At 42.4% G+C, this 72,089-nt stretch overlaps 1 long non-coding RNA gene across 1 annotated transcript; it reads right to left on the reverse strand.

Annotated features, from left to right (window-relative positions):
- Window positions 1–16,263: 16,263 nt before the first annotated feature.
- On the reverse strand, window positions 16,264–41,988 carry LOC135180735 (uncharacterized). The gene is made up of 2 exons (XR_010304545.1): window positions 41,911–41,988; window positions 16,264–16,921 (listed from the first exon to the last, which is right to left on the reverse strand). It is a non-coding gene; the product is annotated as an uncharacterized LOC135180735 (long non-coding RNA).
- Window positions 41,989–72,089: the final 30,101 nt, after the last annotated feature.

Raw genomic sequence — 72,089 nt, forward strand, 5'->3', positions numbered from 1 at the left:
ATGTGCTGATGAAAACAGAGTTTATGTCTAGAAATTATTATTTATTTGTTATGTTTTCCATCTTCCCTCTTCACCCCTGAGTGCCCACTGTAAGCTTGCTATCCAGTCTCATCTTTGAAAGCTAAATTATTGATTGTGCAGGCAGAAAGCTGTCACAAAATCTCTGGTAATTCACCTTAGAGTCATATGGGCGGTTTGGGAGGAGTTTTTTTGCTCCTAATTTTTCCAACATCTCCACTTTGATTCTATGCAAAATGGCTTTCACAGCTTCTTTTTCTACCACATGATCCACTGAACTGTTCAGAGCTGTAATCTTTGACCCCCGTGGAAATCTCCAAAGTCTTTAAAGTTTCCCTTAGGCCAAGCTCCTGAATGTGTAACTCTCAGCTCCTGGACATTTCATACCACACAGGATATGCTTACAGAAACTTAATTCAGCTGTCAGAGCTCAGGATTTCCAAGTTTTGGTAGTAATTACCTTTCTGAGGCCATAGAGCAAAATGAATGAGACATAACATCTGTTTTCTGGTTTCTTAAGTAAACTCACATCGAGTGAATTCAGTCATTGATTAACTGCTCAAGCCAATGAGACATCACATTTTTCAAAGTCAGGAATTATTACAATTTCCACTGAGCCTATGATCTAATTAGAACTGAGTGGAAAACTATTTTCTCAGCCTGTTAAAATGTTTGAGGTCCCAAGAATTTTCCCTAAATCAAGGAACCCTGTAACAAGCTTCCCAGTGTCTGGAACTCCCAAGTCTACTGTATAAAAATTCAACCCCCTCCTACCCTTAATTCAATTAGAAGAACTTGTTTTCCACATCTTATTGACAGCTAAACCACTCGGAGGTTAGTCATGACTCTGATGGTTGTGATCTGGGGTGGCATCACAGTGATGGAGATGAGTCAAGCACCAATATAGGCTGGACAGTGCTTGGCTTGAGAGCATCTCTAATGAAAAGGACATGGGAGTGCTGATGGATGAGAAGCTCAGCATGAGCCACCAGTGTGCACTTGCAGCCCAGAGAGCCAACCAGAGCCTGGGCTGCATCAGGAGAAGTGTGGCCAGCACGGTGAAGGAGAGGATTCTGCCCTTCTACTCCACTTGGTGAGACCCTGCCTGGAGTACTGTATCCAGTTCTGTAGCCACTATAGCAAGAAAGATCTGGAGGTGCTGTAATGTGTCCAGAGAAGGGCCATGAAGATGATCAGAGGGCTGGAGAACCTCTCCCATGGAGACAGGCTAAGAGTTGGAGCTGTTCAGTCTGGAGAAGAGACCACTCTGAGAAGACCTTATGACCTTATTGTGGCCTTACAGTATCTGGAGGCTGCTACAGGAAGGTTGGGGAGGGACTTTTTTAGGGTGTCAGGTAGGGATAGGATGGGGAGAATGGATCAAAACTAGAAGTGGGTAGATCCAGTTTAGATGTTAGAAAGAAGTTCTTTATCATGAGGGTAGTGACACTGGAAAATGTTGCCCAGGGAGGTGGTTGAGGCCCCATCCCTGGAGATGTTCAAGGTGAGGCTGGACAAAGCCCTGAGCAACCTGATCTAGTAGAGGATGTCCCTGCTGACTTCAAGGGGGCTGGACAGGGTGAGGTTTGGGGGGGCCTTCCAATCCAACCCACTCTATGATGCCATATAATGTACTTCTTGCTTAGCTTAGTCTATTTCAAATTCCTGTTCTTCTACCTGCTTACAGATCTCTGCCTCTTTTTGCTCCACACTCCCTGGCTCTCCCTCAGCTGATGAATAATACATTGCACCCCACATTATAGGAAATGTATTTACAAATGGAGTCCAACTGCCTCTTCAGATGTGCAGTTTGTAACTTTGCATTTTAGCATCAGCTAAATGATTGAGAGCACTCGAAAGCAACTTCCATTATTTATGTTCCAGCCAACCTGGATTTGACTAGCCTCTAAATCTGTCAATTTGAGCCAAGTACTGGGCTTTACTGTACTATTGACTTTTAAACAGGACTGCCCATTGATTTAATTGGAGAATCCTGATTAAAAATTGATGTGACAATGTGCCCTACTGCCCTCAGTCTGCACATACAGCCAGCACTGATGTTATGTCTGCAAAGTTACAGCCATTCATACCCAACCAGTTCCCAGCTAATTGTATTACAACTAAAATTACAGCTGAAGGCTTTTAGAGATAATACCAAAAAATGAGGAGATACAAAGATCATTCCTCATTCGAGGAAGGGCTGGAAGCAGGTGCTGTAAGATGTGTTTACTTCCAACTGAAATCTTTGCTTGCTTGGGAAAGATTTTGGGTCCAAACCTTCCTCACAGGAACAGAAATTGTTACCAATCAGGATTATCTGCTAAGGAAGAGCTGTGTCATTTCTCTGATAGGATCAGAGAAGCAAAGGTTAAGGCAGAAGTGTATAAGAGCACCTGTGAAGAACATCTAGGGGCCAGCACATGACTTAGAACACACTCTTACAGTTTTTGTTCAGCAAGTTCACAGAATCACAAAACATTAGAGATTGGACCTCTAGAGATCAACCAGTCTAACATCTCTGCCAAGCAGGATCACCCAGGGTAGTTGGCACAGGAATGCATCCAAATGAGTTTTGAAAGTCTCCAAAGGAGGAGACTCCACAACCTCTCTGGGCAGCCTGTTCCAGGGCTCTGGCATCCTCACTGTAAAGAAGTTTCTCCTCATGTTGAGGTGAAATCTCCTATGTTCCAGTTTGTAGCTGTTACTCCTTGCTTTATTGCTGCAGACCACCGAAAAGAGATTGGCCCCAGACACTTGACACCCACCCCTCAGATATTTGTACACATTGATCAGATCTCCTTTCAGCCTTCTTAGGACAAAAAAGTTCTTTCATTCCACCCTTGTTTTCCTACACTCACAATGCCCCCCTAACTGGAAGGTAAGATTTAAAAGCAAGCTTCTGTCCTCCTGACACCTACTTGAGCCACAATTTCTACTGATTTTCTTCACGTGGAAAACATGAAACTGCCATCAACTACTTCGTTAGCTGCAGTACAATGTTGGAGTTAACAACCTGTGATCCTGAGAGGGGTTTGGAAAGAACCTCTGCTTGATCTTCAAGTCCAATCCCCCTGCCAAAGCAGGAAAATTGATGCTGCTAAGTCTGAATGTGTTTCAAAACATAAGAATTTATTTTATCATTTCCCCTTCAATATATCATGCCTTTATAAGACAGGTTAAGGACTCAACCTAAAACCAGAAAGGGAACCAGTAGAAAGGAATGTTGCTAGTCTAGGTAGCCAGGAAACATGGTGAGGGGTCAACATATAGCAGAGAGACCTGCTGAATCTGTACAATCTCCACGTTTGTACCTGCAAATTCTTCCACTAAGTGATTCTGACCTTCTCCTGCATTACAGGTATTGGAACTCAAACTTAGCTATTAAGTGCATTCCCCTGCTGCAGAAAGCCAGTGTGGCACAAACATTTGATTCAGCAAAATAGATTCTGCGAGTTCTAGGCTTGCTTTTCCTGCACATCTGCATCTCGGGTGCATTATCTTTAATCATAAGCACTCCTTGAAGCATCTTAATCAAACCCCAGCACCAAGGGCTTAAAGGCAAAGCATGGATTGATTTTATGCACAACAGCGACAGCCAGGTGGACAGCAGAACAGAATTCCACATGGAACACAATGCTTTTTCTGGGGGAAGTTCCATTTGCAGGACATTCACCACAGAATTCCCATCTATGCTTCTCCAAAACCAGTTAAACAACAAAAGCCTGCTTGCAGCTCTTGCGGTGGACCAAAAGAGGGCACCTAAAGCTTTCAGTACAGAGCCCAAGGAAATCCTCCAGAACTTGGGTTACTTTCCAACAATATTTTACCAATCCTCTGCCACTTTAGAGCATACGAAGTGGAAATAAAAAGTCTGTCCCTAGACAATGAGCTCTGAGCATGCAAAACCTGTACAGCTGATTTTAAAGGAAAAGGACATTTCACTCTATTCACATATCCAAAGCAGTAAGAGATGCTGCAGCCAGGAATGGAAGTTGTGACCACCTAGTTTGCCTTCTTATACAATTAATTCTTTTCTAAATGAAACAATTTGTTCTAGAAACATTTCCTTACCTGACAGAGCTGCCAGCCTCTAAACACTGTGTTTGAGTGATTTTCCTTTCATTATTGAAAGGGCATTTAAAATTCCTAACTAAATTTTGGTGTCAAGCTCTTGCTGTTGGGTACCTCCATTCTCATGCAAAAAATAGCTCCTATTATTATTAACTGTTGATGATTAAACCAAGCCTACAGTAAGGTGCAGAACCCAGGACATCTGCAATACTTGTTTAAAGCAGTGAGGAATAGTTGGCTTGGCCTGATGTACCTAGCAGCTGAAATAAACAAATTGTCCTCTGTTTGCAGCTTGAATGTTTGTCTGAAGTTCAAGCTTGGGAAATTTATTGCACTGTGCAGTGACTCCATTTCCCTGTGATTACAATGGACCTCATTTTAGAATTCTTTTGGAATCTCTAAGCAGAAGCCTTGTAAGAAGGTCCCACATCAGTCACACAAAGTACTTTGTTGCTCTCCATCTCCCCAGTTGCTGTCCTTAGGGGAGTTCAGTCTGCATTGGGAATCCATGCTGCAGTTCAGGTATTCTCAGAAAGCTGATAAACAGCATTTTCATTTTCATCAGGAAGGAGAACAATTCTCCCAAAACAAGCAGAAGGTTCTGTCCACAGCTCCACCACAACCCTGAACTTTGCACTTCTGAACTGCTGAAATAGCTCAACCTGTCTCAAATCTCTAGGTTCTCACACAATTTGGGCTCCATACCCTGAATTCCAGCCATTTGGAAGAACTAATAAGTAAGTAAAAGCAGAGACTTACCCACTCCCTGATGTGCCATGGAGGTGGAGATAGTTGGCAGGAGTCAAATCCTGAAGTGTTTCCTGGTCAGGCTGTACATGTGCTCAAGCAGTTCCAGAATCCAGACTTCAAATCCCATTGTTTCCAGGCTACCTTATGCTCAAATGTCCTGATATGTGCTCCTGTCTTCACTTCACAGACATCTGCCAGAGCTTCACTCAATATTTTTGCTTTTCTTACACATATTTTTATGCCCATTCCCAACTAGTTTCTGCTAAGACCAAATACGCACCACAAAATGGGCTTTATGAACAGAGTCTTAAAGGTGCTGGTGGTGAACAGCAGTTCACAGAGCCCTTGGAAGAGACCTCTGGAGATCACCTAGCCCAACCCACTTGCTAATGAAGCTACATCTACATCAGGTGGCACTTGTTCATTGTTTATTCTTTCCCCCTAGCACCTGAATTAGCAGAACTAAACACTTGCTGCCCTTGTCAATCAGCTAGCACAATCATCTCCATCTGGTATCTCCACCTCACAACTTACCAATGCAAACACAATGCAGGAAGCAACGTAAAGCATGGAACAAGAGGTAGGAGCAAAACTGCAGTTTATGAACATGGTGAAAGAATTCACCCAGACAGACTGGTTGCAGGAGACAGAAAAGATGACTGAGCATCACAGCTGAGCACGCTTCTGCCTGGAGTCAGCACAGCACCATGCACATGCACTGCCTGTGTCACTGCTGTGGAGTTGGGCTTAAACATCTCAGGCTGTGTGATGTGCCTGCAAGTTTTAGCTTGCTTGCAAGCAAAGAGGAAATTCTAAAGTAGTGTCTCTTGCCCATTCACAGAGAGTAAATTCTAGAGCAGTGTCTCTTGCCCATGCACAAAGTAAATTCTAGAGCAGTGTCTCTTGCCCATGCACAGAGACAGCAAAGGCTTGCTTCAGAAGAGGAAGTAGGCACAGGCATCTGGAAGCAGATCTTTCTGAGTCAGATTCCAAATGCTGGTTAAGTTTCACTAACTGCCTGGAGAAAGTTGTCTTTTTCAGCAATTGTTTTGTTACTTGTCTGTTGGCACTGAATGTTTTCCTGTTCTATACTATTGTGATGGTTTAGGTGTTACTCACCCCCCCCAGCCTCTTATGAAATCACCCCAGCTAGACTCAGCCAGCTGGAATTTAAGGAATGAAGCATTATATTTACAGCTTAGCACAATAAACAAGCAGATATTTACAATCTATACAGCTTTGTGCAGAAATATACAAGTTAAAAAGTAATACAGAAACACAACAGCCCTCCCAGGAACCAGGGTCCCCAGGAGGGACTCACAACCACCTTCGCACCTCCTTTCCACCCCTCTACCTTATCCCAGACTTTGCCTTATGTGCAAGGTGAGTTTGGAGGATTGGCCAGCGGGGTTAGACAGCAGAAGGATTGGTTACACAGAAAGCAGGACAGGGAGAAAAGTACAGGCACCAGCTGCAACAGAGAGCCACTGAGTTATCTATGTTTAGCGTTCTTGTTTTTATACATCTCAGCAAGCCTGTGAGTTTTCTTTCACAGAATCATAGAATCAACCAGGTTGGAAGGGACCTCCAAGATCATCCAGTCCAACCTAGCACCCAGCCCTAGCCAGACAACTAGACCATGGCACTACGTGTCTCAGCCAGGCTTTTCTTCAACACCTCCAGGGACAGCGACTTCACCACCTCCCTGGGCAGCCCATTCCAATGCCAATCACTCTCTCTATCAAGAACTTCCTCCTAACATCCAGTCTAGACTTCCCCCAGCACAACTTGAGACTGTGTCCCCTTGTTCTATTACTGGTTGCCTGGAAGAAGAGACCAACCCCCACCTGACCACATCCTCCCTTCAGGTAGTTGTAGACAGACATCCCCTTTCTTTCCTTTCCACAACTATATCTAATTTCTTTCACTAAAATATTCCTGCTAGCCTCAAACTAGCACAACTATATCTAATTTCTTTCACTAAAATATTCCTGCTAGCCTCAAACTAGCACAACTATATGTAACAATAACATTTGAATAATGAATTGCTTTGAGCTAAGAAGAAAACTTGCTGAGAGTGCAGCAGTTTTATTTGCGGCAATGCATGTTATAAAAGCAAACATTAGCAATGCACAAGAAAGTCAAACTGGCAGAGCTTATTAACTACAATAATTTGCTTTTATCAAAACTCTTCAACTAAAAGCAGCTTTTCACTACGCTTGGTGTCTATCTGCAGACTGGAAAGGTGTTTCTTGTGGTTATCCTTCCCAGAGAAGTTTATTTCAGGTGCAAAAAGGCAAACCACCTGACTCTCAGGTAAAGAAAGTAATTAATTAATGACAAAAAGGAAAGATTTTGTTTTCCAATTACCTTCAATACATCTATCTATCTATCTATCCATCTATATATCTATGTATCTACATCTTTCTATCTATAAATATATATTTAAAAAACAGATACAAAATAAACATGCATCTGTGGCTTTAGTATTGCTTTTAAAGCCTTTCACCATTTGTTTGTTAAATTACCTTCCTATGACTGCCTTAAAAGTAACAAAATTTAATCTTCTGTATTTCCCCCACCCCTGTTCTTTTGAATGTGGTTTGTGCTCATGTAGAAGTAAGGAGTACCAGAAATGAAATATTTTTGGTTCTCTTATTAAACATCCTTTGAACCAGAATTATTGTTCCCCTAAAATATCAAGCAATAACTGCAAACAAATCAAAGGAGAAAGGAAGAGCTACCTGGAGAATATGTGATTAACAGAGGTGAGTTGAGAGTCCAAGTGGTTTTGACACTTATCCTTCCTCCTCTTTTGGGCATGTTTAATGGTTTTCTTTTCCCACATCCAAAGGGTTTTCCTGCTGGATGCTCCTGTGTGGGGTTTGGTTTAGTTTTTGACACAACCATTCAAGAATCCACTAAGGTGTTTCCTGAAGTTGCATTGGTAGTTTTGATTTGACTTTATTGTGGCCTTCCAGCATCTGAAGGGGGTCTACAAATAAGCTGGGGAGGGACTTTTTAAGCTAGCAAGTAGTGACAGGACTAGGGGGAATGGAGCAAAGCTGGAGGTGGGGAGATTCAGACTGGACATGAGGAGGAAGTTGTTCAGCATGAGAGTGGTGAGAGGCTGGAAGGGGTTGCCCAGGGAGGTGGTTGAGGCACCATCCCTGGAGGTGTTTAAGGCCAGGCTGGATGAGGCTCTGGCCAGCCTGATCTAGGGTAGGGTGTCCCTGCCCATGGCAGGGGGGTTGGAAGTAGATGATCCTTGTGGTCCCTTCCAACCCTGACCGATTCTGTGGTTCTGATTTGTTCCCTTTCTAGCTCATCCAGATTATACAGTGGCATGCAGTAAAGGAAGTTTAGAGCATAGGGAAGTGTACATATAGATATGTTCAGAATAAACTATTTTGTTATTGCTGCTTCTAGATTGATTTGGAACAAAATATAATTCTATTGCTGCTTCTACAACTCCTGTTTTGCAGGCCCTCAGTTTTGCACTTCCTTTCAGAGCCAGCTCCTCTTGCAGGTAACCAACTATGGCACACAGTGGGAATTCATGTGTCAAAAGCTGGGCTGCTGGAGAGGTTTCAGCCTTGACCACTGAATTTCTTTCAGCTCTTGGAATAAGAAGAACTTTTTTCATTTGGGTTACCTGAAATTTAGATTATGCACTGAGACCTAAATGGAGCAGAACAGAGGGAGGAGCGTAGGAGGGCTGCAGGCAATGTATGCCTTCAACGGTGCCAGGGAGTGCATATATAGTGGTGCAACATGCTCAAACATATGGGCCTGCCTTGGGATGCATCTGTTTTGGGTGCCCAAGCTGAGAGACCTAGAGAGATGAAACTTCAGCAGGCCTTGAGGAGTAGCCTCTGAAAATCAGAGTTTGAGATTTTCTTTAAACCTGCCCCAAGACCTGGGCAGGATCCTTGCTAACTGGAACAGCTGAGCCTCAAAGGTTTCACCTGGCTCGCACACTGCCTTCTCTTGCACACTCTCCTTACATGGTGAGGAACAGATCTAGAGGAATCTTTGATATTTTCCTTTGCTAGTCTTGATTTCCTCTAACAAAATGCTCAAGACTAAAACTTTCTCCCTTGCAAGCCATCACATGTTAATCAAGGCAGTATCTAAATCACAATACAATTAGCTAGGATACAGTTCTGGAGTAATCTGTGCCTGAATAGCTCACCAATACAACCACACACGCTGGCTCAAGCCATATAAAAGTGTTCTGGATTGTTCCTCAGCCATGTGTCTTCAACAGAAATTAACATGCTATGAAAAAAAATAAACAATGACAGCTTGAGCTGGATTCAGGATTTCTCTTCCACAAATTCACTTCTTTGATAAAAAAAAAAAAACAAAACCAACCAACAAAAAAAAAAAAAAAACCCAACAAAACCAAAAACCAAAACCAAAAACAAAACCCAAAACCAAACCAAAACCAACCCCAACAAACCAACCAAAACCAACCTCCGGTAGATTGAAGTTTTGCTATTGTCAACATATTGTAGGCGCACAGCGTGTTTATTTTGGTGCACTTTTAATGTGTTTAACCTTAATGTCTGCTGCTTTAAAGCAGAGAAACTGTGGCTCAGCATCTCGAATTGTCAAAGCAATCTATGGCAGGCTCCTTTTTATAGATGAAAAGAAGCGTCCAGATGATGAATGCTATTCACAAAGTGATTGCTGTGGCAGTCATATCATGTCTCAAAAGTACACATGGCTGTGTAAATACAAGCTACTGAAACTTGTGCTGACATCCCAAACTTTTCTCTTTTTTTTTTCCCCTCGTGGGATATGAACCTTTGTCTCACCTAAGGAGACTCAGCTGGAGCTCTGGCTAAAAGTTTTTATTGATTATTTGTTATTGTTTGGGGTTTTTTTTGGTAATATTACTGCAGTAAATGGGCCATGAGTGAGATATTCCTCTCCCCTCCCCCCCCTTCCATGAGACCCTCAAGTTTAACATTAGAACTTTTTGTGACAGTCTAGTAAACCTTTAATGAGATTTCTTTTGGTGACAGACAGATGTAAATGTATCCCTCTAATCCTATCCTTTCAGGTCTTTGTCTGCAGATGAATGTTAGTAATTAGTAGTTGCGTTCTCCCTTCCTTGCCCCCCCCTCCCCCCTTCCTTCATAAAATTGTATTCTTCATAAATTCATCATCTTCCCCCCCCTCTTTTTTTTTTGTTTTCTCAAAGTAGCAGCAGCCCTGACAGTCTCCCTTTGTTCTTCTGTTTATAAATAATTTATAATGTAGAAATATCTCTTCTTAGTCTTAAAAAATAAACTAATGGGTGAACATAACACACTGCCAGGAGCAGATCTTACCCCTAGCTTTAGAAAGAAAAAAAAAAAACCCAAACCCCAATCAAACAACATAAAAGAATAGGGGGAAAAAAAATCCTTCCTGCTTAACAAAGAGAGAAGGAAAGAACACCACCTGAAAATCCGTTTGAGTAAATACTGAGTTTTGTTTGCAGATGCTAAATGTATCTGAGCTCCCCTTGCCTTATCCTCTCTTTGTGCTTCTTTTCCACACCTCAATCCACTCCACCAAAAAAAAAAAAAGCAACCTCTTTGAAGTATTCTGAAGGCACGAAGGGCTACAGCACCAATTAAGTCATGGGCAGAACCACGTTTAGAATGGTGTAGATGATTCCCATGGGGAGGTCTTGCATTGACACTTGGTTGACAATTGCTGTGCATGTCGTAGATATGCTACTCAAGAAACCACACAGCCAGCCAAGACGTTCAGTCTGTCCTGAGCTGCAGCTGGACGAGCTGGTGGTAGTGGTGGGATCCTGTCACAAAAGTTCTGAGCACTCTGCTGCAGTTGCAAATACTTTGCCATGAGCAGCTGCCTGCAGAAGCCCAAAGCACAGAGAGTGCAGCTCTCAGATTTTAGTTGAATGGAGTTTCAACCCCTCCTGAATGCAGAAGAGGGATCTCCTTCCAAATGTTTGTATGGCTCTTCAGTTTCCTCTTATGCAGTCAAAGTAGCAGCAGCATCTCCATGAATGACTGGAATTACTCTTAAATACAACTGAACTCAATGTTACACTGCTTGGCTAAGTTCTAGAGAGAAATTTTGTTTTGCTGCAGGTTAGCATATGGCAAAGGGGACACCTTCAAAGTCAACCACGAATTATACCTGAAATACATTCAGCTTTGTTTTAAATAGCAGCTTCAGCACGCAATATAGACGGGGATCCCAGCATTACCTCACAGCAGCTGCTAGGATTACTAACCAGAGATGAGCTCCCATTTTATCTCTTGTATCACAGTATTATCAGGGTTGGAAGAGACCTCACAGATCATCAAGTCCAACCCTTTACCACAGAGCTCAAGGCTAGACCATGGCACCAAGTGCCACGTCCAGTCCTGCCTTGAAGTGCCCCAGGGACGGCGACTCCACCACCTCCCCGGGCAGCCCATTCCAGTGTCCAATGACTCTCTCAGTGAAGAACTTTCTCCTCACCTCCAGCCTAAATTTCCCCTGGCGCAGCTTGAGGCTGTGTCCTCTCATTCTGGTGCTGGCCACCTGAGAGAAGAGAGCAACCTCCCCCTGGCCACAACCACCCCTCAGGTAGTTGTAGACAGCAATAAGGTCACCCCTGAGCCTCCTCTTCTCCAGGCTAACCAATCCCAGCTCCCTCAGCCTCTCCTCGTAGGGCTGTGCTCAAGGCCTCTCCCCAGCCTCGTCGCCCTTCTCTGGACACGCTCAAGCATCTCAATGTCCCTCCTAAACTGGGGGGCCCAGAACTGGACACAGTACTCAAGGTGTGGTCTAACCAGTGTCTCACAGTGCTCCCTGTAGCAGTGAGTCAATGGCTTACTACCAGAGCCCAACGTGGTACCACCCTTGTACATTGGGAAGCTTCAGCAAAGCCTCTGTAACTACACACAGGCAGTAGTATGGCTGCTGCTTTGTCTAACTGCAAGGTAAGGAGGGAACTCTGTTTTAGCATACTCTTACCGGTGCTCATGCAAGGGTCCTCAGTGGTGCCACTTAATCATCACCTAGCCACAAAGATGATCCAAAGGCTGCAGCACCTCTGCTGTGAGGACAGGCTGTGCCAGCTGGGGCTGTGCAACCTGGAGAAGAGAAGACTCCAGGGGGGCCTCAGAGCTGCCTGCTGATACTTGACAGGATCCTGCAGGAAGGCTGCAGAGGGACTTTTCATGAGGGTGTCCAGGGACAGGATAAGGGGGAATGGTTTGAACCTGAGGCAGAGCAGGTTAGAGTGAAGCTGAAGAAGAAGTTCTTCAGTAGGAGGATGGTGACAATCTGGAACAGCCTACCCAGGGAGGCTGTGGCTGCCTCCTGCCTGGGGGTGTTGAAGGCCAGGCTGGATGAGGCCTTGAGCAGCTGAGTCTAGTTGAGAGGTGTCCCCGCCCATGTTGGGGAGTTTGGAGGAGATGAGCTCTGAGGTCCCTTCCAACCTAGGCTATTCTGTGACATTAAGTTAAATTGCTGAATATTTCTAATGCTACTCAAACACTTCCAGAGTTAGTGTTAGGAACCAGGCCTGGGCTTGGTTCATCTCCTTACTGACTTCCAAAATACTTTGTGCTACAGTAGCCCTACAGAGGTGCACCCTAACCTATAGCATTCATATGGGGACAGAGCCATAATTGCTGGCTGGGGTTAATTTTACAGTGAGGTCACTGACTTCTGAAGTTGCAATGTTTGATTGTTTCATTGCCACACCACAGGAAAGGTTGGAGAAAATCAACGATGCTCTGCGCAGCGAATACGAGTGCCGGCGGCGGCTGCTGGTGAAGAGGCTGGATGTGACAGTGCAGTCCTTTGGCTGGTCTGACAGAGCAAAGGTCAGCTTGCTGTGCTCTCTGCTTCCTCTGGCTGCTGCACTGCCCCAGCTCTTCCTACCCCATGCACACCCCCTCTAAATACAGTTCAAAGAGTCATAGAATGCTCTGGGTTGGAAGGCACCTTCAGAGGTCATTCAGTCCAACCCCCTCTGCAGTCAGCAGGGACATCCTCCACTAGATCAAGTTGCCCAGAGCCCTCTTGAGTCTTGCTTGAGTATCTCCAGGGATGGGCCCTCACCACCTCCTTGGGCATCCTGTTCCAGTGTTCCACTACCCTGATGATGCAGATCTTGTTTCTTACATCCAACCTAAATCTCCTTTCTCATTCCAAACCATTGCCCTTGTCCTGTCCCTGCAGGCCTTTGCAAACAGTCCCTTTGCAGCTTTCTTGTAGTCCCCTTCAGGTACTGACAGGCTGCTACTACATTTGCCTGGAGCCTTCTCTTCACCATGCTGAACACCTCCAACTCCCTCAGCCTGTCCTCATAGAAGAGGTGTTCCAACCTCCTGATCATCTTCATGGCCTCTTCTGGACCCTTCCATCAGGTCCATGTTCTTCCTGCATTGAGGGCTCCAAAGCTGCATGTAGCACTGCAGGTGAGGTCTCAGCAGAGCGTAATTTAGGAACAGGAATTGAGTGGAAAAAGACCACCTTGCCCAAGGTCCACAATGAGGAGGGCAGATATGAGATACGGATGCAGGAATAATTTTGACCTGCAAAGTTCAGCTTTGGATGTAGCACTTTAAAAGAGGGGGTGAGGTAAAAATTTTACTTTGATTTTGAAGGAACCAGGCCAGCTGCCCTTTGTAAATTATTACTTCTTGCTTTTAGCTGGTTTCTGGCTCTGAAAGGTGGAATGAGCTTTGGCCAGGCAGAACAACCATGCAAAATCTTTTGAAATACCTGGTTAAGGAGCTTTCAGGATAAAAGAAGACATCACTCAGAGGTGAATCTGCTTACACAAAATCAGTTTAGAAAGACTGAGTTGAAAGCTCTGTCAGCTGTCCAAAATCAATCTGAACCCCCTTTTTAGGCATTTGATCTTCTAATCCTCTCCCTTTTCTCATCCCTTGCCTTTAGTACCACATAACAGGATTCTGAGCTTCTGTTGAAATACATTTTTGTGATAGTCTGTAAATCTCTGCTGATCTTACACAGGGTGCGATGCCAGGGAGTCAGTGTTTGTGCAGGGACTGTACATTCAGAGTGGAATCCTGCTTGAAGATCTCTGGGTGCACACTTTGTAAAGAAAGCAGGAAGACAGACCTGAAACAGAGCAAGCTTCAAGACCAGGATTTCACCCAAAGGCAGTGTGCTCATGAGGAGACATCTCAAAGCTCAGTGCAGTCTTTTAAAGGAAATCTTTCAGGCTGCTGAGGATCAAGAGAAACTGGTGTCATGGGAAGGGAGGATGAGATTGAAGGGGATGAAGCATTTGGTTGGAAAGAAGAGGAAAACAGGGAAGCAAGAAGGAGTATGAGATGGGTGGCAAAGCATCTCAGACAACCAGTTGACAATGGTATCTTCATATTTTCAAAGCTGTAATGCTAGCACAGAAGTTAACCCTTAAATCATCTTGCATTCATCTGAAAGCAATTTTCAGCCTATCACTTCTCTGTGAAATTTCTGTCTAAAGATGCTGACACATCACTTTTCAATTCCTCACTAAACATCTTTCATGACTACAGAAAATAGTTTAGTTGCAACACTGCTTGGGTAAATTGTTCCCCTGTCCTTCTCTCTTCCACAGATAAAAACATTTCCAAATGCATTCACAACCTCTGTTCTCATCCACTCCAAACATAATGCCTGGAAAGGGGATCAGGACCCAAACATCTCTCTAGATGCCTTTCTTCCTTCCCTCCCCTTCCTCTCTTCCTTCCTCCCTCTCTCCTTTCCCTCCCTCCCTTCCTTCTTTCCTTGTCCCTTTCTCTCTCTTCTTTCTCTCCATCTATCTCTCTCTGTCCTTCTTTCTGTCTCACTTTCTTTCTCTCTCTCTTGCTTTCCTCCTGTCTTCACGTCTTGTATTTTTGATCAGATTACAAAATGGACAAATCAAAACTTCAACTGATTTGCTTCAACACCTTGAATCAAAAATATTTCAGCTGAGACCCTTTTCTGCCCATATCAATGCATCTTTACGGAGCAGAAATTGTCTGGCTTCCTGGTGTTAGCGAAGGAAACACAGGATAGAGAAGCCGTAAGCTTGAAGCCACCCAGCATGATTATGATGATAGCAGGAGGTGTCAGGTGGAGACAAAGACACAGGGATGGAATTGATTTGAGGCTCGTCATCAGAAACTAAAGGTGATGTGATCACAGTGCTTATAGCACATGCAGCAGCTGTACGACTCTACATGGCAGCTTCCATCACACTCTACACATGGCAAGGAAAAAAAAAGAGAGTTCTGAGTAAATGATGGTTGAATACTGAATAAATTGAAATATATGACAAGACACTTTCTCTCTCTCTCTTTTTCCCCCTAAATATATAAACCAGGACCACTTCTGAATTGATATTAATTAAAATAATGTATTTGCTTTCTTTCGACAGTGGTGTCAGCCTCATTAAAAGCTGAGTGCTAAATCTTCATTAGGTTTTTTTCAGTATTAAAATACTTCTATGAAATATATATTAACGTTTAACTTATTGCTGGCCATAGTAAGAAGAAGGAGGCAGGGGAAAAAAAAAACACTGGGATGAAATCCTGACCCTGTTAAGTCAATGAGACTTTTATTTGTGAGTTCAGTGGGGCCAAATTGTTCCCTCCCTGTCAGCAACGAGAGGCAGGAGCATCAAATCTGATGCAGAAGGAGATTTCAAGGCTCATTTCTATGTTCCTAGCTCACATGATGAGGGCTTCAAAGTAAGTTGTACCAGGGTAGGTATAGGCTGGATATTAGGAAGAAGTTCTTCACAGAGAGAGTGATTTCCCATTGGAATGGGCTGCCCAGGGAGCTGGTGGAGGCACCGTCCCTGGGGGTCTTCAAGAAAAGACTGAATGAGGCACTTAGTGCCATGGTCTAGTTGATTGGTTAGGGCTGGGTGATAGGTTGGACTGGATGATCTTGGAGGTCTCTTCCAGCCTGGTTGATTCTATGATTCTATGATAGGGAGGTCCTGTGTCTCAGCAAGGGTAAAAACCTTTAGATTCTGGATAGAAGACTGAGAGGGGATCTGATCAATGTCTATAAATATCTGAGGGCTGGGGGTCAGGAAGGGAGGGACAGGGACAACCTCTGCTCACTTGTGCCCTGGGGTAGCACAAGGGGCAATGGATGGAACCTGCAGCACAGGAAGTTGCACCTCAACATGAGGAAGAACTTCTTGACTGTAAGGGTCCCAGAGCACTGGCACAGGCTGCCCAGAGAGGTTGTGGAGCCTCTTTCTCTGGAGCCTTTCCAGCCCTTTCTGGATGTATTCCTGTGCAATCTCATCTGGATTCTATGGTCCTGCTCTGGCAGGGTGGTTGGACTCCACGATCTATGGAGGTCTCTTCCAACCCCTAACATCCTGTGATCCTGTAGTGTCAGTCTTTTAGGAAGTCTTGCTTGATTTGCAACAATTCCACATCATGGAAAGACAGAGTGGGATCTTCTTTAGAACGGGGTGGAATCTAGGTAAAACCTACAGAACAAGCAAGTGGCTCCTGTGTGAGCACCACAGTTTATATCAGGCAGCAGACTGTCACTGTTCAGCATCTGGCCAGACATTCCCTGTCTGCTGATCACCACAGAGCGTCTCTGAGCAGTGAGAGAGGCTGTCTCAGAGCTCCGTGTGCGGACTCTGCCCAGGGCTCAGCTCACCACGCAGCTTTTGCAACATTTCCCAGCGGACGTGGAGTTTAGGAAGACAGATAGAGCGGGAAGGCAGAGAAGCTGAGCAGCTGCAATCCAGCTGAAGGAACCTACTGTGATGTGCATATTCAGTCATAGCTGTGATCAGGGACTCCCTTACAACTTCAACCGCTGCAGTCTTCAATCAGAGCAAGGCGACTTGGAATGGCTGCAACACCAACCGAGGAGCCTTTGCAACGGCCTGGATGCCTTTCAGAGGTGTTGAGCTCTCCGAAGGAGCCTGTAAGCTGCTTGCATTTGGAAAAGAAAGGAGATGTTACAATTACGCTCTGTCCGACGGTAGCCGGTTTGGAGCCGGGACCAGCCGAGGCGCCGCGGCAGCTGTTGCACGGCGTGGCCACAAGGTGGCGGTGTGGCGCCGCTCTAGCGCCTGCCTCTGAAACAACAACAAAAAGAGGTTTTGTTTAATGAGCTTGAACTCACAAGCCTGCTCATCTAGTGAACTGTGACTTTTCAAATACCAACCTATTAATGTCAAAGGCAATACTGAAGGGAACGGTTCTGTTTGATTTAAAAAATACAGACAATGTGAAGTCCACTATGCTCTAATATCTATCACCTATGGGGGCTCCATTCATGCCTAATGCTTTATTCAAGCTAAGACCTAGTTTTTATATATCAGATTAATACATATCTACAGCTTTGCACCTTTCTATTTTGATTTTTTTTATTATCAGGGCTCGCCGGGGCCATTTTCATTCCCTTACTATAGCATCTGCAAGCAGGTGGATTAGAGATAACTCTCATTGTGCTTTGTTTTCTCCTGACACTGTCATTAATCATTCCTTAAGCCACACTTCAACTTCTAGTAATCAGGACTGGCTGTTCCCGAGCTGCACAAGAATTGCCTTTCACAATGTAATGTGAAATTGGAAGCGAATGGCTGAAGCCAGACGCTTCTTCTGCATTCCCCATCTATCTCATCATTTAGGTATTTATCCATCTCGGGCTTGTACAGGGAGCATCTCTCTCCTTCCCATGAGGACGCAGATTGCAACAGAGGATCAGATTTGTTACCCAGGCTTTGGGCTTTGATTGTCCTCTTATAAGTTCGGGATTAAAGTGAAATTTCCCACAGGGCTATGCAGGATTTGCTAGCATTTAACTGTTTAACCTGGCTGTTTGTGAATGAGAATCCTGTGGTCAGCTATTCCACAGAGAATATTATGGTAAGCCAGCTCTGAATGGCAGCCATCGGGGTAAATTCCTGTAAAGACTGCTGCAGTTGATTCCAATTAAGTTCATAGCTGCTAACAATTGTTTTCTGGTGGAGGACAAGCAGTAACCTTACGATAAAACACAACTGCCAGCTCTCTCCTGAAGCACTCACTGCCGGCTGCAGAACAAACACAGACCTTCCAAAAGTTGTTTATGCTTTTAGAATCAGCCTGCGCTAATTTGTCTTGAACTGGGTCATGCCTCTCCCTACACGGGAGAGCTGCCTTCCCTCCTATCTTCCCCAAACCTAGCAATAAGGAGAAGCTAATCAGATCCGTAGTAACATGGCAGGGGAATGGACAAACATCTGAAACAAACGGCGCTTGATGTATTAATAAAGACAAATTGATGGTTCTGGCAAGCACGCTGCTAAACGCCTAGCCAAAACAGATGTATTTTTCCTGGCGTTTGATGTGGTTCCTGCACAAAGGAAAGTACCTATGTGCTGCTGCTTCCTACGAAACTGAAAGCAAGGGAGGAAAATCTTCCAGTCCACATTATCTATCTTTTAGTTTTAGAGCCATTTAAGGCGAAAAAAAAGAGAAAGAAAGAGATTTTAAAACAAGTCAAAATCATTTTGTTATCTAGTTTAAAAAGACTGCATGCTCAACCACTGTATATGTATTCTATGTAATGTGGATGTGTTTTTAAAATGCCTAGGAGGATAGTGCTCATTTCATGTGCTTCTCCAAGAGACATAACACCCAAGCAGCTGAAGTACATAATTTAACAAAACATTTTAGCTCGCAGTGAAATCAGCTCCCTTGGAGGGAATGGACTGAATCATTAAACTCAGTTTTAACCCCCACTCCCTAAGAAATTCCTACATCTGATTCAGAAGTTCGTTTTTCATCTTCTTCTTTGTTAGCTCAAAAAAAAAAAAGTGCTGAATTTCCAAAAAAAGCTCTCATGAAAATTAGTTGGGGGGGGGGGGGGGGGGGAGGAAGGAGGAGGAAGAAAACTAAACCAAAACCCAAAACAAAAAATAAATCAGAAATATTTGTATTTGTCCTTTTAAAAATAAAAATATCCCAGAGGGCTCAAGGGAAAGGCTCAAATCCGAAAGTTCTGATGTGGGCTGGAATTAACAAATTTAAAAAGACAAATAAATTCCTTTTTTTTTCCTTTCTATTTGTTTCCCTGTTCAACTCTTCTGCATCACAAACCTGTAGTTCTGGCATTGATCTTGTGCTAAGCGGGGCCTCAGTGGAAAGGAGCAGTGCCTGGTACCCACAAAAGCCTCACTGGCTGAGTGTGAATTGCTAAATATCTTTAGCATCGTTTAGTGTTTCTCTGGTAGCATTAAATGATTACTGAAAAGGCAGCAGCAATCCTTTCTATTTGTTTGAAATATCCTCGAGATTCACATGAGTAATTTTCAGCTGTGTATAATGCTCCCAAAGTAACCTCTCCATTTCCATTGTTTTAGTGTGAAATCATTTCCTCGGGAGATAATTAGAGTTGCTCCATTTATTACATTAAATGATTAGCATGCACTTGAAATGATTCAGTATATTTTCCTTTATTGCTGATGACTCTTAAATATGGGCCTACATTTTTAATGGATAAATTAAGATTGTCCTGACATTCTGTGCCTGCCTTGGCAGCAAAACAAGAGAGACTTTTCGGTTACAAATACACACACAGGTGTGTGTTGCACAAGGCAGGTTAGCTGAAGGTCTCCTCTTCACCTGAGTATCCCACCTGCTTCAATTCAAAGGCCATTAATGACATTTGAAGGTAAAATGGGAATTCAAATGGATTAAAACTGCTGCTGCCTTTGTTGCATGGGTCGCTATTAGTTGCCGCTCCTAAGTGCCATCAAATCAGAATCACAGTATCTCAGCTCAGGCATCTACTTCCTCTGAACAAGCTTCATCTTCTTCCAAATACATATAAAATCATTTCTCACAGTGGCAGACTTGCACTTGAATCACATTATGAGAGTTCATCTACATGAGGAACAAGAGAGGTTTTTGGATGCTAGCTAGTGCGTTATCATCTGCTGCTGTAGGAAAACCAATTACTCTACAACCTGTGGAAACCTACCTCAGTTAATACTCCCAATTAATGGCAAGCCAAAGCCACAGCTTCAAGACTCACTTTGAAGAATAGAGGAGCCTACAGAGCACAGCTGATGGGCTGCAGGCTCGAGTTGGGAGCAGATATTTGTGTAGCTAACATCATTTACTGTGAGGGTGATGGAGCACTGCAACAGGCTGCCCAGAGAGATTGTGGAGTCTCCTTCACAGGAGGCTTTCCAAACCCACCTGAGTGTGTTCCTGAGTGACCTGCCCTGGGTGATCATGCTCTGGCAGTGGGGGCTGGATTGGATGATCTCTGGAGGTCCCTTCCAATCCCTAACATTCTGTGGTTCTCTGACAGGAACTCCCACAGCTGACACCAAAAGTGGCCTCAAAGTGGTGGATACCGACTGTGACAGAAGTCAGCAGAATTAAAAGGGCTCTGTTTTACCAAGACAGTGCTGTGTCATTCCCAAAGGAATACCAAGGATGTATTTAACTGGATTTGAAAGCTTGGTCCACTGGAGTTAAATAAGCTACAACATTATTGGATGTGAAACTGATGTCATTATTAAGGGATGCGATGTGGTCTGATCCCCTGTCCTCCAGTTCTCAGGCTTCACTGTGTCCCTAACCCTCTTTGTGCATCCAGGCAACCTCAATTCCAGCATTTTCAGTTTGTTTTTATTTCTTTCTGCATCTTAAAAAGAATAAGTCCTGTATTGCAGGTTTTAATGGTAATGAATCCTTTTTATTCTCCTGGTGAGCTATTATTTGAGTACTTTTTGAAGAGGATCTCTCCCCTATTATGTGAGGCAGGAGAATGCATCTCCTGTTTATCTGCAAAGCCAGTTTGCTTGTGGTTTCAGGGAGGAAATTCATAACTAGTCAAAAGAACATGCAAACAGAGACTGGAGAGAATACAGAAGAGAAAACAGAACACAAAATTTTAACCCTCACTCAGTGTTACAAACACTTTCATAGGTGTGATTTGGTATTAAAGCCAATAAACTTCTATCCTACATCAGGAAATAACGTTCTAAATGAAATGCTCACTACTAGAAAGAGAGACTCTGTATTTTTCTTCCCTTCTCACTAGCAAAACACAGAAACCAACACTTCCTTCTGCTGGTCTATTTTCCATCCAAAAGACATTGCAGGTATTTCTGCCTTTAGAAGGAATTACACCGAGTAAACCAAAGATTTATTCGTCAAGTCATAAGCATTGGGCGCACTGCAGGGACAGGAAGCAGCTGTGTGTTTGGGATCACAGATCTCACCAAATCAAATATTTTCTATCTCAATATGCAATGTTGCTGCCATTTCAGGTAGTCTTGCTGCAGGCACCACCAGCATGCATGGTTTGTAGTATCTGTCCACGTGTTTGGAAACAAACATATTCATTGCTTCCTTTTCACAGAATCACAGCACCTTAGAGGATGGAAGGCACCTCCAGAAATCATTCAGTCCAACCAAGGCAGGATCACCCAAGCTAGTCCACACAGGAATGCACCCAGGTGCGTTTGAAAGTCTCCAGAGGAGACCTCACAACCTCTCTGGGCAGCCTGTTCTAGGGCTCTGGCACCCTCAATGTAAAGAGGTTTCTTCTCATGTTGAGGTGAAACCTTCTCTGTTGCAGTTTGTAGCTGTTGCTCCTTTTCTTATTGCTGCTGACCACTGAGAAGAGATTGGCCCCACCCACCCCTCATATATTTGCACACATTTTGTTTCTTGGCTGATCTCCACTCAGCCAAATTCAAGGCAACAGCTCTCCTGCAGGTGTGCTGACATGAGACAGACTTCCTAACTCTAAAAATCTAAGAGAAGCCTTAATTTGATTGTTACTAGGACAAAGACTGGGTTGTGGGTGCCAGCTAGAATCAAGCCCAGATAACAGATGCAAGTTCCTAAATGCAAACTGTGCAAACCCAGCACAACAGCGTGCCCCAGCAGCCAGAAGTTCCGGGAGGTCTGATGATCTGGGTCCCAGAGACTGCTCCTGCTTTGATTCGGGTCGTAAACATGACACTTCTTTCTACTTCAGTGATTCTAGATCAGGACTATCCTAACTAGAGATGAAAGCCTGCTCACCTCAGTTCAAGACGTTCCTGTTCACTACAGGAGGGTTGGACTGAATAACCTTAAAACTTCTTTCCAACTCAAACCATGATTCTGTGTGGAAGGATTTCTTGCTAACAGGACATGAACTGATAAGAATGAGCAAACCCGCGCTGCAGAGTGTCCTTGAGTCCATCTTGGAGGCATGGGGGGGCAACCTGCAGCTGCAGGAGGCAGGTTCTGCCAGCTGCAGGGGAAGGACTCTACAGGTGGTTATCATAATGATAACCTATCCGTACCTCACAAATAACCCTGGACCAATCTGTACTTTCCACATGTACCAATCTTGAACCAAGTAAGCTCTGCATGCCTCTTCCAAGTGAGCATAAAAGTCACTGTAAGATGGGAATAAAGGAGAGCACGACCGTCTAACCATATCGGTGGCCCAAAAGGCATTTCATTCTGGAGTGCAATGCTGGCAATGCTATGATTCCAGCAAGGCCTAATGAGACCATGTCCTCTTGTCCCAAGTTGCTTGGGAGAAGAGTCTGAACCTCACCTGACTACAGCTTCTCTTCAGGTAGTTGTAGAGAGTGATAAGGTCCCCTCTAAGTTTCCTCTTCTTCAGGCTGAACACCTCCAGCTCAAAACTGTGTCCATTTTTGGGCTCCCCAGTTGAAGCGAGACAGGCACCTGCTGCAGAGAGTCCAGCGGAGAACCATGAGGAGGATGGGGGCACTTGAGCATCTCCCCTGTGAAGAAAGACTGAGAGCCCTGAGGTTGGTTAGTCTGGAGAAGAGAAGGCTGAAAGGAAATCTGATCAATGTGTACAAATATCCTCCTTTGGCAGGAGGCTTGAAGTGGATGACCTGCAGAAGTCCCTTCCAACCTCTAAGGTTCTGTGATTTGCTAGGCCCAGGACTAGTGTATGAGGTAGCCACGCTTATCCTTAAGAAACTTCCTTGAGCAAATATAAAAGCACACCATTAAATAACAGCACTACTACAGGCAGATTATAGGAAAAGTGCCATAATGTTGTTTGTATATGACAGGCATTTGCAGTATAAGAATGCTGAAATTCTACCCTGATGTCATTAAAGCATAAATGACACACTACCAAAAGATGGAGATACTAATGTATGGTGGTTAAAAACTCCACTTCTTCCCAAGTTTGAGAGTATTCCCTTCTTTTTTTTTTTTTTTGTTTTAAATAGCTTGAAAGCATATTTTTTAATAGATGAAGTTATAACAATACCAAGAGTCGTGGCGTGAAAGGTTACAATGGATGAACACCATCTCTCTCAAACATTTATTCCATTTAAGTAAAAATACCTGATAGAGAGCATTTCTATTATTCACAAGAAATCATGCAATATAATGGTTCCTAGCACTCCTTTTGTAATAGCTTATTTAAATACTCGGGGCTGCAATTCAGATTCCCACTTTGTTCAGGCTTCACAGAAATACTTCTTACAATTGATCACATTTTTCTGCTTTATTGTATTTTAAATAGCCTCTGATTTTCAGTTTGAGATTTTTTTTTTCCTCCCCTTCTTCCCAGAACCCAAGACTAAAAACCAGGTTTGCAGAAGTGAAAAGTACAGACTCAAAAAGAAGAGGGAAAAAAAACCCCAAAACCACCAAACCAAAACCACTTTCTACACTTTTCACAAGTGAGGAGAAGCAGCTGCAAAACTGAACAATGAAATCTACTCTAGGAATCTGGAGCTTGATGGGGGGTTTTGTGAGCCCTCTAAATCTGGAATGATCTGAAGATATAAAGAGTGCTCAGTTTTGGCTTTCTTTTCTTTCCAACGTTTTAAATGGATTTGAAAGCTTGGGCCACTATCCTGGGTGATCCTGTGCAGGGGTTGCCTAGATCATGCAGGGACTGGAATGATGCCGAGACACCAATACGACACACAATTTGAACCTTTATTGCAGCTAAAAGCAATGTTTATATAGAGTGCCAATACAATGTGTATAACTCTGATAGGTTACATAGCAGAATATGGGCTGCCCATATGCCTTAGAAGCAAAGTTGACTGCCTGGCCCTCTTAGCCCACTCAGCTAACTTTGCAGCTTCTCCAACAACTTCTTCAAGGTTGTTTTCCTTGAAGGTGCACTCCTTATCTCACATCCTTCTCTGTGTCCTAGTGTTACCCTTCTTGCTTTCTTATTTCAGATCACTCAGCACTACCCAAACCCCAACAATCCTGCTTTGGCAGGGAGGTTGGACTCAATCTCTGGAAGTCCCTTCTGGCCTCTCATGTTCTGTGATTTTCTTCAGTGATGCAGCAGTTTACACAAAATTAAGAAGCCAGGTCCGAGAAAGAGTTATTAAAGTTCCTACATCTTATTTATTGTCCAAAAAGGAATTTAGAAGAGGAAGTGGGAAGAGATCTTTATTTATAACGAGGTTTTATGTCAGTGGTTTGTAGGTGCTGTGTTTCCACCTTTACTCAAATGATTAAGGTATTTATAGTGAGTCCAGGGTAGCCTCTCAGCTGTTGTCAAACAGCACAAAGTTGTTGGCTCCCATCACTTGAGTATAAATCCTTTCCTCCTTTTATTTTTCCAGGATAAAATGGTGATAGTTATTTTCATTTCAAAAGAGCCAACCTTTTATCTAAAGAGCAAACAGGAACGATTGTGCACAAACCAAAGAAGCAAAAGTTTCTTGGAAGTAAGTCACTGAAAATGTACATTCAGGTAGTGGAAGACAGGACTGGACTCAGGCTAGATGTGCTCTCTTTTCTCAGGTAAAATGGCATACATGGGTAAAATGATTTATCTTAAAGACACAAATAAAGCAAACATGACAGAGTAATAGGTTCAGTACTGAAAGCAAAAATCAACTGCATTACATAGATTCATAGTCAGGTTGTTTGGGTTTTCCTTTTAACAAAGCTTGATATTCACCTGAGGATGAGGCCCTTTGGAGCATTATGAGGCCATGCTCCATTTTTAAAAGCATGTATTAGCTAAATGATAAATCAAATAAGCTCTCTCAGGGACATTGAAACTCTGATCTCAAAAATAAAAATGCCTCATCTCATAACTTCCAACTCATTCAAAAACAGTTTGATATGATAAACTTCATCCTGCTGAAATGCTATTGGACTAGAGCATGGGACTCTCAGGGCAGTCAGCAACAGTGCTCTTTTTAATAGCATTCCCACTTGCATTTTAAATAACTGAATGGTTTTCAAGCATTTAATAGCAAAATCTTTTTTTTTTTTTTTAATGAATATCAAGAGACATTTGTAAATAGCAGCATAAATTGCTCCTGGGCTATAAACCTGAGTGCCAAGTTTCACTCCGGTATGAATACAGGCAATTGTTAAAAGGCTGAAAAATGGATTCATTAATGGATATACTGGCAGAGCTGGAAGTGTAATAGAGCTAGGATGTGCCACTTTAATAAAGATATCATATTTCATCTCCTAGATTACACCTAGCTTTTCTATTCTAAATAAAAAGATTAGAATGGGAAATATTTAATTCTTCCCCCCCGCATATCAGATTTAGAAACATGCAAGGGAAATGTCACTTCAACGATTGGGAAGCGCTGAAATTATTTCCTTGAAAACAATAATAAAAAAGGTAATCCCTAAAGAGATGGTAAATATGTTTATTGCAAAAAACAAAAACAGGTTAGGCATGGCTTTTGCAAAAATCAGCCCAGGCATTGCTTTCGCAAAAATCAGATCCGTCTGCTCCCACTCAGCCAAGGAGACACATCTGAGGGCTTGAATCTCACTGTGCTTTCTGTGCCTCTCTCTATCATCAGTGCCTCAGGAACCCTGTATTTAACCAGATTACTTACAAGTAAACCCTGAGAGGAGCTCACACCCCTTGCTGCTGGTGTGAGGGAGGGAAGGAGAGCTCTGAAATTGAATACAAATGTGGTATTTATGGTTACATTTTATTAGGCTATAACCGTATATCAAACGTGCTAAATTCAGAGATAAAACAAATACGAATCACATTCAAGATTGAAAATTTAATACTAAACAGGCACTCACAAGTTCCCTTCCATCCCAGCCTGCTTTGTAGAACAAACACTGCATCCTGGGATTCACTTACTAAATGTAAGGGCTATTTGCTTCTGAAGGTTCTGCTGGCCTCATGAAAGCCTACTTGTAAACCAAAACATCTGCTAGAGGACTTTACTTGCTTTTTGCCAGAAAGCAAAAAATGAAGTCATTGTAAGCTCTGCATAGATAGCCCAAACCATTCTGTGTTTCTATGACATGAGTTTTGCAGTAGAAAGGCAACAAAACAGAGAGCCAAAAGAATTCAAGTCCAAAATTCAAACTAATTTGCACTGAGTGGGAAACTGAAAAGGTAAAAAAAACCAAACAAAACCCAACCAAAAATCAAACTAAAGGTGAGGATGGTGGTTAAAATACTTCTCCATCCAGGATGGTACAGCTTAGGCATATTTGAAAACGCATTCCAGGCTTTTAAACAGGCTACAAGCTGATAAAAAGGTTTATTTGTCGAGGTGTAAGGATTGCTATTAATACGAAAGTGCAGGCTGGTGCTTGGAAGGGTTCTGACGGTGGGGTAAAGGAGTTCAGGTTTCACCTGACTCTATTATCCTCAACTGCTATGCTAAAAATGCAGCCAGAGCGTAATGCATATTGGCAGTGTCAGCCTGGAGATCCTGACACTGGTGTGGTCTGGGTGTTCAGGCTTTTCTTTTCACAAGCACTACTTTCAGGACGAGAGAAAGGGTTCAAGAAGTCACCGAGCCTATAGCTGCATTTCAGCAGAAAACAGGATAGCGTCTTTAGGAGGTGGAGCAGGAGTTCTCTAGATTACACCCTGCTTTCTTTTCGGCTCACCAAAGAACGGCAAGCTCCAGCTAGAGGAACAGACTTCAGCTTGTGCCTTGCTTTCTCAGGCTGAAAAAAAAATGACCCACTTGAGTGTATATGTTTTCTAATATACTTTAACTACTTCTTCTCTATATACCCATATAACATGATTATGTTTCTGTCAAGACCTAAGTGGTGCGGATCGACAGCTCTAGTAACCTGCTAGAACAAAGCTAACTAAGCTAAATTCACCCTCGTGTCACTCATTGATGCCAGTGGGTGAAACAGGCCCTTGTGACTGACAAATATAGCAAGCATATTCCACATTCGATTAGAAATAACAAATAAAGATAAAGGTGGATAGGGAAAAAAAGGGGGGAGAGGGGGAAAGGCTTAGCTTGTTTTTTGAATGCCTCTCTTACCTTCCCTAAGGAAGGTCTTAAAAACATAAAGTTGGATGCAAGAGAAGTATTCATTAATATATTGGAGTGATTTGCAAATACTCAGGGGAAGGTCTGGTTCTTCCTTCTTTTAAATTGATGTAGATTTGAACGGTTCCTTCAGTGGCAGTGGAATTACACCAGCTTTACACTCGCGTCACAGGCAGCAGAATTTAACGCTTGTTGTACAGGATAGGAGTTTAGCCCAGATGGAAAAAGGCAGGCTGCTGTTCTCCCCAGCAGCACAACTCAAATTAAATCAACTCAACTCTCTTTTGTATTTATTTCTTTTTTTTTTTTTAAAGAGTGGCAGTAGTTTAGTTTGGAGCCTTATGAGTAAATTAACTGCTTACATGGGACAAAAGGAAATGTCACAGGACCAGATCATTCCTCTTAGACAAGACAGATTGTGGCTGTTACTGGTTGGGTTTTTTTTGTAGTTGTTTGGTTTTTTTCCCCCCTTCTTTCCTGTGACAGATGTGACTGCAAAATGATTTGGATACAAATTTTAAGGATTTTTCTCCCAATTGTTTTTTTTTTTTCATTCCTGAAAAGAATACTTCCATAACACTTAAAAGTGGGATCCTTTATTACAACTCTTTTAGGGCAATAAGAGGATGGGAGCTTGAGCAGTGGGTGTATTGTTGTGACACTCAAACTATTTGTAAATATTGCTAAAATATACTAAGAAAGCTCTGAGCAAGGCAATACTACAGCAAAGTATAATTTATCATACATGATATATGCTTCAGAGACAATCATGCTGCATAACAGGCTCATGATAAAGAAGCAGTGAGTGTGCCTTGCTCTCCAGTAAAAGGATTCTTTTCAATCTCTGGTTTTGCAGGTTTATTCTGCAGAACCCAGAGTGGTGGAGAGGAGACCTTTTTGTGCATTTCCCTCCCTGCCTAGTACTGGTGGGGTCTTGGCTGGTGAGGTCAGTCTTGCTTCTGCAGCTTACCCTTCCTTCTTATTATACTTTATACTTAAATAAGCTCCTCTGACTGCAAAATCTGGGCTACACCACCAGCTTGCTTTCATTACCTTCTCATTCCAGATAAGAAAATAATTAATTGGTTTACAGTAGGGCTACATTTGCCAGGGGCTTTGTTTAGAGTCATTGAAGCAGCTTCTAACAGACCATGGAAGAAGAGCTTTAAAAGACACAGTGAACAACCCCTCCAGTCCATATCAGCTCCGTATTTCAAACCTCATAGCTTTGGAAGATGTTCCAAAAGTAGATGCAATCTGGATTTCCTTAACTGCCCATTACTTACACCAAGGAACGAATCTAAACATCCAAGCTGAAACCCAGCACATAAACTCTCACCCAAGATGAAGCCCAGCACCTAAACACCAGATCTAACAATCTGAGTATTTATTTCTATATTAAACCAAAAAGAAAACCCAGACTATTTAAATTCCATCCATGTGCAATTTTTTTTTTTTTGCCTTCATTTCTGGGTTTCAGTTTACATTTCCCTCATTAAAATTTCTACCATGGTCTATACCATCATTTTCAGGAGGAGGTCAGTCTTGGGGGCTATTTATTCCAGGCAAAATATCCAACTGGAGTTATGTAGATCTGCATCGAAAGATGGATTGGAATATCTGACCGACTCCTGAGGGGCTTTGTACTCTTGCCTTCTACTTTTGTGAATAAAGACCTTGCTTTCATTGTCTTTTTTTCTTGACCAAATGCTTTGGGTAACAGGAAATAGAATATTTTGGAAATAATAATGTGACTCTGCAGAAATGTTTAGATTAGGGATTATCAAGGGAAAACAAAAAGCAGTATCTGAAATCAGTAAGCAGGTGAGAAGAATTTAGCTCAACACATTAGGATGTTAAATAAAGGCCACATCTTGCCCTCCCCAATTAAGCTGTAATCTTTCATCATCCTATCATTTTACAATCACAGAACAGTTTGCATTCCTTCCTGCTCCAAAAAGTAGATCTTGGAATCATTATATATGTCTAGACACATTGCAGAAGGTATTACAATCTATTTTTCCAGAGGAAAACTTTCATTTTGATAATGTCATGGGTGCTGACAGGCACCTAGCTACATACAGCACATACGAAGCCAACCCAGTGTGCAGAAGCCCTTTGCAGGGAGCGCATTAAATTAGGTGATGGTATGGAAGCAAATAGCTGAAGCAACTTCTCTATACAGGACTCCTACTTAGACACATTTTGGAGCAACCAGTGCAGGGTATGGTGATAGGCTGCTGCACTACATTCCAAAGCAGTGATCACTGAGTGTGCTCTATATAACCAAACCATATCTTTTCATTTGTGCTGAACATTTGAGTTGGTGGCAGCAAATTAGTTGCAGAATGTGAAAACTCCCACGAGGAAAAGAACTTTGGGGTTGTTTTTGTTTTTCCCCCTCTGTTTGTTTTGTTTGTTGTTGTTTGTTTTTATTTTTAACTACAGTTTACTCAACTCCAAACACATTCTTTGCACTGATGATTTACCAGAACTTCAATTTACTTCTGAATTTTATACATGCAAACCAAAAAAAGAGACAGCAGGGTTCTACTTTTAGAATCTTAGCACCATTAGATACCAACTAAAATTACTATGCTTTGCAGAAAAAGGAGGATTAAAAGAAACAAAACAACAAACCACACATGCATAACAAACTCCTACTCTTAAATATTGCTCTGCAGTCAGAATAGTAAATAAATACTTTAAAATGTGGAAGTATTTCCAATTAAAACCGCTGATATTTACAGTAGGGATGTAAGCATATTTCCTCTCCCTCTCTAGTAAAATAAGGGAACCTGAAGATAGAGTCTAAATACCCTTAAAATAACCTCCCACCTAGCTCAAATAAAGCAGATTTCTATACAAGTAACTATGTCTTCCACACCTCAGTATTTGTGACTCTCAGTGCAAAAGATGAGAAAAATCTGCAGATTTTCTTTAAAATGAAGTTTGATTTTTTTTTTAATTATTCATGAATTTTTATTCTTGACAGCACGAAAAAGAACATCACCAAAAGGGGGAAGCCTATTTTTTGATAAAGCAGGAATGAAAACTCTGTGCTGTCTTAATTTTCAGCTGAAATTTACAGCCATAGTACATGGCAGCAGCATTAAACCCACCCCTCCACACCCCCACCCCTCCCCAAAAAAAAAAGGTTAAAAAAAAGGAGGGATACATTTTCCTATTGAATAAAAAGCCATGGAAGTTGCATGGGGTAGAGTCTCTAGGAAATCCACTCTTTCTTTGAAAAAATGTCATTGGTGAGATAGGAGATTGGCACCACAATGAGGAAAATATAGTGAGGGCTGATACGGACTGTCAGCTAGAATTTGGGTTAAGACACTGACTTTTGTCTGCCTGGTGCCTACCTTCCCAAGAAGATGGAAGACGCAAAAGTGCAAGTTTCCTCTCGCCGGTTAATGTGGTCTATACAAGTGAATAATGTATAAGGAGATGTTCCCTTGATAATGTCACAATTATTCATTGTGCAGCCATAAACTCAAATATTCACATTAACAGCTAGGTATTATTTTTCTTCTCTGAAATTAAGTGAGTGGCATCAGTGGCCATAAATGAGAGCATTCATCAAAGGCGCAGGCCATGGCAGAGGATTAAGCGAATGCTGATGAAGTGTCCAGATTCCCATAACTTGGAACAGGCTGCATTCAGCATTCCTTTATTATCCATCTGCCACATAACAAAAAGTCTCATATATTTAATGCAGGTTTGCCCTGGGCCACGTAATAGGATTAGGAATAATTTCTACAAATTTACAAAAACAAATCACATGGGAAGGCTTAGAATTTGCTAATAATTTCTCCATAGCTGGGAGATCAAAGGGATGGAAGAGTCCAGAGCCAGGCGGTAGTTTGACCCTGGCCAAGCTTTTTTAATGAAAGGGTTAATCTTCTCAGAGGTGACCATAGAGGAGCAAATAGTGTGACCAAAGGCAGATTCAGGCCTCCAAAAATAGGAAGAAAATCGTCTGCGGAGTATGACAGCAAGAAAACATTTACAGAATGCCAGGAAGGTTTGCTGGCTGGAGAAATAAAATAAACCAGCAAAGCACAATGAATTGGTTTTTAAGCTAAATGGGACCAGTGGGGAGGGGGAGAGGGAGGGAGGGAAGAGAGCTGTGCTGAGGAGAAGCAGCTTGCAGCATGGACCAGAAATACTGGCATTTCTTTATGAAGAACAGCAATTAGGGTCACAAAACACTCTCACCCTCAGGTGAAAACTCTCTTCTCCAAAGAGGTGTCAGAACTTCGGTTGATTTCTTCAGTTTGGTTCCCTGTTGCCAAACGCTTGCTCTTTTTTTCTCCCTCTTTTGGCTTCCCCCCCACCCCCCCAGGGGAAATGCGCTGCAAACACCCCACAGCTCAGGTTTGGGCAGAGCACCTCCACGAGTTGCCCAGTGAAGCTTTTTCAGAACTGTCTTGGGCTTGCTGCAATTTGTGGTTGGAAATTTTCGCTTACCGATATTCTGAAGGCGATTGCTCTGCTCAGATCAAATCGGGCAGGCATTGAAAAAAAGATGGGGATCAAAAAAAAACAGGAAAGAAAATGGTGGTAGCAGGGTTTGGGGATGCTGGGGTTTTCTCCTTTTTTCTATTACTTCCCCCCCCCCCAATTTTTCCTCTTTTGTCAACTGCAAAACCTGCCTGCAAACTGTCACCTTGCTGCATTTCTTTCCCCACCCAGGAGAGTGCAAAGGAAGTGAGTTAACATCAGGTAGATGTAGGTGAAAGCTATTTTACTGATGCATTGGAAGTGGGTTTAGTGACATTTGAAAGCCCAGCAGCCTTCTCAGTTGCAGGTGAACCATGTGAAGATTCTCATTTTTGGCCCCTGACCTGCTGTAACAAGTTGGAAAGCAAACTTCTGTCTCTGTGGTTTTCCTCACCTATTGGATTACCCATTCAAGCGCAGATGGGATAGTCTGATTACAAATAAATTAGTGAATAATTCATTGAAGCAGCACAAAAGTCCATTCAGACATCACAGAAATATTCCAGTTGGAAGGGCACCCAGGATTACCAAATCCAACAGATATCCCTATTCTACAAGGTGCACCCTAAACCATATACCCAAGCATCACACTCATATAACTTTTAAACATATTCAGGGCTGGGGACTCCACCACCCCCCTGGGCAGCCCATTCCAATGCCTGATCACTCTTTCCTTGAAAAAATGTTTCCTGGTCTAAACCAGTCACAGCTTGAGGCAATTCCCTCTTGATCTATCATTAATGATGCTTGAGAAGAGACCAGCACCAACCTCTCCACAATGCCCTTTCAGGTAGCTGTAGACAGCCATGGCACCTGCCCTCAGCCTCTTCTGTTTCAAACTAACCATCCCCAGCTCCTTCAGTTGCTCCTCATCAGATTTATTCTCCAGGTGCTTCCCCTGCTATGTTGCCCTCCTCTGCACTTTCTCCAGCACCTTCACATGCCTCTTGTAATGAGGTGCCCAGAACTGAACATCTGAACCTATACCAAGATATTTTTCTCTTATCTTTCTTTTCTTGGAAGAGAATTTTAAGCAAAAAATGTTACTTCAGCCTCAACACTAACTCCATAGGATGCTACATATCACACCACACTCTTCCATGATGTAAGAAAGGTCTGGCAATGACAGGGAGATAACAAAATAATAATTCCAGGGAGAGAATGAAACATTTCCAGCAGAGCAGCTATGTTTGAACACAAGGCCTTATATGTAGACAGCACACAACAGAAAAAAAACAAACTTGAAAGCTGTGTAGCTTTGAAAAGGGCCAGGTCAATATCCTTGGGGAATCATAGATTGGCCTAGGCTGGGAAAAAAAAACTTAGAGATCATCTACTCCAATGTCCCTACCATGGGCAGGGATACCTCTCAACTAGCTCAGGTTACTCAAGACCCCACCCAACCTGGCCTTGAACATCTTCAGGGAGGGAGCATTCAAAACATCTCTGGACAATCCATTCCAGAGTCTTGCCTCCCTCCTAGTGAACGATTTCTTCCCAAGATCCAATCTAAACATATTCTCCTTCAATTTAAGTCCACCTCCCCTTGCCCTGTCAGTAGACACTCTTGCAAAAAGTCCCTTTCCAGCCTTCCTGTAGGAACGAAATCTTCTGTACTGTGTTGCTTGCACCTTTCACACACATAGTCCTGTCTGGATGGCTAGAAACAGAGGAAGCCCATTCAGGTATTATTAGATTCCAGCTCTTTCCAATCCTGTGCCACAAAGAGATTTCCAAGAAGGATGCCAATGAGTACCTAAACCTGGTACGTGTTCCACAAAAAAGGAACATATATTTGGCAGAAAAAATTGGCTGAAGGCCACCAGATTTCTTTCACAGAGCCTACCTGGAAGCCAGCAGCTCTAGTTACTTCATACTGCTGCCAGTATGAACTGAACTTAAACGTGCTGTAGAAATAAGGAACTTTTTTCCCCTTTCATATACAGAAGTGCAACTCAGTCTTCTGCTGCAAAACTGGTTTTTTTTGAGACCAGCATAACAGAGATGTAAATATCTTGTAAATAACTTTCAGGCAGGGCTTGAGGTTAATGTTTCAAGTTGTGATGGTCATAACAAAAACAACCCTCAAAAAACAGACAGCAACCACTATCACTCATCACAGGTCAGGAGCAGAAAGTGCTCAATGATTCACAGATATGATGGACAGTGGTTTAGAAACTTCATCTGCCAGTTCCCTCAGGATCTGTGGGTGGATCTTGTCAGGCCCCATGGACTTGTGCAAGTTCAGATTCCTTAGGTGCTCACGAACATGATCTTCAATTATAGTGGGCAGATCTTCCTACTCCCAGTCCTTACTTTTGCCTTCTGGGACTTGGACATAGTGGTTGGAGTCCTTGCCATTGAAGACTGAGACAAAGAAGTCATTGAACACTTCAACCTTATCCATATCCTTTGTCACCAGCTCTCCACTTCCCTTCTGGAAGGGTCCCACATTCTCCCTAGTCCTCCTTTTCTCACCTATATACCTGAAGAAGTTCTTCTTGTTTCCCTTAATGTCCCTAGCCAGATTAAATTCTAGCTGTGCTTTAGCTTTCCTAACCTGAGCTCTGCTGGCACAGACAATTTCTTTGTATTTGTTCCAGGTTCCCTGTCCTTGCTTTCACTCTCTGTAGGCTTTCTTCTCACATCTAAGTGTGTCCAGGAGCTCTCTATCCATCCATGCAGGCCTCCTGGCATTCTTCCCTGCCTCCCTCTTTTTTGGGATGCATTGCTGCTGGGGCTGGAGGAATGATCCTTGAACATTGACCAGCTTTCCTGGGATCCCTTTCCTTCCAGAACCTTTTCCCATGGCACCCTGCCAAGGAGGTCCCTGAAGAGGGTGAATTCTGCTCTTCTGAAGTCCAGAGCAGCGAGTTTGCTATGCAATCTCCTTGATGATCTTAAGCTTTACGATTGAATGGTCACTGCAGCCAAGGCTACCCTTCAGCTTCACTTCACTCACCAGCCCCCACCTTGTTGGTCAGGACCAGGTCTAGCATAGCACCTTTTCTTGTAGGTTCCTCTGCTACTTGGAGGAGAAACTTATCATCAGTGCATTCCATATCTTAGTTATCTCCTGTTGGCTTATATTATCTTGTCTCACATTACCTTTTATCTTATCTCACCATTGTATTTGTTGCATTTTCACATTAGAGGAAACAGGCACAAGATGAACTTGGATCTGACGCAGTTTTTGAATCCCTATCCCCTTGATCCATTTTACCAAAGAACCACATTTTTAATAACCAAGTAGCTCAAACTGCACCTTTGGAATTCACCAGCAGACTAAGACCCTGAACACACCTGATGTCTGGGAAATACGGAGATCTTGGTTCTAGCCTTCTCCCAGCTGCATTGGGAAACCAGTTTTGCTTTTCACCATCTTAAGTAACAGCTCTTTTGCTGGTCACCAAGAGTGACCTTTGCGTGTCACAGTGCCACTCTGGGATAAAGAACGAGTTGCCTTTGTAGGAAATCATACTGTGTATTTACAAGCAGCTTCTTGACCTTACCAAAGGAGCTGGGGAGCAGCAGATAACAACCTATTGTGTGAACTCTACAGTCCTTCACACGAGACCTTCGAGCCCAGAAATGTAAGGTCACATCTCTGCCCCGTACTCAAGGAACAACAGAGATTTTCATGGCTGCTCAGAAACATGCTGCCCTTGTTACAATCACAACTGTATCTTGCCCTGCTATGCAGGCCCAACAAACCCGAGGGAGAAAACTAATTTCCTACCAGAAGTTCATGCAAAGCAGCATCAGTGGGCAAGAAAAATTCCTCCAGGTTTGATTTGTTCTGATGGATCTCCTAAAGGCACAGGCACATTTGAGGAAGCCCTTTTATGCAATGGGAAGAAATATATTTGTTAGTTTCCTTCTCATGAGTTCATGTATGCCACCTGGTAATGCTTTTTTCCTGCTCCTTGATTTGGTGAATGGCTTTATCAGCATTTCTCATTAACTGCTTTCAGGAGGGGAAAAGGGACCCAAGCAGTGTGTGGTTGGTCAGGGGAGAATTCTGTATGTTCATTGCATGTTGGCAATGAACATGAGGAGTAATGCCATCCTTCTCAATACAGAATCACAGGGGCTGGAAAGGACCTGAAAAGACCACCTAGTCCAATCCCCCTGCAGAGCAGGATCACCTATACCAGACTACACAAAAATGCATCCCAGTAGGTTTTGAATATCACCACAGAGGGAGACTCCATAGCCCCCTTGAGCAGCCTGCTCCAGTGTTCTGTGACCCTCGTTTGGCTGCACAGCTAAGTGAACTGGAGAAAGGAACACCCAGAAGTGTCTTTCACAGAATATTAAGGGTTGGAAGAGATCTGCAGAGATGATCCAGACTAACCTCCCTGCCAGTTTTGAGAAAGATTCCCCTTGCCCTAGTGTCAGCACACCGGAGCTCTTTCAGAGTCACTGGCTTTGCAGTCATTGCAGACACAAATGAAATATGTATCATAGAATTATTCACATTGGAAAAGACCCTTGGGATCAATTCCAACTGCTGACCCTACTCTACATAGTTCACACAGAATCACAGAAATTTAGGGGTTGGAAGAGACCTCTAAGGGTCATCTAGTTTAACCCCACTGCTAGAACAGCATCACCCCCAAACATATCCCCAAGCACCACATCCAAATAACCTTTAAACACATCCAGGATTGGCAAATCCACCACCTCCCAAAGCAGCCCTTTCCAATGTTTGGCCATTCTTACTATGACAGATTTTCCCCTAGTGTCCAGGCTAAGCCTCCCCTGGTGCAGCTTGAGGCCCCTCCCTCTTGTTCCATCTCCAATTACCCATAAGAAGAGACCAGCACCAATCTCTCCACAGCCTCCTTTCAGGTAGTTGCATACAGTGATGAGGTCTCCCCTTAGCCTCATCTTCTTCAAACTAACCATCCCCACCTCCCTCAGTTGCTCTTTGTAAGATTTATCCTCCAGAATATGGCAGTGTGCAGCTTACTGCTTACAATTCTGTTTTCAGAGAATCACTGAGGCTGGACCTTTCAGACCATTAAGTCTAACTGTAACCCAACTGCCATGACCACTAAACCATCTCCTGAAGCACAACAGGTGCTTCCTGAACACCTCCAGGGATGGTGACTCCACCACCTCCCTGGGCAACCTGTTCCAACCCCTAATCACTCTCACTAGAAGACATTTCTCCCCATGTCCAATTTAAACCTCTATTTGCACAACTTCAACTCATTTCTTGTTGCTAGTTTCTTTGGATGAGAGACCAACAGATGCTGAAAAAAGTTTTTCCTCTTAGTTCACATTTCCAGCATGTCCAACTTTGAATTCTTCAATTAATTTAACCCAAATCAGTGCATTTTCAACAGTTCTAAGAAAAACAACAAATATTGAGGTTGCCAAAGCAGTACTTTGTGACATCTTGGCTTGTGGTAGTTAGACAATAAGGAGCTATGGAAGAGAAGCTTTTCTCTGCTGGAGAGGTTTAACAGTGGACCAGTCACCGCCTAATGCTGTTGTGAGTTTTACTGCTCCTATTTTGCCAAGACATTTCTCATTTTGCACAAAGTGGAAACCCATCCACACCTCAGAAATGTGGTGCAATATATCCCTTCATTAATTGCACAGACTATGGCCCTGCAGCGTTTCACCAAGCAATGTTCTGCTCTCTGGTCATCCGAGTGAGAGGGCTGAGAGCTGCAAAAAGCCAAGTCTGATAGAAAAATACAAGCAGTGCATAAAATGCTGCCTTCCCAGTAACTCTGAGTCATCTCCTGTAAGGCATGCTTACTGGCTACTTTAGCTTAAGTGAATATAGGTAGATCCCACCTGAGCCCAGTTCCCGTCTACTGCTTAATGGAGCAACTGTAATTTATGCACAGGGAATCATGGAACGGCTTAGCTTGGAAGGGACCTTAGACATCATCTGCATGCAAGCCTCCAATTGTGAATGAGTCACCTAAAGCTATTCTAAACTCACTCCGTACTGTGCTGGGGTGTTTTGTCAAGTGGAATAGGGGGAAGAGCAGTGCATGTTGGATTTCCATGCTTTAAGTGGGTTTCAAGAAAGGAAGGGCTCACTGTTTTTATCCCTATGTGGCACCAGAAAGAGCTGTGTCACTTCTTGTGACAAGCTGTCCCTGGAAGTGAAGCAGAGTTATCCATGTAGTATCACATCTGATATAATAAACTCTTGCAAACTAAGCTGCACCTGCAATTCTAACACTATCTGCAAGGCAGATAATCACACTATTGTTAATTAAGAGTTAATGATACTGAAAGCCTTTTAAAGGCTGATTACACTTAGGTTTCCTTTTAAAGCTGCTGAAATGCCTTAGGAGCATCATCTTCACTGATCAATGAGCTCCCTGTCTTCGTAGGAATTTTTGACTGGTGTGTGTGGGTGTACAGATCAAACCCCCACTGGCACAGCAGAAAAGAAAGCACTAACTGGCATTGGTGGAGGCACAAGAAGAGAATATTACAGCAGTAATGAGTTTGCTGCTTCTCCTCTTATACCAAACTTGCAGTTACTTTCTGCTGACTACACTGAAATTCTCCCAGCTGCACTCCAAAAGGTAACACAATGATCTGGACCCAAAGAAGTGATGCATATTAGAAAGGAAAAAATAATAAGGATCAAAAACCAAATTGAAGACAACACTAGACCCTGCAGTTTTTCCTCCACCTATTTTCAGGAGTAGAATGAGAGGACATGGTCTGAAACTATGCCAGGGGAAGTTTAGGTTGGGCACTAAAGAAAATTCATTTACTGAAAGGGTGCTCAGGCATTGGAACAGTTTTCCCAGGGAGATGGAGAAGTCATCATCACCAGGGGTGTGCAGGAAATGAACATGAGCCAACAGTGTGCCCAGGTGGCCAAGAGAGCCAGTGGCATCCTGGCCTGCATCAGGAATGGTGTGGTCGGCAGGAGCAGGGAGGTCATTCTGCCCCTGTACTCTGCACTGGTTAGACCACACCTTGAGTACTGTGTCCAGTTCTGGGCCCCCCAGTTTAGGAGGGACATTGAGATGCTTGAGCGTGTCCAGAGAAGGGCGACGAGGCTGGGGAGAGGCCTTGAGCACAGCCCTACGAGGAGAGGCTTAGGGAGCTGGGATTGTTTAGCCTGGAGAAGAGGAGGCTCAGGGGTGACCTTATTGCTGTCTACAACTACCTGAGGGGAGGTTGTAGCCAGGAGGAGGTTGCTCTCTTCTCTCAGGTGGCCAGCACCAGAACGAGAGGACACAGCCTCAGGCTGTGCCAGGGGAGATTTAGGCTTGAGGTGAGGAGAAAGTTCTTCACTGAGAGAGTCATTGGACACTGGAATGGGCTGCCTGGGGAGGTGGTGGAGTCGCCGTCCCTGGGGCTGTTCAAGGCAAGGTTGGACGTGGCACTTGGTGCCATGGTCTAGCCTTGAGCTCTGTGGTAAAGGGTTGGACTTGATGATCTGTGAGGTCTCTTCCAACTTTGATGATACTGTGAAATGTGTGGACATAGCACTTGGGACGTGACTTAATGGCCATGGCAATCTTAGGATGTGAGGGCTGGAAGGGAAATCAAGGATCATATAGCTTCAACTGCTCCGCCCACAGCAGGGGGGATGGATGATGGTCAAAGTCAGTGATCTTGGAGGTCTTTTCCAGCTGAAGCAATTGCATGATTCTATAAGTAGTATCAGCACAGCTGGCCATCTTTTTTTTTTTTTGATAGCTAAGTTACTTAGAACCTCTCCTCGCTGGCAGCTGCACAGCTGCTTTTGCACAGACTCTGAAGCCTCTGTGGTATTTCAGCCATTCCAGCAAATTCCCATTTTCAATAATAAATAATAAACCCCTATAAAGTCACCTGAGCACCCTGGGAGAATTATGGCCTTTATTATGTACAATTCGGGGTATATTAATCCTTACATTGAAAGATTTTTTTAGTGACCTGTCTGAAAGTCAGATAAATTATCAGAAACAGCAAAGGAAAATTACAGTAAATGTCCTTTAGTAGAACCACTGAAATGCCCTCTGCAAAATATGGGATTGTTTAGTTAGAGGAAGAGAATCCAGGGACAGACACGATCATTTTTTGTGGCATAGCTCTGAGGCTGATTACTTGAGTCAAGTGACCAAGCTGGGAACTGTGAACCTCTGGACAGTCATTTTCTTGCTATTACTAGTGGCTGTTTTAACCTACTCACCTATTAATCTACCGTGTATTTTCACTTGATTGATGGAGCTTTCCTTCCAAGAAACATTTGGTAGAGCAGTGCCTTTCCTCATTCAAAACAAGTCCTTTGCCTAAATCTGTCTGAATGCATAGGAAACTGCTCCTGAGCAGCAGAGATGAAAGGGGATGAGGGGATAAAGGTTGTTTAACACAAATATTGCAACATAACTGAAATTATAGTTTAAAAAAAAGGAATTAAATGACTTTTTTTTGGGGGTGGGATGATCATGTTTAAAAGGGTCAGAAATGTGTTTGAGCTGTACAAGATTAACCTTTACTCATTGGGGAAAATGCAGACTTCGACAGCAATCCTCTGCAGTGGTTGCACTTGCTAAAAGTTTAAAACAGTAATTTTTTCCCAAGAAAGGTCATCTTGAGCTAAAATGTCAAATAAATTATTTAGATTACTGAATTAGAAAAGTGAGGATCTGACAGGCTGAATTTTTTATGCACATTAGCCACAGTCAGAGTCTCTATATGCCCTTTCTATTAAGTGCACCCCCTCTTACCTTATTAAAAAGTATCTCCATTTAGTCCAATACATTCTCCTGAAGATGTGCCTTAGCATCTAAATACCTGGTCCCATTTGCTTCTTACTCACACAAAACAGGAAGCAACTTACACAGAGTAGGAAGCAATTTATTTGGCTCTTGCTTGTTTTTCCCTCCAATAGAAAAAGCAATGTAAGAAAGACTCTCGCCACTAGTTTGGAGAAGAAATTAAGTCACCAAAAAATAATTGTAGAATCAGTCAGGGTTGGAAGGCATCACAAGGATCATCTAGTTCCAGCCCCCATGCCATGGGCAGGGACACCCTACCCTAGATCAGGCTGGCCAGAGCCTCATTCAGCCTGGCCTTAAACACCTTCAGGGATGGGGCCTCAACCTCACTCTCATGGTGAAGAACATCCAGTCTGAATCTGCCTAGCTCTAGCTTTGTTCTATTCTCTCTAGTCCTGTTACTACCTGATATTCTAAAAAGTTCTTCCCCAGCTTTTTTTGTAGGCCCCCTTCAGATACTGGAAGGCCCCAAGAAGGTCACCTGGGAGCCTCCTGTTCTGCAGATTGAAGAGCCCCAACTCTTTCAGTCTGTCCTCATAGGAGAGGCACTCCAGCCCTCTGATCAACCCAGTGGTCCTTCTCTGGGCATGCTCCAGTGTGTCAGCATCCCTCAGCAGACTTGCTGTGGGTGCACTCAATGCCTCTGTCCATGTCACTTACAAAGATCCTGACCAGGACTGATCCCTGATGGACTCTGCTTGTCACTGGCCTCCACCTGGACATGGCCCCACTGACAGCCACTCTTTGGGTGCAGCCATCAAGCCAGTTCTTTATCCACCTCGTGGTCCACCCATCAAACTCATGTTTCACCAGCTTGGACACCAGGATATGGTGCAGGAGAGTGTCAAAGGCCATGCTCAAGTCCAGGTAAATGACATCAGTTGCTGCCACTCATCTATTACTGTTGTGACCTGTTCATAGAAGGCCACCAGGTTTGTCAGGCAGAATTAGCCTGATCTTTAAAGCCTCCATGTAGTTATTAAATCCTAAGTTCTAGCAGAGGAAATGCTTCAAGTAATATTTTGAGGCATGGAAAAACAAAGGATCAAAATGGAAAGGAAAAAACTTTTAAGTAAGTGCTGCTCTCACAGATACATCCTAGACTTTTTATAGGGTAAAACCCAGCTATAAGTAAATACCAGAAAAGTGAAGAAAGTCCTCTTCAGAGTTAGCTGCTCAAACACAGGTTTTAGTCCAGAGGTTCACATCTTCACTTCCCAATCCTCATTCACAAGTACTACTGATAATAACTTGAGGCAGTACAAGAGCCTCTACCCAAACATGATGCAGCCAAATGACAACAACAGCAAAACTTTCCACTTCATTTTCCAGAGCCAACATTTGCTCACCACTGGAGAGGTCATTTCACAAAACAATTCCACATTGATAATAAGCCTCCCCTAATTGGATTGTTACTGCAAGTTCCTTCCCCCCCACCCCAGACCATGTACTCTGTGAAGCAAAAGAAGTTCTGAAGTAACCAGTCCAAATGCTAAGGTGCAAGGCATGACAAAAGGAAAGATAACTTCAACTTACCAGCAGAAAGTCCATCAGATGAGCTGCTTGTCCTCGTCCCTCACTTTGCTAGTACTCCTGGGTAGGTACAGTGTCACAGCAGACTTGCTCACAAGGCTGCAGTACTCGTGGGTGAGGTAAATAGCTGCGTGTAATTGTAGAGGTGCTGCAGCTGACAGCAATGGGTCACAGCTGTGATCTATCAAGAGGTCTCCTCTCATTGTTTTCCTAGGGCCCAGGTCCACCTGGCATCCCTGCAGAGAGAAGAACACTAGCAAAGCACAGGTGTGCCTCCTTGGAAGGACTGAAAGAACAATGTTAATGCTAGTGCACATCAGAACTGCAGGTGCCACACCTGTGTGAGTAAGTTTGTTGTACAATGACACCTACTCAAGTCCCCTCATGCACTTGCTCCTTACATGCTGTTTTTTCTGCAACACCTGAGATTTTCAGGTTTCTGTGACACATAAAACAGCTGGCATGTGCAGGACAAACCTCCTGTCACCCTAACCTGAGACTGACCTGTCTTAACTTTCTGTCTTGCAGTGGCACCCAAAATATTTAGTCATTTGTGCATCACCGAGAAGAGAGATTTAGTGAATGAGACAAGCACAGGTCTTACCCCTTGGTGGTTCCTTCTTTGACAGGGCAAATCCTGCAGAAGAACAGTGCCAATAGAGCATGGCAATGTGAAGAGTAGAGCCCTCCCTGTTGGCATTTCTGTTGTCAAGCCAGATATTATCCTATGATAAAGGAAAAACAATACTAAAAGAATTGGGGAAAGCTCTCTGGAATGAAGTTTCTCAGAGCTGCCTTACTCTAAAGGCACTCCTCCTATTCAAGGGTCTTTCATCTTACCTGCTATGGATTCTTCTTTTCTGGACTAGATCATAATTTACCTTTGTCAGTTCAATGAAGCAGAAGTTTTAATTTGCTATACAGGTAAACTATTCAAAGGTCCTCTTAATTTAGGCAAAACCAGGTTCTTTTTGGAAATGTTTGTACACTCTACTCACCTCTGACTGCAGTATTTGCATATAAGGCAAGATATACAGGGGGAAAGTGGGAATAATACATCAGTTCTTAATTTGAGAATTGATAATCAGATAAGAGTTCTTTATGAGGTAGGGCAACAGGAAAACTGAAATTTGAAAATATGAGCTAGGCAGTAAATCACAGAATGGTGCAGGCTGGAAGGGAGCTCAGAAATCATCTGCTCCAACCTCCCCACCGTGGGCAGGGACACCTCTCAGCTGGACTCAGCTGTTCAAAGCTTCATCCAACCTTGCCTTGAACACCTCCAGGAAGAAGGCAGCCACAGCCTCCCGGGGCAACCTATGCAAGGGCCTCACAATCCTTCCTACTGAATAACTTCTTCCTCAGCTCCAGTCTAACCCTGCTCTGCCTCAGCTTCAAACCATTCCCCCTTATCCTGTCTCTAGACACCCTGATGAAAAGTCGCTCTGTAGCCTTCTTGTGGATCTCTTCAGCCTTTGACAGGCAGCTCTAAGGTTCCCCTGGAGCCTTCTCTTCTCCAGGTTGAACACCCCCAGCTCCCTCAGCCTGTCCCCACAGCAGAGGCATTCCAGCCCTTGGGTCATCTTTGTGGCCTCCTCTGGACTCATTATCAGCTTTGTGTCCTTCTTATTCTGGGGATACCAGAATTATTTCACAGGCAGCCTGGACTCATCTTGACATCACAGCTTCTGGTTATCTTTGCTTTATGAAGCACTCATCATTGGCAGAGTTTAATTTTTCAGCTGTTTAATAAGGTAACAAGCTTCAGTAGCAAAGTGTTCATCATATATGATATAAATGGTTTTAGTCCCTGACCTTTAGTGCAATCAAAAGGAAGATATTTTTTCATAGGTGTTGTTTGTTTATGGTTGATTTTTGTTTTTGTTTTGTTTTGATTTCATTAATAGTGTGATTGTGGATATGCTCTGCTCTACATTACTTGAGAACATTTCTTCCCTTTCTCCTTTCAGTGATCTAACAGAGTGGGTCCAGAGGAAGGCCATGAAAATTATCAGGGAGAGTGAACATCCCTGCTAGGAGGACAGAATAAGGAAGCTGGGGTTGTTCAGCCTCCAGAAAAGAAGGCTCTAGACAGACCTAATAGCAGCCTGACAGGACCTGAATGCAGCCTACAAGCAGGCTGCAGAGAGACTGTTTGCAAAGGCCTGCAGGGACAAGACAAGGGCAATGGTTTGAAATGAGAGCAGAGCAGACTGAGATTGGATGTGAGGAGCAAGTTGTGCACCATGAGGGTGATGAAACACTGCAACAGGTTGCCCAGGGAGGTAGTTGAGGCTCCAGCCCTGGAGATATTCAAAGTGAGTCTTGACAAGGCTGTGAGCAACCTGATTTGTGAAGGATGTCTCTGATTATTGCAGAGGGGGATTGGACTAGATGAGCTTTAGAGGTCTTTTGTAACCCAAACCGTTCTATGATCTATGTAGTTAGGTTTTTTTTTGCACTAATATTGTTGGACTAAATTGATTCTACAAACTTTAAGAGATCACACTGATGATCACAGTATCACAGTATCACAGTATCACCAAGGTTGGAAGAGACCTCACAGATTGTATTTAGCCCTGTATTACAGGGTAGTGAAACACTGGCAAAGTAGTTCACTAGTTACTTTCAGTAGCTTTTTTTTTGTCCAAATTGTGTCTCAGATTCATTTTTGCAACAATGCTGTTTTCAAAGAAGCTTCCTAGGTCAGCCTGCAACCTGGTTTATTGATTCTTCCCAAGATGGTCAATTTTACTCCAAGGAAAAATCTGCCTGAGAGAACTGCTTTGCTAGACTGCTGTTTTATTTTGCTTTAGCAATTTAAATTAAACAAGTTCCAAAGTCCTGTGCATCAGCCCTCTAAATTCCTTTCCACATTAACACTGAAAAGAAAATCCATCCATCCATCCATCTATATGTAAATACACAGAGCCAGCTGCCAGGGACATTATCCATGCGTTTCTGTGGGCTCACCTGAGAACTGGGAAACTGAACTTTTAATACTGCCAGGCTTGCCTGATACTTCTGAAACAGGTGAGAGAAAGCAGCACCATTCCAGGAAAAAAAAAAAAAAGAATAGCATTTCCCATTTGGAACACAGGCAGATGTCACTGATAGCAGATGGCTTTAAAGCTTGCATATAAGACAGCAGCTGCCTGGCTGTGTTGTGTGTAAAAAGGACCCACCCTTGACTGGAGTGGTGGATGAAATGCTTTCATAAAAGGACAACCTGAACTACAAAAACACCACAAAGACTGGATCAGGTATTGCTCCTATTGCTTCTCTACCAAATATCAAAAATAAAGACTGTTTGTGTCAAAATTTGTAGAAAGAGGAGAGATGTGTTTCCTGTACGTACTTTTAGGTGCTGAGTCCATATGGCTCTGTGATGCTAGCTTAATTCAAAGATATTCTGAGGCTGTTTAAAGTGAAAAGATGGGAATATTAAGGAGGAAGTCCTCACTGAAGCCTTTTTGCAGTCATATGAAGAAGAGGAAGACAAATGTAAAATCCTTCCTGGGACAGAATAATTCCATGCATCAGTGTAGGTTGTGGATGGCCTGGCAAGGTAGCAGGTCTGCAGTCTGAGAGCTCCAGTGGGCAACAGCCTGGCCGTGGGATAGGGTCATGCTGTTGAGGTGATAACAACTTTTTGTTAGCAAGAATGTAGTCAGTGAGCCAAAGCAAAGGATAATTCCCTTCTTGCCTGGTACCATTGAGGCTGCATCTGGACTGTCTGTTTTTTGTTCTCTAGGGAATAGTGAGATACCCATTGGAAATACACCAAGATGGGCATGGGGCTGGAGCACATAGAAACAGAGTTGTTTAAGTTGGAAGGGACCCCCAAAGGTCATCCAGTCCAACCCCTCTGTAGGCAGCAGGGACATCTTCCTCTAGAGCAGATTGCTCAGAGCCTTGTTCAGTTTCACCTTGAATAGCTCTAGGGATGAGGTCTCAACTACCTCCCTGGGCAACCTGTTGCAGTGTTCCAGCACCCTCATGGTGCACAACTTGTTCCTCCCAGCCAATCTCAATCTGCTCTGCTCTCATTTCAAACCATGTCCCTCGTCTTGCCCCTGCAGGCCTTTGCAAACAGTCCCTCTGCAGCCTTGTTGTAGCCCCCTTCAGTTGCTGACAGGCTGAGGTTAGGTCTGCCTGGAGCCTTCTCTTCTGCAGGCTAAGCAACCCTATCTCCTTCAACCTGTCCTCATAGCAGAGGTGTTCCAGTCCCCCAAGCATTTTCATGGCCCTTCTCTGGACCTGCTCCATCAGGTTCATGTCCTTGCTCAGTTGAGGGCTTCAGACCCGGATGAAGTGGTCCAGGTGAGGTCTCACCGCAGCTGAGCAGAGCAGAGTGGCAGAATCCCCTCTCTCCATCTGCTAGCCACGCTGCTTTTGACTCAGCCTAGGATGCCACTGGCCTTTGTCTTCAACTCAGAAGGCATCTTTTATTATCTGAAGCAAATCTTGCACATGAGTCCAGTAGAGTATATAGATATAAGTAAAAGAGGGGGAAAATGAAAAGAAGATAAGAAGACAAAAATGTTCTGAACTATTGGCAGTTGCAATATGTGTTGAAGTGTAACTATGATAAATTTAACAGTACTGTCCTACAACACAATGATATTTCAATCAAAAAGATTAATGAATTGGCTCTCCCATTGCAATTCACAACATTTCCTTCATGTCAACATTTCTACTCCATTGTATTTTCACAATGAATTCTCTGAGTTCTTTGAAACCTGTACTTGGGAACATAAGATTTTGTAAGCTCAGAATGCTATATGCTGTCCTCTCTGTGGTCAGGTTATCCAAACACCTGTAGATCAGCAAAGGAATTTGATACCTACTCAGCCTGTGATAGTAACAATTTAGTAGTCTAAACCCCAAGTTCAACAATTTAGTCTTTAAAATTCAAGTTATTTAGCCACGTGGAGAGCGTTTTTAATGGATATTTGCTTGATGTCCTCATAGTCTACTAATAAAAATTAAAATACATGGAAGTATCTGGCTTGGGTTTCCTAGGATCTGGCATGGTATAGGAGCTAACAGCTTGTTTTGTAATTTCTGTTTTTCAGCAGAGAATGGACTTTATTTTAAGAAGCTCACCCCCATATTGAGTAAAATGCTCACACACATTGCTACAGGCATGTGATGCAGGCACAGGTTCTTCATCTCTACAAAAAAAATCCCTGTGCTCCCTTTGAGCTTTGCTCTGGAGGTGAGAATTTGGCCTCTGTTTTTGTCTCTTTTTCTCAGCTGCCATTATAATCATAATTAAATAGCTACCCAAATAGATATCCTGCAAGTGAACATAGCCCTTATGTTTTTCAATCACATATCTAGTCCGTTTCAGAGAACAGCCGTGAGTCCCTGATGTCCAGTTAGCTGTATAAACCTCTTCACATAGCTTGGCTGCCATATGACTGGAATGATGCATTTTGAATTTTACATTATTATTATTATTATTATTATTATTATTATTATTATTATTATTATTATTATCTCAAAGGCTAATTAAAATCAATTCCATGGCATTTCTCTGCTGTTAGAAAAGATGCTGCGGGTGCATGTTTCAATCATTAGCAATATGGTGCTGCTGGATTAGACACAGATTTCTAGATAACATAGCAATAACAGTTAGCCTGTGATAATCCATGCAGCTGTCAGTTGACAAAAAAACCCTCTTTTGCCTCTGTACCTGAATATCTCTTGTGGCATCTGAAAGCAGAGATGTCAAAAAGCAGTGTTTTTGTTGCACTTGAAATTTATGTTCATTTATTTTAGCTTTGCAAATTTAATCACAGAATCATGGAATGTTAGGGGTTAGAAGAGACCTCCATATCTAGGGCAGGTCACACAGGAACACATCCAGGTGGCTTTGGAAAGTCTCCAGAGAAGATTCCACAACCTCTCTGGGCAGTCTGTTCCAGGGCTCCATCACCCTCACCACAGAGAAGTGCCTCCTCATGTTGAGGTGGAGCCTCCTGTGTTCTAGCTTGCTCCTTGTTTTATCACTGGGCACCACCAAAAAGAGCTTGGCCAGCTCAATTCCAGGTTGAGCATTAGCCAGGCATAATGTTCAGGCTGCTGAGAGTCACAGAACCACACAAAATCATAGAATAGTAGGGGTTGGAAGGGACCTCTGGAGATCACCCAGTCCAACATCCCTGACAAGGCAGGATCACTTAGAGAAGGCCATACAGGAACATGTCCAGGTGGGCTTTGAATATCTCCAGAGATGGAAACTCCACCACTTCTCTGGGCAGCCTGCTCCAGCACTTCACCACTCTTAAATTAGATGGAACTTCTTATGTTCAAGTTTGATCCAGTTACCCCTTGTCCTGTCACTGGACACCACTGACAAGAGACTGGTCCCATCCTCCTGTCTCCCATTCTTGAAGTATTTACCAGCACTTACAAAATCCCTCCTCAGTCTTCTTTTTTCCAGACTAAAAAGCCCAAATTCTCTCCAGCAAATCCATGTCCTTCTTGAGCTGGGGAGCCCAGAACTAGACACAATACTCCAAAATTCTTCAACTGGGGAACCCAGAGCTGGACATGATATTCCAGAATTCTTGAACTGAGGAGCCCAGAAGTGTAGATAATACTCCAGATATGGCCTCCCCAGGGCAGAGAAGAGGGGCAGGAGAACCTTGTGTCATTGTAGAGGTGCACCTCAAAGTTGTACATAGACAATCCCATCCACCATCAGTTCACAGCTAATCAAGCCTACTAATACAGAAGTTTGCATATGCAGGTAATGAAGAGTGCAAGGACTGTCTGCTTGTGTGTAGCAAATCAATACAGCTATGTACAGAGCAGGCTACAGGCAGAAAGCAAGGAGAGGATTTTTATAGAGTCATCTTTGAAAAGATAAGCATGAGAAGAAGCAGAGGTATTTGATGTGAGCTGGCAAGGAAGCCAGGAAAGTGAGCTCTGTGAAAGGTGCAAATGGAAAGCAGGACCAAAACATGCACACCTAAAGACATTTATAGAGTATTTGTATAGTGTTTGCAGCTCTGTGAGGCCATTTAGGCAGGCAGTTGTGAGCCTCTTTTGCACAGATACATGCAGAATATTGGGGTTTGCGTACAAGCTGGGAAAGTGGATGGTGAGACAATAACAATGTTGAGTCCACTTGTGTATATACCATGTATGGACCTAAAAAAATAAATTGGACAGATAGAAGATGTTTGGATTGGTAGAAAAAAGGGGAAACAAGGCAGAAAGGAAAGAAGAAAGAAGAAAAGGAAAGAAGAAAGAAGAAAAGGAAAGAAGAAAGGAAAGAAGAAAGGTAGAAACAAGGTAGAAAGGAAAGAAGAAAAAAGAAAGAAGGGAAATATAATAAAAGCAATAACCTACACAATAAGATACAAAAAAGTAATTCCTTATGTTGCCTTGCTAGAAGTGTTGCCACTTTTAGTGTACCATTTGGAAAAGCATAATTATTTTTTTTCCCTACTGATATCAGCTAAGTTTAGTCAATATTTATGTGCCCAGAGGGACAGAACTCATAGCAGTTACCTGATTTCCCCCATTGCCTGCTTTAAATATTTGTAAACAGCAGCCCCACTTTGCCAAACAATCCTTTGCCAAAAATTTCCCAGCTCCTAAGAAATTTTTCAGAGCTGGAGGAGTAGGTGTATTTGTCTTACTCTGTAATGGACTTGCACTGTTAAATAGCTTGATGTGCTGATTATTGCTTCTGCTTTGAGTGGCACTTCCCACCCCACCAATCATTATCAAACCAGACTTTGCTGCTAATTTCCTGGAAGATTCGAATGCTCCCATTTCAAGGTCATCTCAAAGGATAGTTTAAAGAGCTTTTTCTGTAAAATATGTATATTTACAAGAGCACGCTTAAATGGTCACCAGGGAAGATAAGCTATCAGAGAGTAAAGAGATGTCTTGCCTTATACAGTTCACACACCACTGAAGCAGATAAAATTGGTTTTGTACCCAGCCTATGAATACACTGTTAGCAACTCTGTCCTGAAAATTGATCTATAATACTGAGATAAAATTCAATGCATCTCTTTTCATAAATATCTTACTGTGGCATCAAATTCTGCTGCTCCTGCCTGAATAACCACCTACTGCAGTTCCAGCAGCTAGTGGAGCGACTTCCCTCGTGTGCTCAAGAGACACAGGAGCAGGATGCATCTGTGGGTAATTAGAGCATTAGTTTTAGTGCACAAAGATGTGAGTCCAAGTTTACAGTTATTTAAGTCAGCTGCATGACTGACTATGAAATGTTATAATTAAATCTGTGTTGATTTTTAATAATAAAGGCATCCAGGATTCATTAACTTGTCTTTCCCCCCTGCTCCCTCCCCCCCCCCCCCCCCCCCCCCCCCCCCCCAAATCTCTCTATTCAGCTTTGTATTCCTGGTCTTGTCTTCCCTGTCTCTGGTGCACAATACTGGCACACTATTTTGCTTCAGAAACTGTAACATTGCCAAGGCTCACTTTTGCTCTGCCAGTTCAGTCTGTGCCCATAATCTACCTGCACCAACCTAACTTCAGCACCATGTGGAATTTTTAGATGGGCATAAGAGTGCATATGGGCTTTAGTGTTCTACAGATAGATGGCCAGCTCAACTACACACAAAATCAGCACATAAGGAACAGTTACACCTGGAAAGTACCCAGTGTCTTATTAACTAGCACACAGCAGCAGTTTTAGTATATTATTGGACATGATATCAGTGTTGTGGCTCTCACCTGTCAGCTCCCACAATTTTTCCCCTTAGAGCTACCACTCACTTCTTGCTTTACTCCTAGAGTTGAAACCAAATATGTGGTAAAACATAAAATACATGATGCTCAAACCACTTGCTCCTAGAGTAAATAGCTAAAAGTCCTGTTGACTTGAACAAGAAAAGGATTCAGGCCCTTTTATTTCAGAAGAAAGTATATTCAGGTGTGGTCTATATGAAGGTAGTTAAAACCTCCATTCACATATTGCCTATTACTCAATAAGAGCCAAGGTGCAACACATTCCTGTAGAAGCAACCTTAACTATAATTTTTGCTTTATTTTTTTGTAACATATCCAAGAAAAAGATAAATTAAAAACTGCTTTTAGGTCTATTTTGTTCTTAGCAAGTGAACATCTATTACAAAACACAGGCTAAATGAAAGTGCCTGAGTCTAGAGCAAAGATGACAATGTGCTCTACTGATTTTATTAATAATTATTGTGATGATGATGATAACAACAACAATAATAGTGGTACTAATAAAAATACACTTTTTCTTCTGCTGCTCTTAGCAATATGCTGAGAAAAAAAACCAATCAGTGGAAAACTCACTCAATCTTTTGAGACAATAATGGATAAAACTAGCTTAGCTGATTCTCAACTCAAACTACCTGAGGGACATTCTTCTGCAAGGAAGCCTTGCAGAAGAATATAGCTGGAAGAATACACACCTAGAGGGGTGTTTGGGAAGGGCAAATTCATTTTTTAAGGCATCTGTGAGAACCTGTTTGGGAAATAAAAAGGACAGGTGATCCCACAGTCCTCTTGTTCATGGTACACTGAATTTGCGATGGGTGGTATAAAAAGAAATGGTAGCTATAATTGCCTTTCTGATATGTACAACATTGAAAGCCTGGAGGCAAAGAGGAGGAAGCCATATGGATACGCAGCTCCTAGTTCTCCCTCAGAGACATGGAGAGTGCCACTACAAAACTACTCACAAATGTTTGGAACAGCAGAGGAGGTAGCTCACACTGGTTTTAGCCATCTCACTCCTACAGAGAGTGTCACTCTACTTATTTTATCTTTTCACCCTCATTATTTTGTTTCAAGCTTCTCAATTAATGAAAGGTAGTGGTAGAAATAGATTCTTACCTATGCAGAATCATAGAATCATTCAGGCTGGAAAAGAGACTTGAGATCATCAGATCCAGCCATTGACCCTGCTCTGCCAAGCTCACCATGACACCACATTGCTAAGCTCCACATCTACATGACCTTTAAACACATCCAGGGATGGGGACTCCAGCAGGGAAGCCTCTTCCAATGTTTGACCACTCTTGCAGTGAAAAATATTTCCTAATGTCCAGCCTAAACCTCACTTGGTGCAGCTTGAGGGCCATTCCCTCTTCCTCTGTGAGAAGAGACAAACATCTGCCTCTCTCTATTGTCCGTTCAGGCAGTAGTAGAGGGTGATAAGGTTTTCCCTCAGTCTCCTCTTCCTCACATTAAACAGTCCCACTTCAAGAGCAAAAGATCTCAGTGGGTACAAAGCAACATACCCACAATTTGTATGTAGGTGTATTCTGCTTTCTTTGAATTAATGGTGGAAAATCATTTCACTTTCTTCACTACTACATCAATTTAAATTTCTGCCTAAAAGCAGCAGAGCTCAAAATATGGTATCTTGTTATAGCACGCTTGAAAAATAAGTATTTGGAAAGTGCTGTCCATAATCCTGATGAAATTGCATGGGAATCAAAGACTTTTTCTTTTTTTTTTTTTTTCTAACCTTTCCCAAGGGTGATTTGTCTGTTAATAAGATGTAGCAATCGCTTATTTTGAGCATCACCTCATTCTTACTGTGAGACATCTTGGTGTCAACTTTCGAAATATCATTCCTTAATTTGACTGATTTTGAGATGCAAGTTTTTCACAATGCTCATTTCAGCTTCTGAATTACCTGCATGCTTTACTATTCCATGTAAACCCATGCATTAAAGGCCACTCTTTACAAGAGGTCAGTTTAAAAGTATGACAGAATCAGATTCTTACCTTGCAAGTGCATAGAAACATTTGTGCCTCTATGAAAGCAAAGGAGAAAGCAGTTCTTGAAAGGGCAGATATTTTTCTCTTTGACCAGTGTTTCTATGGTAGTTTGAAATGATTACTGGGAAAGATATTAAAATTCTAGCTCTTGAAAATGTGAATAATTACATTAATTTTAGTACCTTTTAGAAACAGTTATCTCCTTGTAAGAAATTGTTTAGACGTTTCCATTTGGTGCTTTGTTGAACAGAGGTGGTGTAGAAATTCATGGCTGATTCCTCCTGTGCCACTGATTCACTTTAGCACAGCAAGACATTTAAAAGTTATGCAAGCAACTGAGCTAAAGAAGGCAAAGGCAGATGAAGAAGAAATCTTAACTCTTCTTATCTCATTTAGATATCCACTAACTCTTTCATCTAGATTCACTTGCTCAAATGTAAGGCCCGTGCTCTTGTTTAATATCAGCCAGTAATAAAGAGCTCTTCAGCTAAATACAGCTATATTCCACTATTAACTGCAGCTCTTGAAGCAGTCATTGTGGAAAGGGGAGTCTAAACCCTTCAATGTCAAGGCATTTAGAGGCACTCTAGCATCAATCAAGGTCTACGTCCAGTAAGTGCCTGCTTACATCTACATGAAATATTCATACAGCATTCAGTTTTGCTTTTCTCTCTCCTAATCACCACTTTTAGGAAGAAGCTACAATCATCACAGTTAAGGGAGGGCGTTATGGGATGTGCTGTACCTTTCAATGTCAGGCTTCCTGCAGATAGCTAGCTCTGTAATGAGGCAACGCACTGTATAGACTACCAAAGGTCTTTCTCACACAGTCTAGCCTTGTTATCGTGCACTATTCATCTCCAAGTATACAACTTAAAGCAAATGAAAGTAATTAATTAACCAGAACAGATCTGTCAGAAAGTGATTTCAAATCTGGAAAAATACTTAACATTGCCTTTAAGTGAACAAGGTTTCCTCCCCAACACACATGTATTCTCCAAAACCAGCATTCTGGTCCTCTGCTGCCTTCTTTTAATTATAGAAGCACACAGAATGCTTTAAGACTGGGAGTGATTTATTATTTTCTGATTTTTTCTGATGCTTTTCATATGGCTATGCAGAGCTTTGAAAATGTAAAGCCCTACAGACTGTGAAGTATTATCCTCCAGTGTTGGCTAGAGACTGTCACTACTATTTCCCCCCCTTCCCCAGAATACAACATCAGCAAGTCTGTGTAGTCATTTATCTACTATCCTTGACAGTTTGGAATACATTAACCTCAGGGCTGCTTTTTCTTTTTCTTTTTCTTTTTTTTAAAGCAAAATAATAACATTTGTAGGGAGTTACTTAGGAGTTTGGGCCAAACAGAAACATTGCGCTGTGCCTTCTGAATGAAATATAAAGAGCATTTCTCATCATCCTGTGTTTAGCCTTAGAGCAAATTCAGTTAGGCCAGCACTAGTAGAAGCAGCAGCTAAAATCCTCTTTATTATCAGACTATTAATATCAGGAAACCTAGGTCTTCTAAAATCTAAGAAATAGTGGCTGTTGTTGTGATTTTGCTGCAAGAGTAACATCAGATCACAGCAGTACTCATAAAAAGGTAAAAGGATATATATGTGAGCCAGATGATCCAGTGTGAGATGTCCCTGTCCATGGCAGGAAGGTTAGAATTGGATGATCTTCAAGGTCTCTTCCAATCCTGATGATTCTGTGATGGTGCAGCTGCTGGTGGAATTAAATTGTAAAATGATACTCAGCCCCTTAACTTTCAATTCTATTTTAAAGCAACATGACCATAGAGTTTTATATGTATTAAAAATCTAAGATTTCTGAGCAGGGTATGAAGAGCCAAGATTCTACAGTTGGCACATTACCTACTAAAGATTTTTTGTGCTTTGTTGGTTGGGTTTTTTTTCAGTAGCATCTTCCTCTTCCCTCCCTTTAAGCACTTGTACCACAGAGTAACAGCATTTTCATTATCCTCTCGTGCTGAACCTGCTGGCTTCATCAGTTTTGATTTTTCTTGAAGAAATCTGGGTTCTCTAATAAATTACTATGCCAGAACTGAAGCTGATTGCCTAAACATTGAATATAAATGGCAAAGTACTGAAACCTAGGAAGACATCCAAAAGTGTCAATGTATTTGTTATTTTTAAAAAGCTCAACATATTTGTTTACTTTTGAAACAGTTAAAATTGAAGCCATCTTCTTTTATTATATTCTCTAAGTAAAAATAAAAATAGAAAGCCACGATCGCATTGTGCACATGGGAAAAGAAGAAGACAGTTCTGAGTTATTTGTTCATCTAAAGATTAGAGCATAGGTAATCAAAACCAATTTGAAACAATTTGGGCCAATAATCTTCAGTTACCTCAAATGAAGGCAGGCAGACTTAAAAACAGAGAATACAGCTGTACCATTGTCAAAGGTAAAAATACTGACTGCACAAACCCACAGAATGTGCTTGTTCGTTCCCTTCTATCTCTGCTCACATTATAAGAATAAACTAGAATCAAAGAACGGTCTGGGTTGGAAAGGACCTACAAGGGTCATCTAGACCAATGCCCCTGCAGTTACCAGGGACATCCTCAAGTAGATCAGATTGCTCAGAGCCCTGTTGAGCCTGACTTTGAATATCTCCAGGCATGGAGACCCAGCCATCTCTCTGGGCAACCTATTCCAGTATTCCTCTACCTTCATGGTGCAGAACTTGTTCCTAACATCCAATCTAAATCTGCTCTTCTCTAGTTTGAAGCCACTGTCCCTCATCCTGTCTCTGCAGGCCTTTGCAAACAGTCTCTCTCCATCTTTCTTGTAGCTCCCTGCAGGTTCTGGCAAGCTGCTCTTAGGTCTGCCTGGAGCCTCTCTTCTCCAGGCTGCACAACCCCAACTCTCTCATCCTGTCCTCTTAGCAGAAGTGTTCTTTCATTTTCTCCCTAATTTTGAATGATATATACTTCAAGCTTTGTTCATTAGGAAAAAAGAAGAGGAAAGACAAAATCTAGTGACATGCAGGATTGCAGCTGAAAGCAGCCTGGCCTGGCTTTTTGTACGGTGTGTAGATAAGGTGCATTCTAAGCTAATTGATAACAGTGAGCAAAGATTGCACAGTGCCTAACTCAGAACAGAAACATAAAACTCTTCCTTGAGGAGGCCTCACTAAGTTTAAAGAAATAATTCATGGAAGGCTTGTGGAAGATATTGTGCAGCAGTAGAAGCATCTCTGCTTTATAATACACTTTCTAACTAACAATGTTTCTGTCTTAGGATGAGAAGCGATGGGGTGAAGAGCTCCTTCTGGGAGACACCAGGAACCCTTCATTACTACCAAATTTAGTGGAACCGAAGGTAGTTGTCACATTGCCAGTTTCCAGGCTGCTAATTCATGAAGCATTCTTTTGCTTGTAGTTTCTTATCAGCATTACAATTTATTAGTTATGATAGCAATCTAAATTGTGCTCTTGTATGTACACTGCTGCAATAAAGGCTTGCCATTAACTGCTGCATTTTGTGCTGTCTAATTCTGCCTTATGTCAATAGCATTTCCTAATGTTCAGGACCTTGTTAGATAAGATCATAAAAAAACATGTCTGTGTTGAGTGGTATAAATAGAACACAGACAAATGGAAACTATCCAGAGGATATTTGGGATTCAAACATCTTTTAGACAGAATTCAGTGTTAAATTTCAATTGCCAGTAAATTAAAGAACCCCCAAGCCCCACTAAGCAAACCCAGAAAGCAAACCCCTGAATTTAACATATGCTTTTTTGCAGACCCGGTCATATTCACCTCTAGTACCACCCATTTTGAATAAATCAAATCCTCAGGATGGATTTGTAGCATTGCTTTAAGTCTGGCTCATAAAGTTGCATAACCTATTATTCACCTCCTCAGGTGGGAGCTGGAGTAGATGTTCAAAGATGACTTCTGGTTTTTGAGTCTGACATTATCTATTAAATTCCTATTTGAACATTTCAAATGACTAACGAAAAACAGACCTCTGCTGCTTTTGGGGGAGGGTTTTTGGGTTCTTCAAGACCTTTGCAGGACAGTGTGCAATCAGTTGTGGTTTGGTTCATATTTCAAGCTCTGATGAAGCCTGCTGAAATTTGCAGTTTGAATCAGTTGTAACCCATCATACCTGTGGGATATCTTTAATCCCACAAGTTGTGGGAACTTATGTATACAGTTAGCTTTTGATCTTACTACAATGATTCTGAACATAACTGGCAAAAGCAATTCTAGTCAGACATAAAAGAATTGACTCTCCCTTGTTCTGATTCCTAAAGTGTTCTCAGAGCACTGAATAACATTAGGCTTTGCTTTGTGCTCATGTGCAATATGACTTCCACCAGAGCCTTCCTCCAAATTCGTCATGCAGAAGGGCTACCAAACAGAGAATCCTTCTGAACCTAGTTACCTCTAGCTACAACAAACACGGGGTTTGAAAATGCAAGTGTTATTTATTAGCAATATGCTCTCTGTGCTGTATTTACTCTTAAAACTGGTCTGCAGTGTTATGCCTGAGCACAGTAGACACAGCTGAGCCACACATCTATCTTATGGAATGCTCTTCCCTTACATCCATGCACCCCAGCTATTTCTTTTCACAACCTTGTGTTCTTGCACTGTCATGACTTGTGTGAAAAATACCCAAGAGCCATTTTTGTGGTTTGGATTACTTGCAGATGCCCTGCACGTTCTTTCAAAGGCTAACTAGCTGACTCCATCAACAACTGTTTGTCTATGTGATGCTGCAGGTGTCAATGACATACGAGCACAAGGCTGCAAGTCCAGCCTGATAGATATGCACAGGCTCTGTATTATCAAAAATGGATTACAGAAATTCAAATGTGTTTTTAATGTCACTTCAAATTCATTTTTAACTTCCCCCCCCCACTCTTGCAGTATAATCCAGCATGATCCACATTACTGTATTTTAAAATGATGGATAGGTTACCATCCAAATTATTTGTAAGACATAAATGACCATTGTATGTCTCTTTGAAGTCAGAGGATGTATTCTGTATGACTCAATCATTAAATCATCTTACAAGTGTCTAACAAAGCACCTGCATTTAACCATACTTCCTATATTTACATTTTTGGCCTCTTTCTAAGATCAGGCATAAATCCATCAGGCCACTTTAGAACTTCAGAACTTCCTTCTTTTACATATCTACTGCTCATTATCCAGAAGTTATTCTGTCCCCTGTGTTAAATTACTTTATGCTGCAGCTTAAACGAACACGTCTTGCTTTCATCTAGCATTTCAAATAGGGCAAAGACTGCTGTACAATTTCCAAACACAACTGTGCTAACAGAGATGAATTACTACAGTTTATATAATTTATATTAGGAATTCATAGACCTAGCAAAAGGGATTAGTACATTTTATTTCAGGGTAGGAGATGATCCTGTCATTAATGGTCGATACTTTCATCATCTTTTAAACCTGAGGAATTTCCTGGGTGACAAGACTGTAAGGACATATCAGGGATTCACAGCTGTGAGCTTTATCTGGCCGTGTACTGCTTTGCTCTCAGTATGTGGACTATGTTCCATCAAAACTGGATTAGACTGTCAATCATGTCCTGCAATGTATATTGTATTATGATTTTTTGAAAATGTCACTGAGATCAGAGTAATTTCTTGGCTAATTGCATCTTGTCTCTTCTTAATACTGTGCATTTAATGGTTTCATTACCTTACATGACAATCACAGCCTAGTCCAGCATTAAGGGCAGTTTTACTTTTCTTAAGGGAAAAAAAAAAAAAAGAGAAAGTCTAAGGAATCCTCAATGCTTTTAATAACACATGGAAAAATATTTAAGACACCTGTATATTTGATTAAACAAAACAAAAATGTGTTTATGGGATGTGTATTGTTCCCTCTGGTCTGAAATATACATGCTAGCAGAGATTGTTTCTCTAATCCCAAAAGCACACCTTGTGCTTAGCACAGTATTTTCTTCTCTCCTCCTGTTATGGAAATAGATTAAAGAAAATATTAACCTTTAAGAAACTGTCACTCATTACTCATAGAGCTTCCATTTTCTCTCTGCCTCTCTCTCGAGGGAAGCTCTCCCAAACACAAAAAATATTTGTGTTTCAATATTACCCATTTAGGCAAGAGAGATTCATTTAGATGAATGTTACAGTATGCTTCCTGATGTTTCATTAAATGATAGTTTGCCAACAGCAAAAGGTTCTGATATGTGTCCAAAAGTAGTGAAGTTGGAGTGTTTGCAAAGTACTGAAGTCAAACTTCAGATAAAGAGCCTCTCAGAACCCAAATAACTACAGGGGAGGGTATCAGCTAGCTATTGAGGGCAATCATACACACCACCAGAGTCTTCTATAAAACATAGCCATATGTCTAATTTAGATGTCATTCTTTAAGCTATTCTTTAAGCTATTTTAACCACTACTTAATGTAGGATGGAAATGTTGCCTAATCAGGAGAGCTGCATGAAGTGCAATGTGGTGTAGGTGAAGGTGGTGATGGAGGTGGTTCAAGATGGGACTATGTTAGCTCTGCCATGCCAAATTAAAGCTGTTACCAATCACTCTAGTTCCTTATATAATTGTATGACTGAAGCTGAACATGCAAACCCTCTCTCAAAGGGTTTTTGATCATTTAATGGAGTGAGAGGCTGTCTCCAGTTTTGACATCCAACTTGCCTTTAAAGACCCTCATACTCCACTAGGTGAGGCAAAGCATTAATCATAGAATGGTGTGGGTTGGAAGGGACCTCCAAAGGTCATCCAGTCCAACCCCCTCTGCAGTCAGCAGGGACATCCTCTGCTAGATTAGGCTGCCCAGAGCCCTGTCAAGCCTCACTTTGAATATCTCCAGGGTTCCAACCACCTTTCTGGGCAACCTGTTCCAGCGTTCCACCACACTCGTGGCACAGAACTTGTTCCTAACATCCAATCTAATTCTTCTCTTCTCTAGTTTGAAGCCATTGCCCCTTAGTTTATCACTGCATACCTTTTCCAACAGTATCTATGGTGTTGATTCTCATCACAAAAACTGTGGGAAGAATATTTCAGCTGCCAAAAGATGTGGGCAGAATACAGATAACTATGCATTCATATTTTCATAGCTGTGCTTCAAAGTTGAGATAATTTCAGTGGCAAACAATTGTTCTGCACTCCTTTTCTACTCTGTCAACTAACTGCAAGCTACAGGGCAGACAATACATGGGGAAGACAGGCATATATTGCTAAGGATTCCTGGTAGGGGTGCTCATGATGAAGGGCAATCTTGGTTTTGGATCTGACAGCATCTGGAATATCTAGTTCAAATCTGCTGTGGCAGGTAGAAAGAGTGAGAATGCTAAAATATCCAAGGAGTTTGTAAATACTCCAACGCGCCAGCCGCTTGCATCCATCTTGGATTGCTCCTATCACTAGCACAAATATAATCTGACATCTTTTTCAACACTGCTTCCTCTGACAATTTGGTGCTGTATGTCTTTTAGTTGAACATTACAACATATTTTATTGATATACTTGCAAAAGAGAAATAATTACTAAACACTGCATAAATCTACAGTGCAGAAAACTGATTGATCTTACCAGCAGATGCACGTTATGCACCCACCAGCCACTTAGCTCCTGGTTAAGTTTTAAAATTAACAAAACAAACAAACAAAAAAAATCATTAGTCTGTCACAAAGGGACTATTCACAGCACTCTGAAACAGTGCTGATGATTCTGGTGAGGTGGGGAGGGAGAAGGAGAGAGCATGGCAAAACCAGGACTATTTTAAACCAACAATGAAGCATAGCCCTGGCACCTTTTAATTCCATTTTCTATTACTATATTACTTGGTCTCCCTATATTTCTAAGAACAGATCGAGTTAGGGATGTTATTAAGACAGGTAGGTTGTTGCTTTAAAACATGTGTATGTTAAGGTATTACATCTAAGGACACCAGCCAAGCCTAGCAGTAGGGATGGATTTGAGGAGCAATGGATGTGTAAGGGAAGCCAGCCTTTCTCCTACCAAACAGATAAAGGCAGAGGAAGAAAAGGAGTCACTGCTGTTAAGTGCCATTCTCTTGCTCTATTCTGCTGTCATGAGACCCCTCCTGGAGCACTGTGTCCAGAAGTGGTGCCCCCAGCATAAGGACACTGAACTGCTGGAGAAGGTCCAGAGGAGGACCACAAACATGATCAGAAGGCTGCAGCACCTCACCTATGCAGACAGGCTGAGACAGATAGGGCTGTTCATCCTGGAGAATAGAAGGAGACCTTCTAGGTCTCTGGGGAGATCTAATAGCAGCCTTCCTACTCTAAAAAGAGCCACAGGAGAGCTGGGCAGGGACTTTTGCAAGGGTTTGTCTTGATAGGACAAGAGGGAATGAAATGAAGTTTGAAGAGGGTAGATTTATGCTGGAGATTAGGAACAAATTCTCCCCACATAAAGGCTGGTGAGACACTGGAAGAGATTGCTCAGGAGATTGTGGATGTCCCCTCCCTGGAGGTGCTCAAGGCCAGGTTGGACGAGGTCTTGAGCAGCGTGGTCTAGTGTGAAGTGTCCCTGGCCCATGGCAGGGAAGATTGGACTGGATGATCCTTAAGGTCCCTTCCAACCCGAAGCATTCTAGCATTCTCTGAATCCATGAATTCCTAACAGCTGCTAAAATTAGCTTGATTTACATGCTGTCAAAAACATATGGATAGAGAAACTCTAAGCTTCTACCAATTAAGGGGAATCCCTCTGCCTGATTTTTGTTATGAGCATCCAGCAAGCAGTATACTTTGTTAAAAATCTGTTAGTAGCAAAGTGAGGAGAAGAAATTCTTCTGAGAAATCTTTGGTGCTTCCTGTCCTTTGAACGCACAGCACAGGTCAGAAAACTGCTCCTTAGGTTAGCACCTTTGTCAGTGAGGCACACATAGAATAATGCTCTGTGGATCTGGTTCACAGCATGTGCTGTGTGATGTCCTGTTGGTCACCTCTAACAACTCAGATGAATATGAATCAAATTAATTAAGCTTTGCTTTAAAAAGCACAATCTACTCACAGGAGAAAATATTAATCTTTTGGTTACCATGTTTTAACTTGTGGTAAATGGAACCTCCTCTGGAGCAGGATGCCCACAGAGGCTGTGGAGTCTCCTCCTCTGGAGACTTTCCAAGCCAACCTGGATGTGTTCCTGTGTGGCCTGCCTTAGGTGATCCTGCTTTGGCAGAGGGATTGGACTGGATGATCTCTGGAGGTCACTTGCTGCTAGACCTGGTATATCCTGAGGGTTCCTGTGGTCCACTTGAACATGATTAAGTCTACTTTCCACTGCAGCGCTTAACTTGACATCTAGCAGCACTGTGACCATGTGAGAAGAGACAAATGTGTTTGCTGTGAAGTAAAATGGCCCTTTGACAAGATTCTACATCTGTGAAAATGGCTCTTGACTTGGAAATCACACTCTGCCCATAAAGAAAGATAAAAGTCAACATACCAGAAGTAAACAGCTTCTGTTTACGGTGGTAAATTCATTCAAACAAACAACAACCAGAGTAAACCAAGATAACCCAGAGAACAAAGTAAGATGAATGAATTCTGTGATTCTGTGATCGTCTGTAACTTTCAGAGACCACTCAAGAAAGCATCATACAGATGGGTTCATTTTGAAGATTGGTAATGCTGTTTAAAAAATCTCAGGATAACAATCCCTGGACAAAGGAACTTCTTTACTGTATGAGTCACAGAGTACAGGAGCAGGATGCCCAAAGAGGTTGTGGAGTCTCCTTCTCTGGAGACTTTCAAAGCCTGCCCAAATGTGTTCCTGTGTGATCTGCACTAGATTGTGGTCCTGCTCTGGCAGGGAGGTTGGACTCAATGATCTTCAGAGGTCACTTCCAACCCCTACCATCCTGTGATCCTGTGAGATGCAAGAGAGGACACAAAACTATTTCACCTGCAGCTAGAACATCAAAGAATTTGGGGGCAGGTGGGTGAGGAGATGTTGAGAACTATAGCAATACTTTCACTTATAAATTCAAGCCACTTAATGTATTTTCACAATCAATGAAGATCTTCACTAAAGTATTTAGGAATTAAGGTTAGCTTGATAATGGTGTGGGATGTGAACACTCCCACACCTCCCATAAGAGTAAGGAACAATATGACTAGCAGCACTGCTGTGGAATGGGCTGTTCCCTACATACGGATAAGCCTTTTATTGTCATTCCTTGTGCCATACTGATGATGCAGACAAAAATAATACAGATTTGAGAAAGAACACTGATCCTGTACAGCATCAGTCAGGGAAGAGAAGTCACTACAATGAAAGAGATTTCAGTGAAGATCCTTAGTAAGCCTCCAAACCGAGGACCTGGATTTTGGGTCAATGACTCTTCACAAACTTCACATAAAATTTAATCTACATTGATCTCAGGTCTCTTCACACTCTTGTGGTTGCAAGTACCTGAAAACAGCACTTCTGTTTTATTGAAATACAGAAATATAAATGGAAGCTCAATAAAATCTCTGGAAGCTGGAAAGTGCAATCTGCTTGGAAATTAAATGTAGAAAGCTTCACTTTTTCTCTAAAGCTCATCCCAAATGGTAGAAAGCTATGGATCTGACATCATCATCAGTCAGAAGTTTGGATTAATAATAATTTCCTTATGACTACTAAAATCAGCCAGTTGTTTTGATGATATTTGGTGATATGCAAGATAGCCCTGAAGAAGATAGGTGGCTCTTTATACTCGCTGTCCTTTTAGGAGTGGAGGGAGAAGGAATCTTACAATAGCTGCATACTAGCAAATTTATTGCCCTCTACTTTTCAGGGCTAAAACTACCAGGAGTACACTCATTGTATAAAGACTACTTGTTGCCTGAAAAGCAGAATCTGCTCTGGATCATGAGCAGATGATGCAAAGTTCACCTTCAAATACCTCCAAAACTGAAGCTGCACAGATACTGGTGCAGTCCAAAATACAAATTAAAGCAATCTAAAAGCAGTTCTGCATTTCACTGGCTGCAATACTCTGGATGCACTCTTTTTGGTGGTCAGCAGCAATAAGACAAGGGGCAATGGTTACAAATTGGAACAGAGAAGGTTTGATCCCAACATGAGGAGAAACTTCTCTATAGTGGCGGTGCCAGAGCCCTGGAGCAGGCTGCTCAGAGAGGCTTTGAAGTCCCCTTCTGTGGAGGCTTTCAAAACCCACCCGGACGCATTCCTGTGCAGGGAGGGTGGACTGGATGATCTCTGGAAGTCGCTTCCAGCCTCTGAAGTTCTGTGATTCTGGTTCCTGGTCTGCATTGCAGAATATCACCCTGGCTATGCTGTTGGCAATGGTATTTAGGCAAAAAGATATTATGAGAACTCAAAGATAATTTTGGTCAAATACTCCTTCAGCCCAATGCAGTCTTGTGGTGATGTTAATTCAGCTTGTGAGGAGTTCTATACTGTCTGAGCAGTGTGAATTTGCTTCTAAGTACTGCAGCATCTTGGCTACATGGAGATACCTCCAAATACTTTCTAGAATCTGGACTGAGGAAAGGACCAGTAGAGGCAGGAATGCTGTGTAGGAGTAGTTGCTGTCCAAAGGAGACATACTAAAGAGCGCTGAGTGGCCTCTCCTCCCTGCACAGCAACATGGAAAGGGACAAAATTCTTCTCATTTCAGGTTTTGACAAAACTATTGTGTATTATTTGGCTAGGTAATGTGAAATGTCCCTTCACTGCCCCACCGTAGTGTGGTTGTGTGATGTTGACAGAAATGTTTGCAGGAGGTTAATAGATTGGTTAATATTTTAGATAAAGTCAGCTTAACTAACAAGAATTAATTGAAATCTTTCTCTCTAGTAAACCCCAGAGTTTGATTTGCTTTTTAAAGAAGCAGCTACTCTCTAATTTTAATTTTTTTTTTTTTTTAGATGTAAGTACAAAGATTAACATCTTCTACCTCCAGATATCTCCAGAAATTTCATTTTCTTTGACTGGAGCTGATGATAGAACACACACCTAGCAGCCTCCAGGGCACTAGTGAAAGCACATTCCTTTTGTCTTTTCCTGACCAAATACTTTTGCACTCTGTACTGCACAGGCTTCAGACTGTGTGTCTGTAGCTGGAGAGGAAGCTGTGTCCACCTATCCCATTCCAACTGTGTGCTTCAGAGTGTTTCTCAGCCACCTTTGTCTATGTCCTCCAGTAGATCTCTGCTTCTCTACAAATCATGGAATCATAGAATGGTTTGGGTTGGAAGGGACCTCCAAAGGTCATCCAGTTCAACCTCCTTGCAGTCAGCAGAGACAGCCTCTACTAGGTCAGGGTGCTCAGAATCTTGGTGAGCCTGACCTGGAATATCTCCAGGGATAGGATCTCAACTACCTCTCTGGGCAACCTGTTCCAGTGTTCCAGCATCCTCATGGTAAATCTGTCTGCTTTTGTCACATTTCTAACCATTGCCCTTGTTCTGTCCCTGCAGGCCTTTGTAAACAGTTTCTCTGTAGCCTTCTTGTGGGCTGCATTCAGGTCCTGGCAGGCTGCTATTAGGTCTGCCTGGAGCCTTTCTTCTGCAGGCTGAACGCTCCCAGCTCTCTCAGCCTGTCCCTGTAGCAGAGGTGTTCCAGCCCTCTGACCATTTTCCTCTGGACCCACTCTGTCAGGTCCATGTCCTTCCTGTGCTGAGGGCTCCAGAGCTGGACATAGTACTTCAAGTGAGATCTTACCAGGGTGAAGTGATAGATCAGGACCACAAGCATCCCTGTTCATTCCTGCCTTGCATTAGTGTACTGCTAAATTTGAATGAAAAGATTCTGTATACCAATGGGCTGTAATGGCATCCACACTGCACTGTGTTAGGTTATAGAACACCACAAACATGAAAAACAATTCAACACAATCCTTTGTTAGGGGCTCTGAAGAGTTTCCTCATTGTCATGCAAGGATTGGACTGGATACAGGAGACCATGAGATGCTTTCTGTGTTATTGGAAAACAAAATCTGAACTGCAATGAAGACATCCATTTAATGTCATTTAAGGATTCACAGAATCACAGAACGTCAGGGACTTCAAAAGCTTACCCAGTCCAAGCCCCCTGCAGAGCAGGATCACCTATACCAGATCACACAGGAATGCATGCAGGTGGGTCTTGAATATCTCCAGAGAGGGAGGCTCCACAACTCCCCTGGGCAGCCTGTTCCAGTGTCCTGTCCCCCTCACAGGGTGAAAAATTCTCCTCATATTTACATGATACTTCCTATGCCTCAGATTTTCTATCCCTATGGAATTTGCTTCTAAGTCACTTGAAATATTCACAAACATGGATGTCCAAATTCTGCATTCCCAGCAGATGTGAAGGCAGTGTGTTTCCTACAAATGAAAATTTGCATGAATTTGCATCCTAAGCAAGAGTCACTATTTCAAAAAAAGGCCTTCAAAAAACGACTCTCTGAGCTCCAGCATAGTGTGAAAAACATTTGGAGAGAAAAGGTAAATCAAAAGAATGGCTGCTAAAAAACCACTTGGAAACCACCAGCTGAAACTCTTGCATAGCCTCTATTCCAGAATACTACAAGAAGATAGTTTAGGTCTGGTGCTCCAACACCATAAACAGAACAGTCAGTACAAGTGGAGACCTGATTATACCTCCAGAGTTTTGCATGACTGGATGGTTTTATTCCATAATATTTCCAGTTCAAGCAGCTTCAGTTTCTGTCGCTGGTCAATCCTCTAGGGAGAAAAAAACAAAGACACAAACCAGATTTTAGAGTTAGATGTGGTTCCTTTTGGAGTCAAGCTGACTTTAATAAGTACAGATTCATGCCCAATCCTCCTTTAATTCAGTGGCCAGGTTGGATATTTGGGAACACGTTGATTAGGAGGAACTAACTGATAATATCCTGAGACAACTTCAGGGTGTTTCAGGCACATAATAATTCATGCTAAAACGTGCTAAACATTGGTGGTTAGAAACATGATTGCTAATACACAGCACTTACCCAAATATGCATGTGATGTTGTGTCTTCATAAATCATAACCACCTGAAGTCAAGCATGTTTTTTTGCTTACGGAACTGCACATTGGCTGGCCCTGAAGCATTTCCTACATCTCAGATGGACTTGAGAGGTGAAATACAGAGCTGGAATGTGGTAGAATCACCCCTCCCTCCTCCAAATGGCACATGCACATAATCATCAGATTCTGGGATTTAGATTTAGTGAATTAGGAATGTGGATCACATTTATTCAATCCTGATTTGGATGCAGATACTGCTTATACCCTGGAATGCTTAGAATAGGATTTTGCTTTGTGCTCGCCTGTGGAAAATCTCTTCGTCTGCCATTCTAGTAGTAATATTTAGCTTTTATTTATTCAGTGCAAGATGTGACTTTTCTTGCTGCTGAGCAGCTGGATTTTATTTTCCCAGTGAAGAGCTGGCTTGTTTAGATGAGGGCACAGACTTAGAAAAGAATAGAAGAGATTCTGCTTGCAGCACTGATTCTGTGGCACTGCCCAGTGGCAGTACCACAGTGTCACAAAAATTAATCATACTCTGAACAGGGCAGTATGAAGCTGACTCGTTAAGTGCTTCAGTGGCCTTATTTCACAGATAGAATGTGGGACAGGGCCTGCAAAGGCCCCTGAAATCCCCAGGTTGCACAATTCACCACACTCATTCTCTGAAGTTCCAGAATGGATGTGAGAAAAAACCCAGAAAAATGGGGCTCTGACTGAAACACCTCTCCAGTAAGGACTAGACAGACTCCTTCCTCTTCTTGAGGCATATTTGAGCTTGTCTCCCTCAAAGCTCTATTTGTACACTTCCTTATCTGAAATGAGAAATGGAGTACTGACTCCAAGTTCAATCATTTATCTAAATAGCATGAGCCAAAATTTACATTTTAATTAAATATTAATTGTCCTCAAGCAAACAATATTAAACTATAATAATATTCTGGTCTTCTATGTCCAGCTGAAGGCTTGCTCCATTATTTATTGGGTTTGGTTGGGGTTTTGTTGTGGGGTTTAGGGTTTTTTTTGTTGGTTGTTGTTTCGGTTTGTGGTTTGTTTTTTTTTTTGTGTGAACATATTCATAATGTAATTCTTACGTTGGTCTTCCAGAAAGTCCAACTATACTCACTTATTATATGCCCAAGCATATTTTTATCCAGGAAATATATTGCTCAGGGAGATAGTCGAGGACACATCCCTTGAGATATTCAATGTGAAGAGCAAGCAGGCTCTGGGCAACCCGATCTAGCAGAGGATGCTTCTGCTGACTGAAGAGTGGGATGGACTAGGTGACCTTTGGAGGTCCCTTCTAACACAGACCACTCTATGATTCTATGATTGATTCCACAATTCTATGATTCTCTGGTTCCATGACTCTGATTCCCTGATTACATGATTCTATGATCCCCTGATTGTATGAGTCCTTGATTGTATGATTCTATAATTCCATGACACTAAGATTCTGTCTTCCTCTCTGTTTGATGCTCTGCAATATTCAAGCTTTTTGTTTGTTTGTTTTTTTTTTTTTTTTAAATAATCTTAAGATCTTGAAGTGTTTCAAAACCACCAAAGGTAGGATGTGATATTGGGAGTTACTGCACTGCCTTTACACCAGGTACACTACAGTAGTGCCAAGGACCTGTTGTGGTTAGGTAGAGCGAAAACATTGACTATTTTGTGCCTTGATGTGGTTATGGTTTAACACCAGAGATCGACTCTAAACAATCAACCATGGCGCCCTTAGAGACATAGCCAAGACAAGGCCCCAGAGGAGCAGTGATAGCCACAAGATTTATGGCAGTACAGGGTAAAACTGCCTCTCCATACAGCTGCAAAGCACACCTCCTTTGTAAACGCACCCATCATCCCCCGGGCTGAGGGAGTGAGGACACCATTTTGCACATCCTTGCTATCCTTCAAGGAGTCTGAGGAGTGGTGCAGTGCCACACAGTATAAGTGCCTTTGCATGCTGCTCCCCTTTCCCATCCCAGGCCTGGGGGGGGTGGGTGAGGAGGGTTTCTTCCCACCAAGGCTGTCTCTGGGGAAGGACCATAATAGATCTACAATCTAGATTTTATGACTCTAACCCCAGGCAGCACTGAATGGCCAGAAATTATACAATTGCAAAGTATATTTTATATCTGTAGAAAAGAAGATAATTTCATTTTCCTGGAAAGGGTGAGGGACCAGTGCTTGGCTGGCCAGAGCGGGTAAAGTACAGCTATAGCTTTTCCATGACAGCTGCACTGGGCAATGTAGAACTGCTCAAATGGCCTCCTTAGGATTTATTTTTGTTTTATCCTCATTTGTAATTAAATGTAATAAACCAAAATTTTGCTTTTAAATTTCTGAGGGGGGGGGGGGGGGGGGGGTGAGGAGGGGGGAAATACATGAATGATTTCTCATGTGTGCCAAACATGTTCTCCCTTTAGAGCACACAAACCAAAGGGGGGTAAATAGATGGTATTTTTCAAACAGGCCTATAGCACTGTAAAGAGCACCTTTGTTCATCATGTGTAAAGAAGAGAGCGGTGCTGGGTTATGATTACCTTTATAAGAGACCTGGTAACAACTCTGCTTACATGATATGGCTGTGTTAGGTCTCCCTCTGACTGTGTGCACAGATGAGGAGGGAAAAGGAAAGAACATACCAGGAAATAAAAGCCTGTAAGATCACATTGTCTTTAACTTTCCCCAGATGAAACCATTCTGTTGATATCAACAACACAAACCAGATGAGTATATTCAGCACATGCAATGCTGTTTGAGAATTACAGCCTTCATTTGCCATGCAAAGCTCAAGCCTGCTGCCACGGATTCAATAGAAGAGTTTTCCCATTAGCTACAGTGGTGCAGGACTTGGCCTCTGTTCCTGCTTTCTGAAGATACTTCAGTGACATTAAAAAGCACTTTGTTTTGTAGCACTGACACCACGAAGAGAAGAAGGGACAACATTTGTTCCCTAGCTTATGGATGTGTTTATAGCTTTACTGTAAGCAAGAGTTGTGTAAGTGGGTTACCATGCCTAAATGATTTAGGTTTCTAGGCAGATGTAAGAATTAGATATTGTCTGACAGAAATGTAGAGGACCTACAAACCTAACATTTAATTGCCATACCTCTAGAGCCTATTAGAAGTCATTAGAGTTCATAGCAGGAACATGTGTTTTTAAAAACACCGCTTCCATCTCTGAAGGTATCATAAAATGTATTTTCATCATGCACACGACATCTGCAAATTCTGATTGGCATTTCCTCCTTCCCTGAAAAGAGAGACTGGCTCAGTTTGCAGCAAATATGACAATAGGCTGTGCAAATGTACATCTGAAACACAGCCCTTTCGGGGTTAAGCATTCCAGCTTATATGAGAGATCATCAGTTTCGGGTCAAAGTGCTGCTCTTAAATGATCAGTGCAGAACAGAAAGAAGAGAAAAAAAAAGGCATTGAAGTGACCTTGCTGAGGGTCTAAAACTGTGCTAAAGCCTTTTCTGCATGATTAAGTGAGCAGAATCTTAGATTAGCTAAAAGCAGTGCAGAAACATAATGAGTTCACTTATTTTGGAGCATTTAATAACAGTTAGAGACAGTTATGTGATCAGGCGGAGTTATGACTTATTCATTCTTTCATTGCTATTAAAATTACTGCATTTGAGGTTTTTAAAGTCATTGAAATAAAAAAAAAAAAAAGGAAAAAAAATCTGATTTATGTTAGGAGAATTTAGCCTGCCCTTTGGTCTCTCCATTTTTAAATGATATAATTAGACTTTTTAAAGACCATTCTAAAAGCATTATTAGCATTTTCTATAGCTGAAAGTAAATGCATGTTTTGGAGGGGAGCTTAATTTTCAAAAGGATAATGATAATACTCGACTCAGACAGATAGATTGTTGCAAGAAGTATTGCATAAAATTGCCTGAGAGGTGAGTCTTTGCATTTGTATCTATGTATACACACCGAAGCTCACGCACACACACACACACACACACAAACACATTCCTAAATGTGAGCACACATACATTTAATCTGCCTGTGCACAGGACTTCCACACAGATGGAAAAACCAAGCCATTCCCTTCACCCATTTGGGAAATGAAGGCAAGAAGAGCAAGTTCCACGGGACGTATTAACTTGTGACCTTTCACATATTACCTCACAAATTACCAAGCCATCCATCAGTCTCAAGGGAGAAAAAAGTGCTTTGATCAAAACAAAGGGGCTTGCAGGTGTTTTGAATTAACAGTAAGCAATAATCATTAGAAACCACTGGGATGAGGATGTCAGTGTCATGACCGCGCGCACATTTGCACATCCACTCCGTTCCAAAGGCTCAGCACACACAGTGCTCCCAAATGATATTTGGATATTCGTTATTAATCACTTACAAGTGTGCCCAGTGTTTTCAGCAGCAAGGATGCACCTTTCCTACATCTGATTTTAAGCTCGTGCACAGCACTCGCTGAACACGGGCACGGCTGAATGCTTTCACACAAGGCTATGCGTCCTGCTGCAAAGGCCAGCCAGGTAAACCGGTGACACTTGCCTCTAGCAGGCTTTTCCCACACTGTTTTGGCTTAGAAAACAAAATTTCTCAAAAGATGAAGAAATCCTGCTTTTAGTTGGGCGCCAAAGATATGTATCTTTGCTCACAAAAATCGTGCTTACAACAGCTTCCTTAGCTGCAAGCTTCTCTTTTTTTTTTCCCCCTCCCTGTTTATTCAGTGTAGAGTTTGGGGTTGCTCATTTTGCTGCTCAGAATGCAGCGTGCTTCTCTGTTAAAACACATTATTAAAACCAAATCAGGAAGAAGCTTATTTAATAGTCACTTCATGCACATGACTGATGGGAAGACATAAATTATCAGACTAATATCTGATTAAAACTTGATTAACATGCTAATAAATTATGCTGGAAATGTTGGGGTTTTTTAAATTTCCCCACTTTTCCTTAAACTTCCTAATTGACACTTCAATTATTTTGTTCTCTGAGATTTTGCCTTCCTTATGAATAACAGCTGAGATGAATTATTTCTTTGCCTGAACTTGATATGAAAAATGATCAATTATAATTATTAAAGCTCCCTAGTAATCTGTTAATTATTATGAAGGGAGGAGAAAAAAAGGCACTTCGTTTTTGTTTGTTAAATGGAAACCTTTGCATTTACTGCTGATGAAAGGCTGTAAGGTGTTCTGGAAGCCAAAATCCCTGCGTGATGCGGACGCAGTGCAGAGGGCTGCGAGCTGGAAGGTTCTCATTCTTTCCTCAGGGTGACACTAACTTTGATTCTTCAGTTTAGGGAGGTGATAGGGGGTATCTTGGATCAGCCTCACATGCTGCTACCGTCTGTATGGAAAAATAGATCTATGAATCCTGTAGTACAGACTCCTGCCCACTAGAGACTGATCTCAGCCCAGTAAAGCATGTAACTGGGGACCCTCACAGT

The sequence above is a fragment of the Pogoniulus pusillus genome, chromosome 1, assembly GCF_015220805.1.
Source record: "Pogoniulus pusillus isolate bPogPus1 chromosome 1, bPogPus1.pri, whole genome shotgun sequence".
In the NCBI taxonomy this organism is placed as follows: domain Eukaryota; kingdom Metazoa; phylum Chordata; class Aves; order Piciformes; family Lybiidae; genus Pogoniulus; species Pogoniulus pusillus.